The sequence below is a fragment of the Ornithorhynchus anatinus genome, chromosome 8 (assembly GCF_004115215.2).
Source record: "Ornithorhynchus anatinus isolate Pmale09 chromosome 8, mOrnAna1.pri.v4, whole genome shotgun sequence".
In the NCBI taxonomy this organism is placed as follows: domain Eukaryota; kingdom Metazoa; phylum Chordata; class Mammalia; order Monotremata; family Ornithorhynchidae; genus Ornithorhynchus; species Ornithorhynchus anatinus.
In genome coordinates, this window is record NC_041735.1 from 31,261,933 (window position 1) to 31,334,021 (window position 72,089).

General features: G+C 44.8%; 1 protein-coding gene and 2 pseudogenes across 1 annotated transcript; 2 read left to right on the plus strand and 1 right to left on the minus strand.

Moving 5' to 3' along the window:
• Positions 21,340-22,270, plus strand: ORNANAV1R-PS3452 (vomeronasal 1 receptor ornAnaV1R-ps3452 pseudogene; annotated as a pseudogene).
• Positions 42,711-43,673, plus strand: ORNANAV1R3181 (vomeronasal 1 receptor ornAnaV1R3181). The gene has a single exon (NM_001253573.2). It carries the CDS (start codon positions 42,711-42,713, stop codon positions 43,671-43,673), a length of 963 nt encoding a protein of 320 aa, NP_001240502.1.
• Positions 59,011-59,988, minus strand: ORNANAV1R-PS3266 (vomeronasal 1 receptor ornAnaV1R-ps3266 pseudogene; annotated as a pseudogene).

A 72,089-nucleotide genomic window follows, 5' to 3' on the forward strand; every position in this document is an offset into this window, starting at 1 on the left:
GTTGTGCTGTACCTTCCCAAGTGGTTAATACAGGGCTCTGCACAGAGTAAGCATTCAAAAAGTATGATTGATTGATTGTGATGCCAGATAAACTGTGGAAGTAATTTTCAAAGACTACCCACTTTAAAAAAATCTGGAAAATAGAACCTGAAGAATGAAATCCCATTGGGGTGGATCACAAAGAAAATATTGTTGCCTAAGGGCCCCCATATTTCTCATTCTTCTCTCATAGGGTTTTGAGGTACCCTACTCACTCTACCCCAAACTGCCCTCATCCCCTTTCCTGCCACCACTCTATGGCCAACTCAGGCACCATTCTGAAGCATAGAGGTCACCAGTGACTACTCTACTCCTGAGAACTAAGCACTCTAGCCTATGTTTTCCCCCATCACGCATCTTCCCAGAACCCAGGGCTTCTACTCCAGGACCTACCATAGCAGATACCAAGATCTGGGATCTTTACAATATTCAATATATTCTTTATAATGTAAAAACAACAAAACTCCAGGTTACACCACCTTTTACTGGATCAGATATTGTTCCCTCCAGAACACTTAGTACTCCACTGCAGGCATTCTGAGGCTCACCTTCTTCTCCCTCTCATGAGAAGGAGTCTTACTCCTCCAGAGTCTGGGCCACTGGATTTCAAAATCCCAGGATCCTCTCTGATCCCTCCCGATGCCCTGTGCCTTCTGCCCTCTGTCCATTCACGGTCCACAGTGTGAACTTTCCCTGTGTCCTACTCTCCCAGGCACACCAGCACACGTCTTGCCTCAAGTTGGCCAAGGTTCCACTTCTTCCCAATCTGCCCCTCTTCTGCCTCCCCAATCCTTCTCTCTGATAGGTTAGATTTACACTTCAAGGTAGGGAACCAAGAAGTGGCTTCCTGGGCATCCTCCCTTTCCTAAGTGGGGGAGCAGTGGAATTGATGGCTGCAGATGGTCATGAGGATGATACTGTTACCGTGTGATAGAAAGTGCATCTTTGAAACACATTTAGATAGTGGTGCCTAATACCCTGAGATTAAACATGCCAGTATGAATTCATATGGGTAGAAAGATGTAAGAGGAGAGAGAGGAATATTGCCTATGGGAAAAATCAATAGTGACTCGTATAAATTTGAAATATTATCAAACATCTCAAAAATATCAATATCAATACACAAGAAAGACCTCTGATAACTAAATTCGTAGTCCTTAGATTCTTCCAGTTTTCCAGAAATGACAATATTTAAATGTCTAAATTGCATTCATTTTCAAAGGCAAAGAATATCTTACAGAATTTTAGTGGTTTCTTGTGCCATCGAGACTTCTCTACTTGGATTTTACACTGAAACCTCGAACTTAATATATCCAAAACAGAATCCTCCATGGTCTTAACCCAAGTCCTGTCTTTCCCCTTACTTTCTATTACTGTGGAGAGCACCAATCAATCATTCAATCATTGGTATTTATTGAGCACTTATTATGTACTAAGTACTAAGTGCTTGGGAGAGTACAGTATAGCAGAATAAGCAAACACATTCCCTGCTCCATAACAAGCTTATGTTCTAGAGCTGGAGCACCACCATTCTCTCTGTTTCACATGCTGGTACCCTTTGCATTATAATAGACTCATCTCTCCCATTCTACCCATATATTCCATCAGTCACCAGATCCTGACAGTTCTTCCTTCACAGCATAATGATAATAATGATGATTATTATCATTGTACTTGCTAAGCACTTACTATGTGCCCAACACTCTTCTAAACACTGGGCTAGATACAGGTTAATCAGGTTAGACACATATAAGTCCCTGTCCCACATGGGACTTACAGTCAAAGTAGGAGAGAGAGAATTTAATGGAGGGGATTTAATCTCATTTTGCAGATGCGGTAGCTGAGGCACAGAGAAGTTAAGTGATTTGCCCAAGGTCACATAACAGAAGCTGGGATTAGAACACAGGCCTTCTGAGTCCCAGGCTCACATCTTTCCATTAGGCCATGCTGCTTCTCTTAAGCGGAGCAACATCTGCGAATCTACTCCTTCTCCTCTAACCAAACTGCAAACATGCTGATCTAAGCACTTATCACATCCCGCCTTCACTACTGCTTCAGTCACGTCCTGTCTCTCCCCTTTTCACTCTACTGTAAAGATCATTTTTTAAAGCAACAGCTGAGTCTATATCTCTTCAAATAGTTCCACTTTTTACCCAGTCACCTTTGCATCCCATAGAAACTCTTTACTGCCATCTTAAAGGCACTCAATCAGTTTGCCCCCTCCAACCTTACCTTGCTGCTCTCCTACTACACTCCAGCCCACTCATTTCATGCTTCCTTGGTCTCATTCACCTCATTGCCCATCCCTTGTGCACATCCTCCCTCTGGCCTGAAACTTCCACCCCCATCATATCCAACAGACCTCTACCATCTCTACTTCAAAGCCTTAGTAAAATCATTATTTCCTCCAAGATGCCTTCCCTGACTGAACCCTCACTTCTCTCATTCTCCCTCCCTTCTCTGCTGCCTATGCACTTGACAAATGATGTTCACCCCACCCCAAGTTACACAGCACTTGTATACGTATCCATCTCTAAATTATTTAAATGACTGCCTCCCCATCTTGTCTAAGCTCCTGGTGGGCAGGTATCATGTCCTACTCTCCCAGTGCTTAGTACAGTATTCAGCACACAGCAAGTATTCAATAAATTATTGAATTCCCTCTTCCTAATTGCTTTTCATCTTTGTCTCCATCCCCCTCACTAACAATCACAGCCACCATCCAAGATATTTTTTAAGAGCTCTCTGTTTTCAGAGAACTGGATATAGAACACAGATATTAACTGGGATTCTTAAACCAAATCTTCTTTGGAAGAAACTCTGAGAAAGGCAGTGGGATTAGGCTGTGCAAAGGGCACCACAGAGTTGGAGAGGAGAAAGTGGATATGTTGACAGCCTAAAAAAATGTATTTCCAATTAGACAGTGGGACTCACTGGTGGGGGAGGGAGGACTCTAGGTTAAAATAGCCTCTCCCTGAAATTTTCTCCTCTGTGTCAACTCACTGAATGTGACACTCAGAAGCAGCATGGCCTAGTGGAAAGACCAATGGGCTGGGACTCCAAAGCACCTGGGTTCTAATCCCAGCTCTGCCCCTTGTCTGCTGTGTGACCTTAAATTCTCTGTGTTTCAATTTCCTCATCTGTAAAATGACGACTCAGACTGTGAGCCCCATGAGAGACAGGGACTGTGTCCAACCTGTGCCTGGCACTTAGCAGTTGCTTAATAAATACCATGGTTGTTATTCTTATCACAGCAGAGGAGAGAAGTTGTGCATTTCAATCGACACCAAGACCCCATTCTGGAACTTTTCCCCATCTCACCCCTAGCACATAAAGTCCCTGAAAGCAGACTAGATTCACTCTGTTTCTTCCCCCATCCTCTCACCACTGTCCCTACCTCATAAAACCTGACATAGGAAAATATACCTACTTGGACTGGACTGTGCTCCCAGCAGGCAGTGTTTGGAGGAGCTGAACCAGGGCAGCAGTTATAGGGACAAGTTAGTGTGAGCTCATCTCCTTCCAGACAGTTATTACTCTGTCACTTCCTGTTGTGGTGATACCACCTGTTATGCAAACTGACACTTCTCCAAAATAGGACAAATGTCCCCTCTGCTACAAAATCTCAGGGGAAATAATTGATGACTCATTTAATAATCTAAGTAATTAGGCAATCAGTAAGTGAAATGCAAAGGAGTGACCTAGAAAGAAAGTGATTTGCAGTTTGAGTTGAGGAGCACACTGGAGATCAACAGGTATTTCTGCTCTTGAAGAGTTTAAAGGGCATTTTGTGTGCCTTCATGGTTCCCAGGAGGGGAATCTCCAAATCATTCAGGACATGGTATGTACTACTGGTGCTTTTCATGAATCAGGGAGAGAGAAACAAAGGAGTGATGGAGATAGAGGGTGAGGGGAATTTTTCTTTCTTTTAGGAGTATTTGCTGTGTTAGAGGCTCTAGCCTCCCAACCTATTATTTGAAGATTGAGAGGAGTCCCAGTGAGTAATGTATAGTATTGAGAAATAAGCAAATCCAACAATCATTTGTATTTATTAAGATCCTGCTTTGTGCACATGATTGTACCAAGCACTTTGAAGAATAAGTATTAAGCACCTGGGATGTCCAGCTGACACCTCAATCATAACGTGCCCAAACAGAACTCCTCATCTTTCCTCCTATTCCCTGTCTTTCTCCTATCTTGCCCATCACTGTAGCCAGTCCCACAATCCTCCCTGCCTCACAGTGCCACAACCCTGGCACTGGCATTATCCTTGACTAATCTCTCTCATTCAAGGCACATATTTAATCTGTCTCCAAATCCTGATGGTTCTACCTTCACAACATTGCTAAAATCTGTCCTTCACTCTCCACCAAGTCCCTTCCTCTTCACTATTCCAAGCACTTTGCATCAATCTCAAAGTCCAAATCTGCTGCCAGATCATTTTTAAAAATAACATCCAGTTCATGTTTCTCTGCTCCTCAAAAACCTTCAGTGGTCACTCATCCACCTCTACAGTAAATAAAAACTCCTTCTCTCTGCTTTTAATGCTCTCAATCTGCTCCCCCTTCTATATAGGGGAAAGAGCACATGGCCTAGTGGAAAGAGCATGAGCCTGGGAGTCAGATGACTTGGGTTCTAATCCCAGCTCTGCCACTTGTCTGCTGTGACCTTGGGAAAGTCTTGTATCTTCCCTGTGCTTTGAGTCCATCATCTGCAAAATGAGGATTCCTTACCTATGCACCCTCCTCCTTAGATCATGAGCCTCCTACGGGACCTCCTTATATTGTACCTATTCCAGCAGATAGTAGAGTCTTTGGCATATAGAAAACACTTGAAAGATACCCCAAATAGTACCTTACCTCACTGATTTCTTATTAAAATCCAGCCTACATGCTTCCCTCCCCTATTGTCAACCTACTCACTCTACCTCAATCTTGCCTATCTTGTTGCCCATCCCTTGCCCACATCTTCCTTCTGGTATAGAACTCCATCCCGCTTCATATATGACAGACCATCACTGTTCCTACCTTCAAAGCCATATTGAAATGATATCTTCTCCAAGAGGATTTCCCTGACTAAGCCTTCTTTTCCTCTACTCCCTCTTCCTTCTGTGACCCACTATGCACTAGGATCTGTACTTTTAAATCACTTGATATTATTTATTCATATGTCTGTCTATCTGTCTCCCTACCTAGACTGTAAGCTCATTTCAGGCAGGGAACATACCTGGCAATTTTGTTGTACTGATTGTCCCACTGGCTTCATCCATACATTCATTCATTTATGCAGAGCACTGTACTAAGTGCTTGCCAAAGTGCAATTCAGCAATAAAGAGAGACAGTCTCTGCCCACAATGGGCTTACAGTCCAGAAGGGGGGAGACAAACATCACAGGAAGTAATCAGGCAACACTAGCATCAATATAAATAAATAGAATTACAGTTATATACACATCAAAACAAGTAAACAGGTGTTAATATAAATAAAATAGAATTATAGTTAAGTACATATATACTCAAGTGCTATGGAATGGGGGTGTTGAGCAAAGGACGCCCATCAGGGTGATGAGTAGGGGAGGGAGGGCTGAGGAAAAAGGGGGCTTAGTCTGGGAAGGTCTCTTGAAGGAGATGAGCCTTCAGTAGGGCTTTGAAGGAGGGAAGTGTGATTGTTTGGTGGGTTTGAGGAGGGATGGTGTTCCAGGCCAGAGGTAGGATATGGGCCAGGGGTCGATGGCAGGACAGGCAAGAATGAGGCATAATGAGAAGGTTAGCACAGAGGAGCAGAGTGTGTGGGTTGGGATGTAGAAGGAGAGAAGAAAGATGAGGTAGGAGAGGGCAAGGTGATGGAGAGCTTTGAAACCAATAGTGAGGAGTTTCTGCTTGATTTAGAGGTTGATAGGCAATCACTGGGGTTTTTTGAGGAGAGGGCTGACATGTCCAGAATGTTTCTGTAGAAAGATCATCCGGGCAGCAGAGTGAAGTAAAGACTGAAGTGGGGAGAGACAGGAGGGTGGGAGGTCAGAAAGGAAGCTGATGCAGTAATCCAGTTAGGATAGGATGAGTGATTGTACTAAAGTTGTAGCAGTTTGGATGGAGAGGAAAGGGAGGATCTTGCCAATGCTCTATACATTTGATTAATTGACTGGAAGGCCTCCTGGAGGAGATGAGCTTTTCATAAAGCTTTGAGGGTGGGAAGAGTGGATAATGAAGGGGAGGGAGTTACATGCCAGAGGCAGGAGATGGGTAAGTGGTTGGTGGCAAGATAAACAAAATCAAGGTACAGTAAGTAGCTAGGTATTAAAAGAGCAAAACTGAATTGTAGTAGGAAATCCGAGAGGAAAGATAGAGGGAGGGAGGGGATAGAGTGCTTTAGAGCCAAGGATAAGGAGTTTCTGTTTGATGCAGTAGTGGATGGACAACCACTGAGGATTCTTGAGGAGTGGGGAGATGTGAACTAAAGAGAATCATAATAATAACAATAATAATCATAATAGTATTCATTAAGCACTTACTATGTGCCAAGCACTGTTGTAAGCGCTGAGGTAGATGCAAGGTAATCAGGTTTTCCCACATGGGGCTCAAAGTCGTAATCCCCATTTTATAGATAGGGTAACTGAGGCACAGAGAAGTGAAGTGACTTGCCCAAAGTCACACAGCTGACAAGTGGCAGATCCGGGTTTAGAACCCACTACCTCTGTCAAGCTCGTGCTCTTTCCACTAAGCCATACTGCTTCTAATGTCACCGGGATCACTTTAGAAAAATAATCCAGGCAGCAGAGTGAAATTTGGACTGCAGTGAGAAGAGACAGGAGTCAGTGTGGTCAGTGAGGAGTCAGATGCAGTAGGCAAGGTGGGATAAGATAAGTGGATTAAGTTTGGCTGGAGATGAAAGGGCAGATTTGGGAACAGGATTTGGTGCGAAATTGAGAATGTGGGTTGAGTGATACAGATGAATCTAGGATAATGCCATGGTTTTGTGTGTGTGAGACAGAGGGTGGTAGTACTGTCTACAGTGATGGGAAAGTCAGGGGAGTACAGGCTTTGGGTGGGAAGATGAGGGTTTCTGTTTTGAACGTTTTAAGTTTGAGGTATCAGTGGGGGATCCAAGAGCTGTCCTGAAGGCAGGAGGAAATATGAGATTGCAGAGAAGGAGTAACATCAGGGATGAACCAATGACCTTCTGACTCCCAGACACATATTCTACCCACTATGTAGTGTTCTACACTAATCACAAGAACTGAGTTTAAATAAACTCCTAAATTTTAACATTTAATCCTGGATTTTATACATTAAGACAGCCTTAATGTTGCCTTTTTTTAACTGACAAAACGTGTACACCGCTACTAACAGTTGTAAGCAATATGCCAGAAACACTTCACTACACAGTGTGTAAAATGTATCATATGAAGTTCATTGTTAGACTTATAAATTAATTCTGATATGCTATTTAGAAAATAAGATGAAAAGGGAAAATGAAAAAGGTAATTGCAAAGGCTACCTACTAAGGAGAAATCCTAAAAATGAAATTTAAAAAAACCCTCTCCGCATGAGATCCTTAGGCGTTGGATGAGAAGGTAAGTTAGTCAATCAATCAGTCATATTTATTGAGCACTTACTGTGGGCAGAACAGTGCACTAAGCACTTGGGGGACTCTAATATAACAGTATAATGGACACATTCCCTGCCCACAATGAGCTTTCAGTTTAGTAGAGAAGGGCATAACTGCCCAGCAGTATCCCAAAAGGAGATCTCTTGCTTCCTCTCAAAGTCCACCTCCTCCACCTGTGCCTCCAACACCATTCTTTTACACCTTATCAAAAGACTTTCCTCCTATCTTCCTTCCATAACTGCCACCTTCAGCTGTTCACTTTCCATTAGCTTCTCCACAGCTTTCAAGCATGTTCATATGTTTCCTATCATAAAGAAACCATCTCCTGATCCCACGGCTCCCTCCAGGCATCACCTCATCTCCCCCGGTACAGTCCTCTCCAATCTTCCTGAGTAGGTTGTCTGCACCCCCTGCCTCCACTTCCTCTCCTCTAATTCTCTTCTTGACCTTCTCAAATCTGGTTTGCACCAACTTCACTCCATGGAAAGTACCTTCTCGAAGATCACCAGTGACCTCCTTCTTGCCACATCCAATGACCTCTATGTCATATTAATCCTCCTCAACCTCTCAGCTGTCTTTGACATTGTGTACCACCTCTTTCTCCTGGAAACATTATCCAGTTTTGCCTTCACTGACACTGTCCTCTTCTGGTTCTGCTACTATCTCTCTGGTCATTTATTCTCAGTCTCTTTTGTGCCCTCCTCCTCTGCCTCCCAATCTCTAACTGCAGAATCCCATCAGGGATCAGTTCTGGCTCCCCTTCCATTCTCCATCTACAATCACTCCTTCAGAAAATTCATTTGCTCCTACATTTTCAACTACCATCTCCACACTGATGATTCCCAAACCCACAATTCCAGCCCTAGCCCCTCTCTCCTTCTCTACAGTCTCTTATTTCCTCCTGACTTCAGGACCTCTCTCGTTGTATCTTCCACTGTTACCTCAAACCTAACATGTCTGAAAGAGAACCTCTCATCTTCCCACCCAAACCCAATCCTCTCTGACTTTCCCATCACTGCAGACAGCACCACCATCCTCCCTGTCTCACAAGCCCACAATCTTGGCATTATCTTTGACTCTTTCATTCAATCCACATATGCAAACTGTCACTAATATTGTTGGTTTTACCTTCACAACAATGTTAAAATCTCTCATGTCCTCTCATATCACACCTTGATTATTGTATTAGCCTCTTTGCTGCCATCCCTACTTTTGTCTCTCCTGTTTCCAGTCAATACTTCACTCTGCTGCCTGGATAATTATTCTAAAAAAAATTCAGTCCTTGTTGCCTACCACCTCCACTGTAAAACAGAAACTCCCTACTATTGTCTTTAAAGCACTAAAACAGCTCTTCCCTTCCTTCCTTTCCTCACTGATTTCCTTCTGCAGTCAAGCCTGCTCACTTTACTCTACCCCTATTTTAGTCATTGATGTTGATGTCATCTGACTCCTGGCTGACCCCTTGTCCACATCCTCCTTCTGACTTGAACTCCCTCTTCCCCTTCATATCCACAGATGACCACTTCAAACCCTTATTAAAATCATGCCTCCTCCAAGAGGCCTTCCCTGACTAAGCCATCATTCCTACTACTTCCTCTCTCTTCTTCATCAACCCTGTAATTGAATTTTTACCTTTCAAATATTTTACATTCACCCCACACTCTTCCCCACAACACTTCTGTACATATCCATAATTCATTTCAATGCCTGCCTTCCTCTATAGACTGTAACCTCCTTATGGGCAAAGAATGTGCCTCTCTACTCTGATGGCCTGGTGGAAAGAGCATGGACCTGGGTGTCAGAAGACCTAGATTCTAATCCTGGCTCTGCTATTTGCTTTCAGTGTGATCTTGGCAAATCCCTTAATATCTCTGTGGCTCAGTTTCCTCATCTGTAAAATTGGGATTAAATACCTGTTCTCTCTCCTACCTAGACAATGGGCCCAATGGGGACTCCTTCCGATATGATTTTCTTGTTTTCATCCCTGTGTAGAATGGTGCTTGATAAATAGTAAATGCTTAACAAATATCAAAGTAATAATCAGAATAAAAATAACAATAATAATAATGATCTCCCAAGTGCTTAGTACAGTGCTTGGCTCACAGCAAGTGTTCAAAAAATATCATTAATTGACTGATTGATGATAAGGGGTCACCTTTATAGTGATCATTTAAAGTATTTGAATGGAATGTATCACTTTCTCACATATGACTGAGAGTAGGGGATATCCTCAAACAAATGTGGGAACACAAAATGAGATCAGAATAGTTGAGATCACTTGCAAGAACTAAAAAGAGCCATAAGAAGAATCTTGGTATTACCATCCCTGAAGGATTCAAATTTAGAGAGGCATTGAAGAGTGCAGAGTTGGGAGGACACCTGTGGCACTGGTCTGACGTAGGCGTGGCATCTCCTTCACTAGAGAGGGGTTAAAATTATTGAAACAGCATTTATTGAATATCCTTTTCCTAATTGGTTCTCATCATTTTCTCCCTCCCCATCGCTAGCAATCAGCACCATTGGCAGGTACTTTTTGAGTGTTGTCCATGTTGAGAGTAATGTATGAAGCACATGGACCTTAACCGTGAATCTTAACTCAAATCCCCTGTAGAAGAAATTCTGGGACAGGTACTAGGATTAGAATAGGTGAGGGGACACACAGAGTTGGAGGTGAGAAGATGGTTACATTAGTGGCCTGTAACTGAAACATTGAACTGAGAGACAACGGGGTTCCATGGAGTGACTCTGGCCTACAAGATCCTTTCCTTGAAATTTTTTCCTCTTTGTAAAGTCACCTGACTGCAGAAACTGTTCAGGGACAGCATTCCACAGGACACACCCACACCAATCTGGAACTTTTCCCATCCCATCCTAGCTCCCAGAATCCCTGAAAGTATTCTATGGTCATTTTATTTCTTCCCCAAACTCTCCCCATTCTCTCTGCATTTTAGAGCCTTACACAGAAGAATATACTTTTCTGGTATTTGTTAAGCACTTACTAGGTGCCAGGCACCGTACTAAATGCTGGGATAAGCACAAAGTTGGACATAGTCCATGACCAACGTGGAGCTTTACACTCTTAATCCCTATTTTACAGATGAGGTAACTCAGGCACAGATAAATTAAGCAACTTGCCCAACTTGCCCAACATCACACAGCAGACAAGAGTCAGAGCTGGGATTAGACTCCAGTGTATTTAGTTTGTGTTCCCGGTAGACACTATCTGGAGGGTTTCAGCCAGGGCAGCAATTATAGGGACAAGTTGGTGTAAGCTAATCTTCCTCCAGGCTGTAATTAGTGTATTGTTGTTGCTGTGACACTGTGTTGGGAGAATACTGAGATTTCTCCAAAAACAGTTTAACATCCCCTTCCATCCAAGTCCTCAGGGGAAATTATTTATAACTGCAAGAAGGACCCAAGCAATTACTCAAGTAAAAATTGAAATGCAAAGGAGCAGCCTGGGAGGAAGATAAGGTGAGGAGCACACTGGGGATTGTGGTGATCAACTGGTATTTCAATTGTTGAAGATATCTGAAGTCATTTTATCTATTCCCATGTTTCCCAATAGGGAAGTCCCCAATTGATCCAAGAAACACTGTGGATTGTGTATCTGAGCTATTGATGCTGTGCATGGATCAGAGAGAAAAAATAAAGGGGTGATAAGAGGTGAAAGGTGCGGAGATTTTTTCCCTTCAGGAGTGTTTACTGTGCTAGAGGCTGTTGTCTCACACCCAGGCTTCCAAGATTGATAGCAAATCCAGTGAGTAATGTATAGCATTGATGAACAAGCAAGTCAAGTGATTAAGATTCTGTTTTGTGCAGCATCCTGGACTAATCACTTAGGAGGATGCAGCAGAATTAGAATACATGATTCTTGCCCTCAAGGAGCTTTTAATCTAACTGGAGAGATGGACAATACAATAAATTACTGCTAGGAGGAAGAAATAGAGTATAAAGATATAGATATAAATGCAGTTATTTGTAGTGGGAGTTAAGAGGTGAATACGCAAGCGTTTAGAACAAGGAAGCTGTAAAGTGGCAGTCGGAGGGTGGAGGATAGAGGGTGGATAAATGATAAATTAATTGGTGAAGGTAAATAGTAGTAGTAGGGATAGTAAGTAACAGAGTAATAGTTGTGGTAAAAGTAGAAGTACTAGTAGTAGCAGGAATAGTAGAAGACGCGGCAGTATTTATGGAGCACTCACTTGTTGCAATGCACTGTATTAAATAGTTGGGAAAAACACAATAGTGAAGAACAGGATACTGGTGACATGTTCTCTCTCTATGAAGAGCTTATATTTTCTGTAATGGAGAAAACAAACATAAAATATTTATAACTAGAATAAAGATAAATAAATCAAACAGATACATATGTATTATATATATGTATATATACATCCATATGTATAAGTATATACATCCATACAATAATAATACTAATATGGTGTTTGTTAAGTTCTTACTATAATAACGACGATATTGGTTAAGTGCTTCTTATGTGTCAAGCACTGTTCTAAGTGCTGGGGGCAATCAGGCTGTCCCAGGTGGGGCTCACAATCTTAATCCCCATTTTACAGATGAGATCACTGAGGCACAGAGAAGCTAAGTAACTTGCCCAAAGTTACACAACTGGTAAGTGGTGGACCCGGGATTAGAACACACTACCTCTGAATAATAACAATAAGAATAATAATGTTGGTATTTATTAAGCGCTTATGCTTATGCAGAGCATTGTTCTAAGCGCTGGGGTAGATACAGCGTAATCTGGTTGTCCCACGTGAGGCTCACAGTCTTAATCCCAATTTTACAGATGAAGGAATTGAGGTACAGAGAAGTTAAGTGACTTGCCCACAGTCACACAGCTGACAAGTGGCAGAGCTGAGATTCAAACCCATGACCTCTGAATCCCAAGCCCGTGCTCTTTCTGCTCAGCCATGTATATACCATAATAATATATATAAGAGTTGATATGGTTTATGGTGCTGGAAAATTAATTTGGGAAGCTTTGTTAGAGGAGATGGGATTTTAGAAACAATTTGAATGTGGGAAAAACTGTGGCATGTCTGATGTGTTCAGATAGGAAGTTCCAAGTCTAGGAAACAGAATTAGTGAGAAAACAAAGACTTTAAAGTTGAAAACAAGGTACAGCTAGAAGGTTGGTTTAGGAGAAACCAAGGCACCAAGTAGGGGAAAGAGAAGGTATGGGTGAAAAGAGCAGATAGGTTGTATGGGAACAAAAGTTGGAAAGCCTGGAAGCTGATTATGAGCCATTTTTGTATGGTGTGGATGGATCTGGGAAGCCCTGGAGTGCTTTGAAGAGAGGAGAGATGTATCCCGAATCATGCTTCAAGATGATCTAGTTTAGATCAAAGACAGTAAAGCATGGATGGAGGGAGGCCAAGTGAGGAGGCTGCTATGATAATCTAGCCACAACATGACCCGAGTTTGTACCAGAGGGTTTGTGTGAAGGGAAAACTGAACATCCCGAATTGTCGTGAAGGAGGGACCAGCGGGATTTGGTAATATATTCCATGTGAGAGTTGAAAAAACAGATAAAGTGGCTGATGACACCATGGTTGCAGCCTTCTGGAATCTAAAGGATTGTGGTGATATCTACGGAGATGGGAAATTTAGGAAGGGAAGGTAGTTTTGAGTTTAAGATGTCAGTAAGACATCTAAATGGAGATGCCGTGGAGAGGCAAAAGGAAATATGGGATTGCAGGTCAGGTGAGAGATCACGGTCAGAGCGATTGATTTGGGAATCATCTACATAGAGATTGTAGTCTAAGCTATGTGATTGGATGAGCTTCCCAAGAAAATGAATATGAGCTTCCTGAAAAAGTGAGAAGAAGAAGGGACATACACACACACACCCTCTCACACAACAGAAGGATGAGAGGAAGAAGAACCAGAAAATGAAATTGAGAAGGAGCCGTCAAAGGGGTAGAAGAACTATGATTTTTTTATGGCAGCAAAACCATTGCCTGATAATACTTCAAGGAGGAAGAGGTTCATAGTGTTGAATTCAGCAAAGATGTCAAGTAGGATCAGGAAGGAGTATATTTCCTTGAACTGGCTTTTAGGAAGTCACAGGTGACCTTAGAGTGCTCTGCCTTGGCAAACTGAAGGTATTGAAAGCCTGCTATAAGTGGTTTGAGAAGAGACTTGGTGGAAAGGAAATCAAAGCATAAGGTCTTTATAACCACTCTAAGAGTTTTGATAGGCATATTAATAATAATAATGATAATAATAAATAATAATGGTATTTGTTAAGTGCCTACTATGTGCCAAGTGCTGAGGTAGATACAAGATATCAGGTCCCACAAGGAGTACACAGTCTAAGTTGGAGGGGGAACAGGTATTGAATCTCCACTTTGCAGAAGATAGAATTGAGCCAAAGTAAGTGACTTGCCCAAGGCCATATAGCAGGCAGATGGCAGAGCTCAGGTTAGAACCTAGGTCCTCTGACTCCTAAACCCATGGTCCTTTCACTAGGTCATGTTGATTCCCTTGCATGGTAACAGGAAGCAGAAGAAATACATAGAAAGGGGCATGGGATCAAGAAAGGGCTTTTAAAGTGTAGGAGAGCATAAGTAAGTTTGATTTTAGAGGGTAATGAGCCACAGGAGAATGAGAAGTTGAAAATATCAATGATGGAATAGATAGGAGTAGGAGTGACTTTAGGAGATAAGGAATTAGTGTCAGAGGTCGAGGCGTTGGGAGTAGAGAGCAGATAGTAGACCTACTTCTAGAAATAGCTGGGAAGCAGAAGGATGAGGAAGTAGCCGTAGTGTTTTAAGAGAGTGATGAAGAGACTTTGGAAAGCTTGCACTGAAAGGCTTTGACTTGTCCAACTAAGTAATTGGTGAGGTCATTAGGGGTAAGTTGTCAGTTAGGAAAGAGGGCTGAGTAGTGTATATTACTGGAAGATAGCCCAGTTCCTAGATTTTCTCTCAGCTTCACTCAGCTACTTGGGCTCAAGACTGGGCTCAAGTGGCCATGATCCTGCACTGATATAGGAAATGCAAGACTATGAAAGAATTAGGAGGGAAAGAGAGTTGAGGAAGGGAGAGAGATCAGAAGTGAAAGCAGAAGTAAGGGCTGGGAGATGCTGGCAAGGAGTCAGGAGGAATGGTAGAACGGGATAGGTCAATTAGGTCTAGACCATGGAGGCCATCATAAGAGGTGAAGGCCCTAATTAAAGGGATAGGTGGTGTGGGTGAGGTGACAAGTGAGAAGGCTGTAGTCAGCAAGTGGTAAATCAGAGGTGGTGAAGTATGAAATCAGATGTTGTTTAGAGGTGGTTAGTTTAAGTGTAGTGGTTAGTTTAAGTGTAGCCACAACTATGGTTGTGAGTGTCTTGAGTTGAGGGGTAGCCAAGAGGTCAGTGAAAATGAAAAACTAAAGGAAGCAGACATCTGGGGGGATCAGAAAAATTCTTCTTCTGGAGGTTGAAGTCCTCAAAGACGAGATTGGAGGAAGGGAGTGAGGTTAAGAAAGTGAGAAAGACGTCACAGCAAGAAATGCAGAGGTAGAACCAGGAGGGAAATATATAGTATAAGCAATCAATCAGTTAGTCAATCATATTCACTGAGTACTTAATGTGTGCAGTAAGGAGCATTCCTGGCTAGCTCTTTGGCTGCTGATCGCCGACACATTTGCGCCGGGACCACTTTTTCTTTGGAGCTGCGCCTTGGACCGCTGGTCCCCTTATTCCCAGCTGAATCTCTCTCTTCCACTGCTTGCCGCCATATGGACTCAGGATCTCCGCTCCCTTAGAGCCCCCCCCCCGCCCCCTTGCCACCGCAGGCCCCACAGCCACCAAATCCACGAGTAGCTCCCAGACCTCCCCTCAACATTCCCTGACCCTCCTAGCCCATCCAGGTAGCAAACCCGAACCGCAGAAGTCTGTTCTCACCAGCACCCCTCTCCTCCGCAGAGTGGTGGGACATTGTGCTCCCATGCTCCTCCCACCCCCAAGCCTTGGGACATTGTGCTCCCCTGCCCCACCCAACCCCCCTTGCCCCGGCCGTGGGACATTACATCCCCAACCGCCCTCCCCTGACTCCTCCCAGAAGCGGCCGTCCTTTGGGAAGCCCTCACTCCCTCCTCCCCTGTGAGGTGATATATTTCCCCCACCCCCGCTTCGCCACCCCCATCCTCGGGCAACAGTGCCCTTGTTCTCTGTTACGTTAGCTGCCACCTGCACCCGCAACCCACATTGGACATCCTCAGGGCTCCCTCCGCCGCCTCTGAGACATTTGGACCACGAGTCCCAGGACTCTCCTTGCTGCTAGCCTTTTGATTCTGATCAGATCGACTCTTAGTCAACACCTGACTCTGGTCATCAGTCGCTTATTAATAATACCTCATTGTATCATGTTACTATATTACTGCTCTCGCATGTTGTTGTTAATTGTTCTCAGTGCTGCCAACTACCTCTCTGACTTCACCATGTCCTTCCACCACCCCCCCCGACCCCGCACATCTGCCCTTCCCAATCCTCACCTTCCAGTTCCCCTCTCTGGCCCAGCTCTTTCTGTCTCTCTCCTCTGCCTTCTCCCGTCCTCCCCTCCCCCGCCCTAGAACTCCACGTTACCAACGCCACCCCTCTTCCCCCTCTCCCTGTGCTCGTCCCCACCAAACCCCCTCCTCCCAACCCCTCCGCTTCCTTCTTCCCCACCCACGCCCCACCCCAGTCCTCTTGTCCCACCGCCACTCCTCATCGCCCGCTCCCAGCCCAGGGCCCCTCCATCTCATTCCCATCCAAACCCTCCCCTCCCCCTGCTACCACCCCCTTCCCTCACCTGCACCCACAGCTACTGTCAAGTGTGGCCTTTGGAATCCCCGCTCCATTACAGGTAAACTACCTTTCATCCTTGACCGTTTCCCTTCCCGCTCTCTCCTCCTCGCCCTTACCGAGACCTGGCTCACTCCTGAAGACACGGTCTTAGGGAAGCAGCGTGGCTCAGTGGAAAGAGCACAGGCTTTGGAGTCAGAGGTCATGGGTTCGAATCCCGGCTCGGCCACTTGTCAGCTGTGTGACTTTGGGCAAGTCACTTAACTTCTCGGTGCCTCAGTTACCTCATCTTTTTACAGATTTCCCCATTTTACTGGGGATTAAGACTGTGAGCCCCACGTGTCACAACCTGATTCCCCTGTGTCTACCCCAGCGCTTAGAACAGTGCTCGGCACATAGTAAGTGCTTAACAAATACCAACATCATCATTATTATTATTACGGTCTCTTCTACTGCTCTCTCCAGCAGAGGCCTCTCCTTCTCCTATTCCCCCGGACTCATCGGAAAGGGAGGAGGCGTCGGCTTCCTTCTCTCACCCCGATGCTGGTTCCACACTATCCCTCCGCCCCCTTCCCCCTCCTTCCCCGCCTTTCAAGCCCATATCATTCGCCTCTACCAACTCCTCCAGATTCTGGTAGCTGTCATCTACTGCTCTCCTGGTCCCACCTCTGACTTCTTCAACCACCTTGACCCCTTTCTCACCTTCCTTCTCTGCTTCTCTCTAACCACTCTGATCCTCGGAGACTTCAACATCCATGGATGTACCCGGTGACTCCTCAACTGCCCATCTGGTATTGCTCCTCGACTCTGCCAACCTCCTGCTCCACCACACCTCACCCTCTCACCAACTTGGTCACACCCTCTATCTCGTCATCTCCTACCGCTGCACTATCTCCTCCCTCACCAACTCTGAAATCCCTCTCTCTGACCACAGCCTCTCACCTGCTTCCTCTCTCACACTCTCTCCCCCTGGCAAATCTGCATTACTCCCCCAAAGAGACCTCTGCTCTCTTGATCCCATCCGTTTCTACAAAAGCATCTCTCCCCACCTTGCCTCCCTAACCGCTATTCCCATTCTTGATGATCAGGTTACCGCTCTCAACTCTACCCTCTCTACTCATCTCAACTCACTCGCCCCCCTTTCCCTCCTCCGCTCTTGCTCCACTAACCCGCAGCCCTGGACTTCTGCCTCTGTCTGCCTCCTTTGCTTTTATGCTCGAGCTGATGAGCGCTACTGGCGAAGGTCCATGCACCAAGCCAACCTTATCCATTTCAACATTATCCATTCCTGCCTTAACTCTGCCCTCTCCTCCGCCAGGCAAAGCTACTTTTCTTCCCTCATTGACGCCCATGCCCGTCACCCCCGCCAATAGTTCCGTACTTATAATTCTCTCCTCAAGCACTCTGTTCCTCCCCCTCCCCTATCCCTCACCCCCAACGATCTGGCCACCTACTTCATCACGAAAATTCACACAATCAGGTCTGAGCTCCCCAAAGTCACCCCTCCCCCTTCTGCCACCCCCCCGCCTAACCCTCTCCCCTACTTTCCCATCCTTCCCTGCAGTATCCTCAGACGAGATCTCCTCCCTCCTCGCAAGTGCCACCCTCTCCACCTGTGCTTCAGACCCCATTCCCGCTCACCTTATAAAAGCCATCACCCCTTTCCACCTCCCCTCCTTAACTTCTATCTTTAACCTCTCACTCTCCAATGGCTTCTTCCCCTCTGCCTTCAAACATGCCCATGTCTCCCCATCCTAAAATAACCCTCTCTAGACCCCACTTCCCCTTCCAGTTATCTCCCCATCTCTTTCCTACCCTTGCTTTCCAAACTCCTAGAAAGAGTCATCTGCACTCTCTGCCTAGAATTCCTTAACTCCACCTCTCTTCTGGACCCCCTCCAATCTGGCTTCCGTCCCCTCCACTCTACTGAGACTGCTCTCTCAGTGGTCACCCATGACCTCCTTCTTACCAAATCCAATGGCTCCTACTCTATCCTAATCCTCCTTGACCTCTCAGCTGCCTTTGACACTGTAGATCATCCCCTTCTCCTCCACACCTTATCTCATCCTGACTTCACCGACTCCGTCCTCTCCTGGTTCTCCTCTTATCTTTCTGGCCGTTCATTCTCGGTCTCCTTCACAGGCTCCTCCTCCCCCTCCCAACCTTTAACTGTAGGGGTTCCTCAAAGGTCAGTTCTTAGCCTTCTTCTCTTCTCCATCTACACTAACTCCCTTGGTGAACTCTCACTCCCACGGCTTCAACTATCATCTCTATGCAGATGACACCCAAATCTACATCTCCTCCCCACTTCTCTCCCCCTCCCTTCAGGCTCGTATCTCCTCCTGCTTCCAGGATGTCTCCACCTGGATGTCTGCCCACCACATAAAACTCAACATATCCAAAACTGAGCTCCTTATCTTCCCTCCAAAGCCACTGAGCTCCTTATCTTCCCTCCAAAGCCCTGTCCTCTTCCTGACTTCCCTGTCACCGTGGATGGTACGACCATCCTTCCTGTCTCGTCAAGCCCGCAACCTTGGTGTCATCCTTGACTCAGCTCTCTCATTCACCCCACGCATCCAATCCGTCACTAATGCCTGCCGGTCTCACCTTTACAATATCGCCACGATCCTCCCTTTCCTCTCCATCCAAACGGCTATTTTACTGAAACAGGCTCTCATAATGGGCTGAACTATTGTGTCAGCCTTTTCTCTGATCTCCCTTCCTCCTGTCTCTCCCCGCTCCAGTCTATTCTTCATTCTACTGCCCTGATCATCTTCCTGCAGAAACACTCTGGGCATGTCACTCCCTTCCTTAAAATCCTCCAGTGGTTGCCTATCATCCTCCACACGAAACAGAAACTTTTCACTCTGGGCTTCAAGGCTCTCCATCACCTTGTCCCCTCCTACCTCTCCTCCCTTCTCTCTTTCTACTGCCCACCCCGTACACTCCGCTCCTCTGCCGTCCACCTCCTCACCATCCCCCATCTCACGTATCCCGCTGTCGACCCCTGGCCCACATCCTCCCGCTGTCCTGGAATGTCCTCCCTCCTCACCTCCACCAAACTAATTCTCTTCCCCTCTTCAAGCCCTACTGAGAGCTCACCTCCTCCAGGAGGCCTTCCTAGACTGCCCCCCTTCACCTGCCCTCCGCTAAGACCCTTTTCCCCCTCTTTCCCTCGCTCCTCCCCCTCTCTCTTTCCCTCCCCTCAGCACTGCGCTCATCCGCTCATTTGTATATATTTTTATCACCCTTTTTATTTTGTTAATGAGATGTACATCCACGTGATTCTATTTATTGCTATTGTTTTTGTCTGTCTCCCCTAATTAGACTATAAGCCCGTCAAAGGGCAGTGATTGTCTCTGTTGCCGAATTGTACATTCTAAGCGCTTAGTACAGTGCTCTGCACATAGTAAGCGCTCAATAAAATACTATTGCATATGTAAAATAGGATCCAAAGAGGGGAGAGACTGGTAGGAAAATTAACATTTAGGATGATGTTGGACTCACAGCCGAAGAGGGGAGGGTGAGTATATAAGAGACAGGAATGTTACAAATAATGGTAGCTATTAAAACACAAAATTCAGAAATTAAGGTAATTAAATAAGTAAATAATCTTTAAACGGGGCAGTCTTCAGACATCTCCCTGTTCCAGAACTCAGCTCGTGATAACAAAATGAACAAGTTGTGGAGCCAGGATTAGAAACCATGACCTTCTGATTCACAGGCCAGTGTTCCATCCTCTATGCACTGTTGCTTCTCAACTCACTGTTCATTACCGGTAAATTCATTGATTCATGGATTTCCACTGTGTGGAATTATGAGCCTTGGAGACAACATTTTTGCTGCAGAGAGGCAGTGTCACTTCCCTCAGGCCTCTGTAACCAGCTTTCTGGGAGCAAGACTGGAAAACTGGAGCCTGGAAACTTTGCATGCTTTCTGGAAGTGCAAATTTTCCATTTCTTGATATGGTGACAACAAAATTAAGTGGAATAATCTCAGAAGTAAACTAACACAAGACTCTACCTTGGCAGTAAAAAGATGAGCCATCTAGAATTCTGGGATTCTTTCTGGGGTCCAATACTAAAATGAACCATTTCATCCAGGACTGAAGTTACAGTGATCCGCATGATATCTCATAGTTAACTCATAATAAATGCTGATGACATCAAGAAAGCAGATCTACTATTGCGTTACCCCAGTGCTACTGAGCGTTGCATTGCTTACTATTGAACTGCTGCTGTCAAACACCTGTAGCCATTGACCAATCAGGTTCAGGAACCTCAGAACAAGGAAGCGACCCTGATAATAATAATGATAATAATAATAATATTAACGATATAATTTGTTAAGCATTTTCTATGTGCCAGGCACTGTACTAAGCACTGGGGTAGATACAAGCAAATCAAGTTGGCCACAGTCACTTCCCCATGAGAGACTCACAGTCTCAATCTCCATTTTACAATGAGTCAACTGAGGCACAGAGAATTGATGTGACTTGCTCAAGGTCATACAGCAGACAAGTTGTGGAGCCAGAATTAGAACCCATGACCTTCTGATTCATAGGCCAGTGTTCCATCCTCTATGCCCTGTTGCTTCTCAACTCACTGAGGTTTTCTAACCTAATGTTTTCCAGCCCTTCCCTTATGTAATTGAGATGAAGTGATGGTAACTGTGACAGGGCCTTTAAACCATCAGAATATCTGAAATTTTCATTTTTATTTTAGCTTGCTGCTGTGAAGCTCATATGGTTTATACACATCATATCCCAGTGAAACCTCCTTATTCTTACTTTCTCTCTTTTCTATTCTCTTTCTCTCACCTTTTCTCTCTATATCTCACTCTCTATTTTCAAATTGCTTCCAGGAAGTTTCCTCTGGTTCTGACTGAGAATTGATGGGCCTGGATTCCAGAAGCGTCTCTTTTGGGGTTGTGATTTTGCTACAGTTCAGCACTGGGGTTAAAGTGAATGTATTCCTCCTTTTGTTTTGCATTCAACTGGTCTCCACCAGCCACAAGTTCAACTCTTCAGATTTGATCAGTGCACAACTGATCTTGCCCAATACCATAATTCTTTTCACCTGGGGTACTAGAGACAATGTCAGCTTGGGGAATGAGAAATTTCATAAAGGATGCTGGATGTAAAATCCTCATATACCTTTACCAAGTGGCCTGAGGCCTTTTGATCTGTACCACTTTCCTCCTGAGTGTCTTCCAGACTGTTACTCTCAGTTCCAGCAACTCCCATTGGGCAAAACATAAAGATCAATTGCCCAAGCATATTGTCCCCTCCTGCCTACTCTTCTGGATCTTCAGTATGTTGATAAATGTTCCTACATCGATGTACTTCCCAGTCCCTCTGAATACCAGTTTCCAGAAAGCTTATGATCTTAAATATTGTTCTATAGCTACTGTCAGTGCAGAAATTACCCTCACAATTGCACTTGTGCACTTTCCCTGTGATCTGCTCTTTGTGGGGATCATGAGTGGGGCCAGTAGCTACATGGTGTTTATTTTGAAGAGACACCACAGGTGGGTACAGCACCTACACAGACCCAGCCACACACCCAAGGTGATGCCTGAAATTAGAGCACCCAAGAGAGTCACAGATTTGGGGATTCTCTGTGTCCTTCTGTATGGGTGACAGTCAATCATGCTGAATGTTTTAGTAAATGCAAAAGAATAATTCTCCTGTGCTGTTAAATAGCACCTAATCTGGTCATTTACTCTCTCAGTTTTTAGTCCATTCTTGATTATTCATAGTGACAGGAGAATAAAAACATTCTGTAAAAAGCAATCTCCAATTTCCAAAGTAGATCTTTCATAAGTTCCTCTGGAAACTGCTTCCTCTTCCAAGGTTCCCATGAAGGTCCAGTGAGAAAACAGCAAAGGTTTACATGAAGGATAGCCAACATTTTGAGCTATGATCCATTTATCTGGTGAAGTCCTCCAGGATGACCAAATAAACAGCCACCTTATCACGATGCCTCCTCCATTGTCTAAGAAGTTTATACTATGCTAATCAACAGCTTAACGATAAAGGGGAGGAGGAGGGAAGAGAGAGGTCGCCATTCCATCAGCTTGCTTCTACCTCTCCCACAGACACCTTGATGTCCAAACCCTCTCCCATGAGACACTATATTTTAAGAGATATTACTCCCGAGGAGCCACAGCATCTGCTGCTTTGGTTTCTCATCCTGCTCCTTCTGTCTGGAGCGTCTGCATGTGAATAGCAGTGATTGCAGTCTGGACAGGGAAATTATGACACTCGTGCATGTTATAATAGTAATAATAATATTGTTGGTATTTGTTAAGCGCTTACTATGTGCAGAGAACTGTTCCAAGTGCTGGGGTAGATACAGGGTAATCAGATTGTCCCACGTGAGGCTCACAGTCTTAATCCCCATTTTACAGGTGAGGTGACTGAGGCACAGAGAAGTTAAGTGACTTGCCCACAGTCACACAGCTGACAAGTGGCAAAGCCAGGTTTCGAACCCATGACCTCTGACTCCCAAGCCCTGGCTCTTTCCACTGAGCCAGGCTAGATCTTTGAGGCAGAGAAATAAGACTCGGGCTGCTTCTATCATGGAGCCCGGCACAAAAAGCCTCTGCTGACGTGGCAGTTTTCCCACCCTCGCTCCTCCTTCCCCTTGCTGGCTATCTTGGTTGACCTCCGCAAGGTGGGGAGAGAGTTTTAGGCTACGTTATTGCCCCCATAGTCCAAGGCGAGCCCCACCTCCAACCGGCTGATGCTGCCCTTCCTCTCCTCCACCTCCTCTCATCTGCAGCCAACACCAAATGCCAGAGTCACCACCACTTCAGAGTGCCTTGGAGGTGTTTAGCAGGGCTCCATGCCTGCATGCAGTGCCTCCCACACACTACCAGTCCCAGAGCCTGGCTTTGCCGTTCTAGCAGCCCCAGCAGCCCGGGACCGACACACACACACCCCAACACCGAGGTGATGTGGCACATTTCCCAACCCCAGAGTGTATCCCACAGTGGCTCCTGAAGGTACTGCTGCAGTAGAACACTTCCAACCCCTGACCTATTGTAGTTTGGGATTGACTCTAGCTCCCCTTGTTTCCCCAGAGCCTTGGTAATTTAGAGGTGCCCCTTGCTCCCTGCCCCCCGAGCCACATGGCTCCAAGAAGGCAGATCAGGCCACGATGTGAAGATAAATGGACCATTGGAGGAGGAACTAAGAGTTATGAGCAGGTACTAATGGAGACTAGGAGATGCCAACTTCCTGCTTAACTGCCAACGAAAAGCCACAGAACCCTCCCAACAATGAGGGGACTAAAGAGGGTTTGCTTCCTTGGGAACATCTTTGGGAGGGCCAAGGAGAGCTGACTATATCAGCTCAGGTTGGGGTTATTCAAATGAAAGGATGTGTTAAAATCCCACCTGTGTAAGAGGCTCACACTCAGTACTTAGATCTCTCAGGTCCTGCACCAGCGGTCTTGTGTTGAGCTTTCCCGGCAGGGAATGGAATTAAAGGTACCTGACTTGGAATAAGTTGTGGTCTCTGTGTTACACCTCTCTGAGAGTGGTAGCAGTGTGGGTATGGTTGTAGTGGCAGTGGCAGCAATAGTGGTCGCAGTCCACACATGGCAGGGATGAAAGAACTGTGTCTGGGCTGCGGGGCAGTGGGAGAAGGGAAAAATATTGATTTTGAATTTTCAGAAATACTTTTTCCATTTCTCTCTTTATCTCTCTGTGATCTCACTATTACCAGAAGTGAGGGGCTTTTTCTGAAATGTCAGCAAATTTAAACTGTAAATTGTAAACTGTAGAAACCTCTCTGTCTTTGTGTGTCTCTCTATATCTCTCTATGACTTTGTCTCAATGTGTCTCTCCTAAGTGTCTTTCTCTATGAGCCTCTCTACTGATCTTTCTGTGTCTGTGTCTCTGTGCATTTTTATCTCTTTATGTCTCCCTACATATTTCTTGGTGTCTCTCTGTCTCTCTACATCTTCCTTCATCTCTGCATCTCTCTGTGTATCTTTCTGTTTTTCCTCTTCTCTCTTCATCCCTGTCTCTCTGTGTGTCTCTGTCTTTCAGAGCTCTCTCTATCTCCCTATAATTTATCTGTCTCTCTGTGACTCTCTGTGTCTCTGTTTGTGTTTCTCTATGCATCTCTTCCTGTTGCTTTCCACATCTGTAATTAATTTTGTCTCTCTCCCCTACTAGACAGTTAACTTTCTGTGGGAGAGAAGCATGACCATGAGAGTATTTTCTCAAGCCCTAGGTACTGCAAGTGTTCATTAAGTAGCATTGATTTATTAACTGATCTAATTGGCTAGTTACTTTACAAATTAGTGGGCAAGTTCTACTTTCAGCCGGGCATTTCAGAGAGCAGAATGAATTTTGCAGAGGGTTTCAGGGTCTTTGAGGGGGAGCAGAGAGTTTCTTCCTCTTAAGTGTTACAAACCCCTTCTCTATCACTCCTGAGAATCCATTCATTTGGAGTTATATTTTTCTGCACCCCTGTTCCTCTGCTGTCACGGTGCCCCACCTAGTTTTTTTTTTCTCAAGTACTGCACCTATTGTTCCAATTGTCCGTGAAGCATGGGGTGTCAATAAAGGCTTTGAAAGCTTTGAAAGTATCTTCAAGTGGTAAAAAAGGCAAAGGAAGGTGGGTTTACCTTTCTCAGCCTCAACCAGTCCTTTCTGGAAAATCATCCTTGTAATCTGCATGCCTGGAACTTCTTCCTTCACACTGCCTAGCAGTAGTGAAAGAAGCACCCTTGCACTTGGCATTCAGGGGAAACCTGTGAGAAAACTGCCAATACACCTCACTCAGAGTCATCTATGGCTGTTTTGGGGGCACACTCATCTGTACCAAATGCCTTTAATTGGTTCAGGAAATGAACATAGGTAGAATCCTCTTTCTTGGGAAGACATGCAAAAATCATTGATATCATTTTCTTTTGTACAGTACATAGGCAGTGCATGGCTGGTAGAAAGTCTGGGCAGCAATGAATCCATGAAAATTTCCTGAAAGGCCCTTTCTGAAACAAAAAAGCATAATTCTATTCCTGCCCATCTCCACCCAAATCAAACTTATAGTAGGGCTGGCAGCAGGAGTGATCAAGTGCCATTCTGGAATTTGGAGCTTTTCTAGGAAATGTGAGTTAATGGGAACATCATCCGCTGGGCGCTTCCTCTGGTCAAGGACTCCACATTTGGTGGCACATCTTAGAGTACTGAGTCCATGAAGCTAAATATCTCTGATACTGTGGCCCTATTTCCTCCTGGTTGTGCTTTTAATGCATGCATCTCCTTCTGCCTAGCTTGGTACACCATAAGATCAGGTAGCTTTAGAACATGACAATGACTCTTGGCAGCCTAACCTAATCAGTGCTTAGAACAATGCCAGCACTTAGAACAGTGCCAGTGCTTAGAACAGTGCTTTGCACATAGTAAGCGCTTAGCAAATGCCTTGATAATAATTATTATTAATAATAATCATTAATTGTGGTATTAGGTAAATGCTTCCTAGGTGCCAGGCACTCTACTAAGCGCTGAAGTGGATATAAGCACATTAGGTTGAACACAGTCTTTGTCCTATATGAGGGTCACAGTCTGAATCCTCATTTTACAGATGAGGTAAGTGAGACACAGAGAAGTTTTCAGTGACTTGCCCAAGGTCACACTGCAGACAAGTGGTAGAGTCAGGATTAGAACCCATGACCTTTGACTCCTAGGCCTATGTTCTATTGACTATGCAATGCTGCTGCTGCTTTATGCTCACAGTTCTTCCATGGCATGAGATATGGCTATATTTCCAACATTTCCAGTATTCATTCAATCATATATCATTCAATCGTATTTATTGAGCACTTACTATGTGCAAAGCACTGAACTAAGTGCTTGGAATGTACAATTCGGCAACAGATAGAAACATTCCCTGCCCAACAGACTAAACATGGGATACAGAAAACAACACAAAACAAGTAGTCTGGCATTAATATCAAGATAAATAGAATCATAGATATATACACATAATTAACAAAATAAATAGAGTAATAAATATATACAAATATGCACAGGTGCTGAGGGGAGGGGAAGGGGGAAGAGCTGAGGGAGGGAGTAGGGAATGGGGTGGGGAGGAGCATCAAAGGGAAAGGGAGTCTCCCTTCAGGCTCCCCTTTATTTACTGACTGTGATATAGAGAATGTTGTCATGCCAAACAAATGCAGAAATTCATAAAGATTCAGATTATCATAATACAATAATGAACATTTATTTGTATTGGTCACTGACCTTTCACCAGTCCATGCTTCATAGTGTCATATCAAGTGATGGGATGGCCCACCTCCACTTGGTAGACTGACCCGCAAACAACTCTGCATTCCACCCTTTGACCCAGCTGGGATGCTTTTTCTTAAATTTCCTCTCTACTTCTTGGCTCTGCCTGATTTTCATCAACTCTGTCTCCATCATCCCAGCTCCTCCTCTTCCATCCTTTCTCTGGACATCTCTTTTATGTTTAGTACGTTGGGCCATGCTCAGTGTCCAGCTGGAGTCATGACCTGTAGATGGATTTATGGGCAAGCCTTACCCTACTTACTCCATTGCACTTATACTTCAACTCACAAGTATCCCTTGATATGTCCAGGCTAACTTTAGCTTCACTCTCCACACAAGCCATTAGTTTCCTAACCTTGGTTTCTAAGTTTGTTTTGCCATCATAAATATGCCATTCCCTCTTCTTTATAGACTCTGTTTCCCATCATCAATGTTAACCCTTTTCTTCACCAATAGGTAGTCTTCATGGATGAGCATGTAACTCACACTAAAAGTGCTGATTATTAGGTTGACATTAGAGAAGCAAAGTGTATGGGTTGGGTTGTAGTAGGAGAGAAGTGAGGGGAGATAGGAGGAGGCAAGGTGACTGTGTGCTTAAAAGACGATAGCAAGGAGTTTCTGTTTGATGTGGAGGTGGATAGTAAACCACTGGAGGTTTTTGAGGAGTGGGAAGCAGAGACTGATCGTTTTTGTAGGAAAATGATCCAGCCAGCGGAGTGAAGTATGTACTGGAGTAGGGAGAGACAACAGGCAGGGAGGTCAGCAAGGAGGGTGATACAGTAATCAAGGCGGGTCTGACCGGTCACTCCCTGGTCAGGGAAATGAACTTAACTCACTAGCATCTGGGGGGGGGCTGGCAGGGAGCGAGAGAAATCATTCATACTTCCCATAGCTCCTGGAACTACCAATCCTGGTGGAGCTGGGTGAGCAATAAGGCTGAACAAGTACAGCCAGAATGAGAAAATTGTGGTGGGTCTTGTCCCACAATCCCTTTTCACCCCAAATATGGTCAAAAGAAGGAAAGAAGATCGGGAAGTAGAAAGGTGTATCTGGGGATGGGTCTCCATAAATTTTTAGTAGTAGGTTAGAACTCTGTCACACCAATGTGGTGAGTAGCCGCTACACTGAGTCAAAGGTGCCCACTCTATTAGAACTTGTGTGGCTCCAAGAAACTGTTTGTATTTCCTCACTGGAGCTAGGAAGCTGGCCCAGAAATTTGAAAGGAGGTGTGTTAGGGGTGGTTTGAAAGGCAACCTGTTTGGGGTTATTTGAAAGGAAGCTCGAATAGATGTAGAGTATTATAGTGGCAAAGTCCATTTGGGGTGGTTTGAGAGGTGTCCCATAAAGGGTTATTTGAAAGGAACCCCGTTTGGGGTAGTTTGGGAGGTAGCCTATATGGGGTTACTTGAAAGGAAACCCATTTTTGGTGGTTAGAGAGTAGTCCCTTTGGGGTTACTTGAAAGTATGCCCATTTTGGATGTTTGAGAGGTGTCCCGTTTGGGGTTACATGAAGGGAAGCTTGTTCGGGGTGTTTTGAGAAGTAGCCCATTTGGGGTTACTTGAAAAGAATCCCGTTTGGGGTGTTTTGTGAGGTTTTTCCTTCCCAGTTTTACCAGCTAGAAGCGGGGTCCCATGATGAGCAGATTACTTACTGTTTATTAGCCCAGGAATAATTTTGCGCCTGAGGATTACCTATCATGGGTTCTTTGTGCCATCATCTAAATTCATTCATTCATTCATTCATTCAATAGTATTTATTGAGCGCTTACTATGTGCAGAGCACTGTGCTAAGCGCTTGGAATGTACAATTCGGCAACAGAGACAATCCCTGCCCTTGGACGGGCTTACAGTTTAATCGAGGGAGATGGACAAAAACAAGACAACTTAATCAGGATAAATAGAATCAAGGGGATGTACACCTCATTAACAAAATAAATAGGGTAATAAAAATATACACAAATGAGCACAGTGTTGAGGGGAGGGGAAGAGAGAGGGGGAGGAGCAGGGGGAAAGGGGGCTTAGCTGAGGGGAGGTGAAGGGGGAACAGAGAGGGAGCAGAGAGAGCAGAGGGAAAAGGGGAAGCGCAGTCTGGGAAGGCCTCTTGGAGGAGATGAGCTCTCAGTAGGGCTTTGAAGAGGGGAAGAGAGTTAGTTTGGCGGAGGTGAGGAGGGAGCACATTCCAAGACAGCGGTAGGTCGTGGGCCAGAGGTCGACGGTGGGATAGGCGTGAACGGGGGACGGTGAGGTGAGCGGCAGAGGAGTGGAGGAGGAGAGGAGGAGGGTGGGCAGTAGAAAGAGAGAAGGGAGGTGAGGTAGGAGGGGGCAAGGTGATGGAGAGCCTTGAAGACCAGAGTGAGCAGTTTTGTTTCGTGCGGAGGTTGATAGGCAACCACTGGAGGTTCTTAAGGAGGGGAGTGATATGCCTAGAGCGTTTTTGCAGGAAGGTGATCCGGGCAGCAGAATGAAGAATGGACGGGAGCGGGAAGAGACAGGAGGAAGGGAGATCAGAGAGAAGGCTGACACAATAATACATTCAGGATATTATGAGAGCTTGTACCAGTAAGATAGCCCTTTGGAAGGAGAGGACAGGGCGGATCTTGGGGATAAACCTGCTTCCCTTACCCATAATCCTCAAGTCTGTGATTCTATTTCCAACCCTCTGATCCATGAGCTCACGAGTTACCCAGCGGTTGTTTTTGCCTAGTGACAGTGGGATAGGCTAAGTGCTGGGATTAGCATGGTAGCAGTTTCGATGGAGAGGAAAGGCTCCATAGTAAAGAGGTGAATCCCAAGCTACTTCTAGCACAGAGTCCTGTGCATAGAGCCTCTGCTGCCACAAGGTATCCCCAGACTGCCGCAGTGATTTCCCCCCTCCTGCCCCTTCCCCTCCCCAGATTCAGACTGCCTTTTGGGTTGAACCTTGAGGCGTTCGTAGGGAGATTCAAGCCACGTTGTCATCACCATGATCCGAGATGGCCCTATAGGGCAGAGAGGGAGCTCCGAACTGTAACCACCATAGAGCTGAAGCTGCTCCTCCCCTCTGGCCGTCCCCTGTTGCCTGCTGCACTCTCTGAAGTCCACAGCCCCTGCCACTTCGGAGCTCCTTCGTGGTGTTCGGCAGCAGCCTCCGTGCCTGCTCTAACCTTCCCTCCTATAACCCCCTCAACCAGCCTCCTACCTGTCCCGGGCCCCAGCCCTATTGTGGGATCAGTTCCAGTGGCCCAGGACAACCACCCTCTTCGCACACACGGCCAATGCTGAAGTGCCGGACTAGTGAGTCTAATGGACCCACCCTCCATTCTTCAAGATAGGGTGATAGAATCCCAACTGACTCCAGTCAAATATTCTTTCATATTCAAACTCACATCTGGATCTGGATCCGAGAAGCAGCGTGGCTCAGTGGAAAGAGTATGGGTTTAGGAGTCAGACGTCATGAGTTTTAATCCCGGCTCCACCACTTGTCAGCTGTGTGACTTTGAGCAAGCCACTTAACTTCTTGGTGCCTCAGTTACCTCATCTGTAAAATGGGGATGAAGACTGTGAGCTTCATGTGGGACAACCTAATTACCTTGTATCTACCCCAGCGCTTAGAATAGTGCTTGGCACATAGTAAGCGCTCAACAAATACCAACATTGTTATCGTCTCCACCAAGGACTGTGGATGTTCCATCTCTTGTGGCCTCATCGTCCCTCCTCCTGCATTCAGGCTATATGTTTTTATCATTTGTTTTGTTGTTTGTGCAGAAATGCACCCACCAAAGTCCCTACCATCTTGGGCTCCTAACAAAGCCTTCCACAACTTGTCCTGATCAACAGAACTATATTCTGCCATTTCTTACTCTTTGTTTACCAACTAACCTTTGAAGGTGTTCCAGTCTCCAGAGCCATCCCTCCGCCCCCCGCCCCAAACCAATTCTTTATGCATGGCTTTCCTCTCCTACAGAGATAGGAAAGTGACCCCCACCTCCTCAATGACAGTGGTAGAGGGTTTCCAATCGTCTTAGCTTTCCACTTTCCATTTCTTTTCTTCTTAACCTTTCTCTCTAGTCCCAGGTCATTTGCTCAGAATTTAATATCACCAGGTGCTACCTTCCTGCCCAGATGTTATCATTAAATCTGGCAAAATTTTAGGTAGACTTGGATCATCCCAAGGAATTTTAGGTTCATTTGACAGTACAATTCAGTTCTCACTAAAAACATATTTAAGACATTTAATATACAAGACTGCAAGCTACCTGGGGGCAGGGATCACCTCTACCTATTCTATTGTATTTTACTTTTCCAAGCACTTAGCATAGCATTCTATAAACAGTAAGTGATAAATAAATACTACTAATTGAGTGATGTTACCATAAAATAAAAAAAGTTATTTCCCAAGTATCTGGTTTCATCACTAAACATCCCAAATGACATCCTTTGGTCAATGCCAGATACAGAATTCTGGGCTGGAAAAATGATTGGTCAGACACAGTAATGTTGAGTGATATCTTTACATTCCTATGTTTTGTTCCTCTCTCTGGGAATGGCCTTCCCCTTCAGCTTCATGAACTATATCTCTCATTTCCATCAAAGCCCTTTGAAACACCCCCTTCTCCAGGAGGCACTCCCAGACTAATTTATCCATTACCCCTATCACACCATTGCCTTGGTCACCTACAAACTGTGTACTCGCCCATTTCATTACTTCTCATTTTATTTATTGATGCACTAGGGCCTACTTTTTGTTGATTAATCAATCAGTCAAAATTATTTATTAATAATTTAATGAATTAAATGAAGCACTGAATGAATGAATGAAGCACTTGAAGAGTATAATACAGGTAAACATGACGCTTTCAAGGAGCTTACAAACTAGACAGGGAGACAAGCATTAAAGTAAATTACAGAAGGATATGTTCTACACAAGTGTTATGGAGATGGCATAAAAAATCAAAGAGCTTAAAAGTGCACAGAAAGTACAGAAGGTGAGGCAAACAGTAGAAGTGGCTTACTCAAGGAAGGCCTCTTGGAGGAGAAGAGATTTAAGAAATGCTTCCAGTATAAGGGGAATGGTGCTCTGTCACATACAATTTCCAGGCCAGAGGGAGGATGTGGACAAAAATTTTGCAGTAAGGAAGATCAGCTCAAAATTCAGTAAGGGAGAGGTGATTGAGTGCCTTAAAATCAATGGTAAGGAGTTTCTGTTTGATAAAGAGGTGGATGGGTAACCGTTAGAGATTTTGAGGAAAGGGGAGATTCATTCATTCATTCAATAGTATTTATTGAGCGCTTACTATGTGCAGAGCACTGTACTAGTGCTTGGAATGTACAAATCGGCAACAGATAGAGACAGTCCCTGCCCTTTGACGGGCTTACAGTCTAATCGGCGGAGACAGACAGACAAGAACAATGGCAATAAATAGAGTCAAGGGGAAGAACATCTCATTAAAACAATAGCAAATAAATAGAATCAGGGTAATGTACATCTCATTAAACAAAATAAATAGGGTGATGAAGATATATACAGTTGAGCGGACGAGTACAGTGCTGAGGGGATGGGACGGGAGAAGGGGAGGAGCAGAGGGAAAGAGGGGAGAAGAGGGTTTAGCTGTGGAGAGGTGAAGGGGGGGTAGAGGGAGCAGAGGGAAAAGGGGAGCTCAGTCTGGGAAGGCCTCTTGGAGGAGGTGAGCTTTAAGTAGAGATTTGAAGAGGGGAAGAGAATTAGTTGAGAGGTTCTTTTAGAAAAAACAGAGTGATGGATGGACTAGAGAGAGAAGAGACAGGAGGCAGGGATGTCAGTGAGGAGGTTAATGCAGGAATCAAGGCAGAATATAAGAACTTGGATCAAGGTGATGCTACTTTTACTAGAGAGGAAGGAAAGAATTATAGAGATGTTGTGAAGGTTAAACAAATCCCAACAAAACAAACAGGATTTGGAAACAGACCAAATAAGCATTTGAATGAGAGAGATAGCTCTAGGTCAGTGCCAAGGTTTCAGGCTTGTGGTATAGAGATGATAATGGTGATGTCTCAAGTGATGGAAAAGTCAGGGGGAGGACAGGGTTTGGTGGGAATATGAAGAGTATATTTTGGACACATTAATTTCACGGTGTTGGAAGGACATCCAACTGGAGAATTCTTGAATACAGGAGGAAATATGAGACTGCAGAGAAGGAGAGAGGTCTAGACTGGAGAGGTAGAATTGGGAATCATCCCAGTATTCATTCATTCATTCATTCATTCATTCATTCGTATTTATTGAGTGCTTACTGTGTGCAGACCACTGTGCTAAACAATTGGAAGAATACAATATTACAATAAAAAGAAACATTCCTTGCCCACATTGAGCTAACAGTATAAAGGGACAATAATGCTGTGGGTCTGGGACAGGGGTGAATAAAGAGAGCAAGCAAGTCAGAGTAACGAAGAAGGGAATAGGAGAAGAGGAAAGGGGAGTCAATGGGGGAAGGCCTCTTGGAGGAGATGTACATTCAATAAGGTTTTGAAGGTAGAGAGAGTAATTGTCTGTAGGATTTGAGGAGGGAGGGCATTCCAGCCCAGAGACAGGATGTGGTTGAAGGATTGGTGGTGAGGTTGACAAGATCGATGTTCACTGAGATTGTGAGCATTAGAGGAGCAAAGTGTATGTGCTGGGATGTAGCAGGGGCAAGGTGATTAAGTGGTTTAAAGCCAATGGTGAGGAGTTTTTGTTTGATGTGGAGGTGGATGGGCAACCACTAGAGTGTCTTGAGGAGTGTAGCAAAACGTGTCCTGAAGGTTTTGTAGAAAAATGATCTGGGAAACAATGTGAAGTATGGACAGGAGAGAGGAAAGACACAAGGCTGGGAGATCAGCAAGGAGGTTGATTCAGTAATCAAGGTGGAAGATGATAAGTGATCGTATTAATGTAGCAGATTGGATAGAGAGGAAAAAATGAATTTTAGCTATGTTGTGAAGTTGGAACCAACAGGATTTGTAATGGATTGAATATGTGGGTTGAATGAGAGAGAGGAATCAAGGATAGTCCCAGTGTTACGGGTTTGTGAGTCAAGAAGGATGATCATGCCAACTACAGGGCTGGGAAAGTCAAGGGGAGGACAGCGTTTGGGTGGGAAGATAAGGAGCTCTGTTTTGGACATATTAAGCTTGGGGTGATGGGAGGACATCCAAGTAGAGATGTCTTGAAAGCAGGAGGAAATGTGAAACTGCAGAGAGGGAGAGAGCCAGGGCTGGAGATGTAGATTTGGGTGTCAACCATATAGAGGTTGTAGTTGAAGCCATGGGAGCAAATGAGTTCTCCAAGGAAGTGGGTATAGATGAAGAGTAATTGAAAGCAATGAGAGCAAATTAGTTCTATAAGGTAGTGGGTTTATCTGGGGAATAGAAGGGGACCCAGGACTGAGTCTTGAGGGACTTCCACAATAAGAAGGATAGGCGGGAGAGGAAGGACCACCAAAAAACACTGAGAAGGTGTGACCAGAGAAGTAGGAGGAGAACGAGAAGACAACAATGTCAATGAAGCCAAAGTTAGTTGCCGTTTCCCGGAGAAATGGTTGATCCACATTGTCAAAGACAGCGGAGACTTTGAGGAAGATGAGGATGAAGTAAAAGCTATTGGGTTTGGCAAGAAAGAAAACATTGGTGGTGACATCTGAGAGAGCAGTTTCCGTGGAGTGAAGGAGACTGAAATCAAATTGGGGATGGAGGGTCGAGGAAATAATTGAAAGAGAAGTTGAAGGAATTGGGGTAGACTTTGGAGAGGAATGTTAGGAACAGACGAGATGATAATTAGAGGGTGTCGGGGGGTCGAGAGAGGGTTTAAAGTTTTTTAATAGGAAATATTTGGGTGTATTTGAAAGCAGTGGTGAAAAAGTCGCTGGAGAGTGAGCTGTTGAAAAAGAAGGCCAGGGTGGGAAGAAGGGAGGGGGCAAGTGTTTTAATTAGTTTTGAAGGGATGGGATTGGTGGTGCAGGTGTAGGGGGTAGGTTTGGGGAGAAGAGATCTTCTCTTGTGATACTGCTGAGAAGGGTGGGAGAGTTGAAGAAGGGGTAGGACAAGGTTGAGAATGGAGAGGTGCAAGGGAGATTTAGGAAGATCATGCCTGAAGGTTTCATTTTTTAATGAAATAATAAACTACATTGGCATTTGTTAAGAGTTTACTATGTGCCAAACACTGTTCTAAGCACTGGGGTAGATAAGGGTCATCGGGTTGTCCCACATGGGGTTCAGTCTTAATCCCCATTTTACAGATGAAGTAATTGAGGCACAGAGAAGTTAAGTGACTTGCCCCAAGTCACACAGCTGATAAGTGGCAGAGCCTGAATTCGAACCCATGACCTCTGACTCCCAAGCCCAGGCTCTTTCCACTAGCCATGCTAAGAGCACTGTCAACGGACTGGTTTGAGGATCCAGGTATGACAGAGACATGGAGAAACAGAATCAATATTACAAGAAGATAACAGATTTAATTAGAGATATTTAGCTGCATGATGTCTCTTCCACCCTATGGGGCCTCCGGGAACATGGGCTTGACTCTGAGCAGTCTGGCATCTCTTCAGTGGGTCAGATTGGAGGCCCAGTATCTTTCAGTTAATACCTCCCTTACTTATTTCTGTCTCTATGCCTATCATAGAGGCTCTATCTAAGGGTGATCAGGGATAAGGTGAAGAGGCATGTAGGAATGTGTCACTGATGCTGCCTTGTCTCCCCAGGAAGATCTTTAGCAAATCATTTAGCAGTGGATTATTACAGTGAGACTTCTGGACTCAGGGATAGGGAAAGGAGTCCAGCATTTATGGTGATTTCCCACTTGGGTTGTCAGAGTTGATTAATGTTCAGCCATTCACGGAGTCAGTCACAAGATAATCACTCCCTGAGGGTGGGAAGAGAATAAAAAAGTGACCGATAAATTCTGCTGCCATTCTGCCCTGCAAAAGACTTGGTGTTCATGAGCTACCCTCCGAGTTGGCATCATAGCACAATCAGGAGACTGGTGAGTAGGATAAAGCTATTCTCCATGTCACTGGAGTTTAGGGACAGAGGTTACTTAATGATGAGGACATTTCATTATCTAACTGGAGTTCCAGGTTGAGTGCCATAGCTTGCCACCTGCAGAAAAACCTTATCCTAGGTCTATCCCATTTTCTATTCCCATGACCCTTAAGTACAGGCTGTTTGCCATTACACTATATCAATACCTGGTTGGGCGCTTGAAAAAAGTCAGTGTCAAACTAAATATTGTTGCTGTCTGGATTGCCCAGAATCTTCCCAGGAGAAATTGCCAAGACAGGCTGGGACAGAGTGCCTGCACATCTTTGTTGGGGAAATACTGGAATATAAGTGATAAGAATATAGTTCAGAACTGAAGGGGAAGGGTGGCCACTAAATATTTCAACTAAATCTTGCTTTGCAACATCTCTGGCCATTTTCCTAATGTCAGTGAGTTAGGGTTGTCTGGAGACCAAAACATGTCCAAAACAGAATTCCTTACCTTCCTCAACCCTGTCCTCCACTTGCTTTTTTCACATCACTGTGGACAGCACTACCATCCTCCTTGTCTCACAACCCCATAACCTTGGCATTGTCATTTCTACTTCACACCATGGCTTGACCTCACCATTTCCTCTCCACCCAAACTGTTACCACGCTGATCCAATCACTTATCCTTCCTCATCTTAGCTACTGCAATAGCCATTGACCCCCTTGTTTCCCATCTCTCCATTCTTAAATCCATATTTCACTCTAATGCCAGAATCATTTTTTCTAAAAGAAAGGCAGACCATATCTCCCTACTCTACAAAAACCTCTAATGGTTACCCTTTCTTCCCTGCATCAGACAGAATTTCCTTACCATTATGTTTAAGGCAGTCGATCATCTCTCCTCCTTCAACCTTATCTCACTGATCTACTACAACCTAACGCACACCCTTTGGTCTTTTGATGTCAAGCTACTCTCTCTACCTCAATCTTGTTTTAGCGCACCCTAGGACCCTTGCCTTGCCTAAATATTCCCTCTGGCCTGGAAGTCCCTCCCCTTTCATATTTGACAGACCACCACTCTTCCCACCTACAAAGCCCTCCAAAAATCCAATTTTCTCCAAGACACCTTCCCTAACAAGGCCTTCCCTAATTAAGCCCAAACTAAGAGAGCTTCCCTAACTAAATCCTCTATCTGTTTTCCTCTCTGTGTCACACCCTTGAAGCACTTGATCTTCACCCCACCCACAGTCCCATAGCAACCACAGCACTTGTGTACATCGATAGAGCATAGGCCTGGGAGTCATAAAATCATGGTTTCTAATCCCAGGTCCACCATCTGTCTGCTGGGTGACCCTGGGCAAGTCACTTCACTTCTCACTGCCTCAGTTACCTCATATCTAAAATGGGGATTGAGGCTGTGAGGCCCATATGGGACAGGGACTGTGTCCAACTTGATTTGCTTGTACCCACCCTGGCGCTTAGTAAAGTGCCATGCACATAGTAAGCACTTAATAAATACCAATATTATCATCCTCTTCCTTGTACTTTCCCATTTCCTCTATCTATAATTTATTTTAATGTCTCTCTCTCCCTCCACACTGTCAGCTCCTTGAGGGGAGGGATTGTGTCTACCAAATGTATTGTATTGTTCTTTCCCATACCTTTAATCAGTCTGCTCATTGATTGATGGATTGATTAATTTACCTAGCTGGTTTTAAACTCAGCCCAACACTTGGCTCAGTTTTCTGCCCATTCAACTCTATTCCATCCTTCCAATCCTTACCCCTCACTCTGAGTTCTCCAGGATAACTGTGGCATTTGGACTTCATTTGAGCAAATATCTTGTTGGCTTAATCACAGCATCAGTGGAGGGAGTAGAGTGGAGAGCTGGGAGGAGATGGGAAGAGCCTCTTCAGACTCTGGAGAAAGTGGCATTGGACAATGAAGCCACAGAAAATGGCTGAGAGCCAGGAGATACAGCAGGTGCAGCAGTAGGTACTCTGAGTTTTGGTGGCAGGCTAGGAGATGCCAGTGGAGGCAGCAGTTGGTGGTGGTACTGGGTATTTCAAGTAGTAATAGTGGCAAAAAACTGGGATATGGGGGTGGAGGGGACAACACTGGCACTCCTAGTCACAGAGTGGAGGGAGCAGTATAAAACAGGTGAGGCAGAAGCAGCCAAATCACACCAGGCCATGATGGGGGGTAGGAAATGAAGCTGGTAGGCAGAAAACAGCAGTGGTTGCATACACAGCAGGGGCACTACACTCAGTAGAACTTTAGGAAAGCTTCCTTACAGCAGTAATGTTATGTTTGGGGAGCAGGTTTCTGAATCCCAGTGGCACCAGCTGGATCCTGGCATGGGGCTTCACCTCCAGTTGCCCCTGTGTTAATGCTGTTATGGTTAGGACATTTAAGTGAAAAAGGCCCAGAATATGAAGGTCACAGAAAGATGAGAAGCGGCATGGCTCAGTGGAAAGAGCCCGGGCTTTGGAGTCAGAGGTCATGAGTTCGAATCCCGGCTCCGCCACTTGTCAGCTGTGTGACTGTGGGCAAGTCACTTCACTTCTCTGGGCCTCAGTTACCTCATCTGTAAAATGGGGATGAAGACTGTGAGCCCCACGTGGGACAACCTGATTCCCCTGTGTCTACCCCAGCGCTTAGAACAGTGCTTGGCACATAGTAAGCACTTAATAATGCCAACATTATTATTATTATGTGAAGATAAGGTGGCTGATCAGAAGGTTATATTCTGATGGTGTTAGGTTTTGAAATTGGAGTTGTAACACTGTTGGAAATTACTAAAATCATTCAATAGTATTTATTGAGTGCTTACTATGTGCAGATCACTGTACTAAGCGCTTGGAATGTACAATTCGGCAACAGATAGAGATAATCCCTGCCCAGTGATGGGCTCACAGTCTGAACGGGGGAGACAGACAGCAAAGCAAAACAGAACAAAACAAAAATAAGACAACATCATCAAGATAAATAGAATCAAGGGGATGTACACCTCATTAACAAAATGAATACGGTAATGAATAATATATACAAACAATATATACAAATGAGCACAGTGCTTGGGGGGGAGGGGGAAAAGCAGAGAGTGGGGGGAAGGGGAGGGGGGAGCAGAGGGAAAGGGGGGCTCAGTCTGGGAAGGCCTCTTGGAGGAGGTGACCTCTCAGTAGGGCTTTGAAGAGAGGAAGAGAGTTAGTTTGGCAGATGTGAGGAGGGAGGGCATTCCAGGACAGCAGTAGGACATGGGCCAGGGTCGATGGTGAGATAGGCATGAATGGGGGACAGTGAGGAAGTGAGCGGCAGAGGAGCGGAGTGTATGGGGTGGGCAGTAGAAAGAGAAGGGAGGTGAGGTAGGAGGGGGCAAAGTGATGAAGAGCTTTGAAGCCAAGCCTTCACACTAAATCTAGTGTGGGTCTAAGCTAATGTATAACTGAGGTGAGGTGGAGTAAGAGGTCAACAGATTTGAGAAGTAAAAGGAAGCAGTTCGCTGTTGGGAGTCAAAGGGAAGAAAATGAGAAAGTGAGAAATCATCAAAATCAGCTGGAAATGCAGAGATGGGACCAAGAAGGGTAAGGAATAACAAACAACTAGTAGCTGCAGAGAGTGGTAGAGATGGATGATGTGGCATTCAAAGGAAGAAAAGGTGAAGGATTTAAAGGTAGAAATGGATTTCAAATAACATTAGTGGGTGAGGAACTGGCCAAATCCTCTCTTTTCTTTGTGAGAGTTGGAAAACGTAAGACTGTATCCATCAGTCCTTATATTATCATCATGCAAGGCCCTCTCTCTCTCTCCTTTCTCTCAATCTAGTTATAGATAAATGAATATCTATCTACATCTATCACTAGATAAAGCTATACATCTAGATAGAGAGAGCAAGAGAGAGAGAGAGATAAAGAAGGAGAGGGGACAGTGTAATTGAGATACAGGACACAGACAGGGAAGGATTATGGAAGCCAGAAATACATGAATGAAACAGAGCAGAACAGATTTCTGGGAGGGGAATGTTAAAGGGAAGAAAGACAGCGGGTAGGGTGGTTGAAAGAGAGGGGCAAAATTTCTGACTGTTTTTGAGGATGGAAGGTATAGAATGAGTTGGACAGTTCAGGCAGTACTGTGCATATTAACCCAGGAGAGACGCTGACCCAAAGGCTAATTTCTTGTGGAAACTGGCCAGAAATTGTCCCAAATAAGGATTAAAGTTTTTTCAAGACAAGTGTACTTTTTCCTAAATTTAATTTCTGTAAAAAACCATTTTTCTTCCAAATCATTTGAGGGAAAGCCTGGAATTAAATCTATTACTACCTGGGAGTGGTAGTGGTACTTTTGTTCAAAGATGTCACTGCCATTGATGAAACTGCATCTACATGTGTAAGGGATTTGAGAAAGAAAGTTCTACACACTGGCAATTTGTCCATGGAAATAGAGTCAGACACATTTCCTAGCCCGTTGCCATTTGGATGAATATATTTTAAACATGTATAGTTAAGAGGACACCTGTAAGCAAGACAGTGGCTTGTGTTGTTTTTGCAGGATTGGTGATAATCTGCTCTGAGCAATCTCCACTCTTTCACTCTGATGCCCCTATGCACAGAAGCAAGCACTGCTTGACTCTGGAAGGGAAAATGGGCACAGTCTGATGAGATCAGAGTAGAGAATATTTCTGAGATCTCAACAATAGTAATTACTACTGTGCCCTCATGGATTTGGTAAGCCATCATTAATGATAACACTCAGATTGGCTTGCTAAGGTCTGGGTTGAAGATTCTTCTGCAGTGTATGGTGAAAACTAAGGGATAAAACACACAGAAATACTCACAAAAACCCCACAAACAAACAGCAAAAGCAACAACAAAAAAGTATAGTTTTATTTGCACAATTAGACAAACTGAAGCCAAAATAGAGCAGGGGCATCAGAACAGGGAACATGTGGGCAAGGGTATTGGTTTCATGGGATTGTACAGCTTCACCAGACTTCTCTTAAAGATTGGAAGAGCTGATATCAGCAACCATGACTGCAAAAACATCCTCTTTGCAGCAACCTCTTAACCTGATGCCTACTAAACCTGGCTCCATGAGTCTTCTTTTATAAGGATGCACCATTTCACCCAATGTTGTGACATAAACTCCACACCCGCCAGTCCAGTCCATATGCTACAAACACTCTTTCTGGGTGAAAAATTATCATCATGCAGGGTGCCGGTCAGAGGAAAATCCATATGGGAGTGACAGTTGTAGGTAGCCAAGGAGCAGGTTAGAAAAAGTTATAAAACATATTGTCTGCACCACATCAGCTTGACACCCTGGAGCTTGGAAATCCTGATTCCTCTATTTGGGTGAGGCCAGCAGATAAAAATATAAAAGACAAGTGGCTTATTGCCCTCCAGTTTGTATCCAGTTTTCATATTGTTTCTTTATGAAACTCTTGCTTCCAGTGTACAAAATATTGTCAGCAACAAGGGATTTGGAGAGGTGTCATGAGCCCCGCCCAGGGATCACTGCCCAACAATATCAGGCACTCAACCCTATTAGCCCTTAACCAGAGATTTGACTCCCTTTTTAATTTGGGTGCTCAAATGACAAGTTTCAAAAATAAAACCAAACACCACTCTTACAGCAGAAAGCTTTGTTTTATACTAAAACAGGAGTTAGGCACATATGCACACACACACACACACACACACACACACACACACACACACAGTACTACAGTTATATTTATCAATCCAACTGGTTTTCCCCAAGTCTTCGTGAAGATGATCCCACGTTGTAGGAGTTTCAAGGACTCCGACTGCCCACACCTCGTCGTCATCCTGGTTCAAGTCTTGGGTGCTTGGACTTGGCAGCCTTAGGTGACTTAGTGCATGGCTTAGGTGATTGCATGCTGGGCCAAACAGGTTGGTTCGTTCCCCCTTTTATCCATTGCTTTGGGGGGTGTTGCAGCAGGAGGGCTGCTCAGGATTGCTTGCTATTTTCTACTTGTTACCTGTTAAGCCAGAGGGGACGGCAACCCCTCCCCCGGCGCTTATTCCCCTTTATTCCCCCTGTGGGCATAGCTCCATCCAGCAGTCTTTTTCCTGCCCAGCAGAGCAATTTAGTCCCTCCTCAAGTCCTCTGCAAAACAATTCATTTCCTCTCCATCAATTCAGGTCCTTAAAACTCCTCAGAAAGATAATACAGTTTCTCCTCCAATTCTTCCTTTGGCCTTGTTGCTCCTGGGTTCTATGTGGCAAGATGGAGTCACCCTTTTTTCCTCTAAATCATCCTTTGGCCTTGTTGCTCCCAGGGTCAAATGATACAAAATGGATTCACTTGTGCTCACCACAAGAGGGAGGTGAGATGATTAAAGAGTGAGACAAAGAAAGTAAATGAACTTAAGGTAGGTGGAGTGGAATCCATGGATACCAAAAGAGTTCCTCATACTCTTCTCCGTGTTAGCCAGTAGGCATGTAGAAAGGGGGCTCCACAATCCCTCTCCCCTTTCCTGGGATAGGCCAGTTTAAGGACATGGAGGTCAAAAGAAACAGAACAGTCAGAGAGGGAACTGAACCTTTCTTGAGCCCTTGAGTTGTTTAATTCTCAGTCACTCCAGAATAAAGTCAAATGACACCATGACACCATGACCTTCAGTCCCAACATATAAACCCACTGAACTCAGTCTGGGAGTTCTGAGTTTCATGACTTTAGTAAAGAAATGGCAGCTGCCAGTCAGGCACTTGACTGATGAGCATGCCCTCATGAGGTAGGCAATGTCATCATCATTACTGATCCTTAAGTAATTGGTCTTCAGTCTTTCCCTGCAGAAATGGGGGGAGATGATGGTGATTATGACAGAGAAATTCAGAAAGCCAGATGATATAAGATTTATTTTTAAAAACCTTGTTGTCAGAGCTCTGTGAGGTTCATCACTCTCTGTCTCTATCTCTCTGCTTTTCCTCTCAGGCTGCTCTACAGGAGACCTTTATAACTGAGACTTCAAGAAAATGAATGCCACCGAGATCTCTTTTGGGCTCTTAATGCTGCTACAGATCAGCATTGGGGTCTCAGTAAATGTACTGCTACTCCTATTTTATATCCACATAGTCTCCAAGAAATCTAAGTCTAGCTCATCAGATCTGATCCTCGCCCAGCTAGCCCTGGCTAACTCTATAATTCTTCTCACCCTTGGAATTACAGAGACATTGTCAGCTTGGGGTATGAGGAAATTCCTGGATGATGTTGGATGTAAAATCATCATTTACCTTTATCGAGTGGCCCGAGGTCTTGCCATTTGTACCACCTGCCTCTTGAGTGTCTTCCAAGCTGTAACCATCAGTCCTGGCACCTCCTGGTGGGTGGGAATCAAAGCCAAATTACCCAAAACCATCTTCCCAGCCTGTGTCCTCTCCTGGGTCATTAATATGATGATAGATTGTGATATATTAATGACTATGACAGGTCCCCAGAACTGCAGCAGTGTTCAAATTATATTGGATCTCAAATATTGCTCAAGAGTCGGTGTCAGTGCAGAAACCACGCTGGTAATTGCAGTTGTGATCTCCCTCCGGGACTTGTTCTTTGTAGGGATCATGATTGTGGCCAGTACGTACATGGTGTTTGTGCTGCACAGACATCACAGGCAAGTCAGGCACCTTCACAAATCCAGTCACGCCCCTAGGGCGATGCCTGAGGTCAGAGCAGCCAAAAGAGTCATTGCCCTGGTGATTCTCTATGTCCTCCTATATGGGCGACAGTCAATCATGCTGAGCATTTTATTAAACATGAAAGAAAATTCTCCTCTGCTAGTGAGTAGTCATATGGTGTTGTCATTTTCTTTCCCAGCCATTAGCCCATTCCTAATGATCCACAATGACAGGAGAATGAAACCATTCCAGAAAAGAGAATATCCTATTTCCTTCAAAGATTCTCCCACAGGGCCCCAGGGGAACCGCCTACCTTCCCACTGAGTTGCAATGGAAAAATGTGAGCAGACACTTCTATTTGGGCAGAAATGTACACTGAATTTGGGGATTCTGTGCTGCTCCACAGAGATCTAAGTGATGCGGGAAGTAACAAAGGCAGTGGCTTTTGCTGCTGTCATAGAAGAGGTGGATTCTGCCCTCCCTGCAATGCTTCCATATCATTAAAGCATCACTGCCCCAGTCTGGTTTGTCCTAAGGGAATTTCCGGCATGACCAAAGAAAATCATCAAGTATTCCATAATCCCCCATCATCAGACTGGAAAAGCCAATTCTGGTGCAGATAGGTCAGCAAGGTGAATGCTGCTAACTACTGATTACAACTCCTACTCCCTGCCAAGGCTTGGAATTTACAAGACTGACTCCCCAGGCCTAGGGAGAAGCAGAACCTGTGCAGCTCAAATTCAGAGTACAACCGGGAATCCTTCCTGGCATATCTGGAGTTGTAGAAGCAATGGGAACCTGGAAGTTGAAGTCTTCCCACACCTGGATTGCTCCTCTACTGAGTTGTTTCAGTTGAATCCTGCTCCAGGAGGGGCCATTCCTCGTTATTATTTATGTTTTTTATTAAATGTTTACTGTATTGCTAAAAACTGTGTTGTGCTGGACTAGAGAAATCAGATAAATAATAATATAATAATAATACTGATGATGATTGTGGTGCTTGTTAAATGCTTAACATGTGCCAAGCACTCTTCTAGGTGATGGAGTAGATACAAGGTAATCAGATTAGAAGAAGTCCCTGTCCCTAATGGGGTTCTGTCACCTGTCGCTTGGGGACAGTTTCACTCAGAAAGTAGCATGGCTCAGTGGAAAGAGCCCAAGCCTGGGAGTCAGAGGTCATGGGTTCGAATCCCAGCTCTGCCACTTGTCAGCTGTGTGACTGTGGACAAGTCACTTAACTTCTCTGTGCCTCAATTCCCTCATCTGTAAAATGGGGATGAAGACTGTGAGCCTCATGTGGCACAACCTGATTACCCTGTATCTAACCCAGCTCTCAAACAATGCTCTGCACATAGTAAGCACTTAACAAATATCAACATTATTATTATTATTATTCAGGAATCGGTGCGGCGACAGAGAGAGAGAGACGGGGGAAGGAAAGCCTCAATTCTATACAAAATTTATTCTGTGAGGTGAATTGAATGATTTTATTATGTAGATGCAAATAATTTAACTTTCCTTTCGGGAGGAATATGATTATTTGGTGATATTAGAGCTTCTCTAATGGGAGGAATATACTTGTATGTTACTCGCACATGGCAGAACACCCAGGTCCCACCCAGGCAGAATTAACCTATGGCGTGTTTGCACTTGGTGAGACGGCTAGCTCTCACCCACAAGTACTTCCGACTTGGGAGGAATCCATTTATGCGTTACACACCCATGGTGAAGCCTCTAGCTCCCATCCAAGAGTACTTCCCACCTGGGAGGAATCCACTTATGTGTTACATACCCATGGCAAAATGCCAGCCCCATGAGAGTTCAGTGGGATGGTACACTCATCCATTTCACGGTTCCTCACTTGGTGCAGGCACAGAGGGATTCTCACGCTCTGGACAGAAGCCACCACCAGCCGGCTGCTGCAAGTCTCGATCCTCTGCACAGAAGGTTAGAGGCTGCAGGTATTTATCACTTATGCTTCTAGGCCATTCCAGCTTCCGGTCTCAGTTTATCCAATCTCTGCTCTCCACCCTCCTCCATACTTGATTCAATTGGCACGGGGGCAAGGGACACCTTCTGCATTCCTGGTTTGGGCTGTCAGTCCATCAGTTTGGGTTGTGGGGGCGTTATCCCACCCTCACTTCCAAGTTCCACCTGCTGGCTCACGGGGTCACGAGATAGCATTTGACCTTGAGATGGTCAGTACCCCAGGGTCACCTGGGGAGAGGCTCAGAATCTTAATCTCCATTTTACAAATGAAGTAACTGAGGCTCAGAGGAAGTAACTTGCCCACGATCACACAAGAGACAAGTGGCAGAGCTGTGATTAAAACCCAAGTCCTCTGACTCCCAGGCCCGTGCTCTTTCCACCAGTCCATGCTGCTTCCCTATCACAAGGTCACTGTAATATCTCAGGAATCAACCCCTTCCTCCACATCAAAACTGCTCCCTCACCAATTCAAGGCCTTATCATATTCTGCCCTGATTGCAGAATTAGCCTTCTTGCTGAGCTTCCTGTTTCTTGTCTCTCCCCATTCCAGGCCATACATCACTCTGATCCCTTGATCATTTGTTAAAGAAACCACGAAGTACATGTCTCCACTTTATTCTAAATTCTCCAATGTTTGTACTTCCACCTCATCTCTGCATTAAATAGAAACTTCTAGCCTGGGCTAGTGGATAGATCATGAACCTGGGAGTCAGAAGGACCTGGGTTCTAATCCTGACTGCCACTTGTCTGCTATGTGACCTCGGACAAGTCCCTTCCTTCTCTGGGCCTCAGGTACCTCATCTGTAAAATGGGGATTAAAACTGTGAGTCCCATGTGGGACATTGGAGGTGACAAACCTGATTAGCTTATATCAACCCCAGCACTTAGAAAAATGCCTGTTACTGAGTAAACACTTAACAAATATCATTTTTTTAAAAAAAGGTTTAAGGCACTAAATCTGCTAGCCCCTCCTATCTTACCTCACTGATCTCCTATTACAACCCACTGGTACACTTTACTCCTCTATTGCCAACTTTGCTCCCCAATGCCACTTTTGCACAATTCCACCTCCCCATCCCTCTTTTCCCCTTCCTTTGAAGCCCCTATCAGCTGCCTCTACCACCCACTCTATATACTAGTCACGGTCATCTACTGCCTCCCAGGTCCCACCTCCAAAATCTGAAACATCTTTGGGGATGTAAATATCCACTTGGATGTTCCTGATGACCTCACTTTCCAACACTCCTCACCTCCACTGACCTCAACCCTATTTTGCCCACTCACCAACTTGGAAACACAATTTCATCATCTCTGGTCACTGTACAATCTCTACCCTCACTAACTCTGAAATCCCTCTTATCTGACCACAGCCTCCTCACCTATGTTCTCTCCCACACAATCCCTCCATGCAAATCTGTCCTGTTCCCCCACAGAGACCTCCTATCTTTTGATCCCATCCATTCATCTCAAGCCATCATTCCCATTTAGTCTCTATATCCAAACATCCTTCCCTTGATGACTAAATTGACACACTCAACACCACCTTCTCTACTGATCTTAACTCACTCACTCCCCTATTCCTTCATCAATCTCATACCACTAACCCACAACCCTGGCTCACCTCCACAGTCCACTTCCTTCACTTCTGTGCACTAGCCACATAGTGCTGCTGACAGTGTCCACCTTAAATCCATTTTTGCCTCCTTTAACTATGCCCTCACCTCTGCCTGGCAAAATTATTTTTCTATCCTTATTGAGAAGCATCATGGTGTAATGGATAGAGAACAGGCCTGGGAGTCCGAAGATCATGGGATCTAATCCCCCCTCTACCACTTGTCTGCTGTGTGATCTTGGACAAGTCACTTCACTTATCTCTCTGCCTCACTACCCTCATCTGTAAAATGGGGATTGAGACTGTGAGCCCTGTGTGGGAGAGGGACCGAGTCCAACCCAATAATCCTGCATCTACCCCGGCGCTGAGAACAGTGCCTGGAACATAGTAAACCTTTAACAAATACCGTTATTATTGTTAACTCCCATGCCCATTACTTTCACCAGTTGCTTCAGACAAAACTCTGTCCTCAAACCTCCCATCCCTCCACCTCCCCCACCTCTTACCTCTTAATGGCCTGGCCATATATTTTATTAAGAAGCTAGTTGCAGGCAGGAAATGTGCCTGTTATTGTAATTACTTTCTCAAGCGCTTAGTACAGTGCTTTGCACATAGTAAGCAAATGAATGAATGAGTGAAAAAATTGAAACCATCAGGCATGATCTCCCTAAAATCTCCCCTACTTCTATCCAGTTCCTCCCACCTCAAGCCCCCTTAGACTCTCTGCAGAATTTCAAAAGGAGATTCTGATTCCTCTCAAAATCCACCCCCTCCACCTGTGCCTCCAACTCCATCCTTTCACACCTTATCAAGACACTTGCCCCCTCCCTTCTTCCCTCCCTGATCGCTATCTTCAACTGTTCCCTCTCCAGTGACTTCTTCCTGACTATTTTCAAACATGCTCATGTCTCCCTTATCCAAAGAAAACCTCTCTTGACCCTTCGGCTCCCTCCAGTTATCACCCCACCTCCCTCCTACCATTTCCACATTCCTTGAGCAAGTTGCCTATACCTGTTGTCTCTACTTCCTCTCCTCCAATTCTCTCCTCGAGCCCCTCCAATCTGACCTGTTCCTCTTTCACTTCACAGAAATTGCTCTCTTAAAGGTCACCAATGATCTCCTTCTTGCCAGATCCGTTGGCATCTCCTCCATCCTAAGACCCCCCTAGACCTCTCAGCTGCCTCAGACACAGTCGACCACCCCCTTTTCCTGGGACCATACTTCAACCGTGGCTTCACCGACACAGTCTTCTCTTGGTTCTCCTCCTATTTCTTTGGCCACTCATTTTCAGTCTCTTTTCTGGACTCCTTCTCTGCCTCTCGTCCCCAAACTGTAGAAGTCCTTCAAGGCTCAGTTCTGGGTCCCCTTCTGCATTCCATTTACACCCACTCTCTTGGAGAATTCATTTGGTACCATGGCTTCAACTACCATTTCCTTTCAGATGATTCCCAAATGTACATCTCTAGCCTTATCATTCCTTCTACTTAGTCTTTAGTGTTTCGTTCTCCATTCTGCCTTTGGGACATCTCTACACAGATGCATCAAACTTGACATGCCCAAAATATAACTCCTCATCTTGCCACCCAAATCTTTATCTCCCCATGACATCCCCATCACTGTAGACAACCCCACCATCCTTCCTTGCTCACGGCCCATAAACTTGAAGATATCCTCTACTCATCGCTCTCATGCAACCCACATATTCTTTCTTTCACCAAATCCTGCCAGGTCAACCATCACAATGTTTCAACCTTCACAATGTCACTAACATCCACCATTTCCTCTCTATCAAAACTTCTAATACGTTAGTCCAAGCACTTATATTATTCTGCCCTGACCAGCCTCCTTAATAAACTCTTCAAGGTTTGTGTCTCCCCACTCTGGTCCATACCTCATTCTGCTGCCTGGATCATTTTTCTTCAAAATCGATCAGTCCATGCTTCCCCACTCCTCAAAAATTTCTACTGGTTGCCCATCCACCTCTTTCTTTTATGGTATTAAGCATTTATTACATGCCAGATATTTTACTGAGGCCTGGGTAGATACGAGATAATCACGTTGGGCACTGTCCCTGTCCCACATCAGACTCACAGCTTTAAACCCTATTTTACAGATGAGGGAACTGAGGCACAGAGAAGTGAATTGCCCAAAGTCACATAGCTGGCAAGTGGTGGAGCCGCGATTAGAATCTCTTCCTCTGACTCTCAGGCCTGGATTCTTTCCACCTGCATGTCAAACAGAAACTCTTTATTATAGTCTTTAAAGCACTCAATCACCTTTCCCCCTCCTACTTTACTTCCCTGACTTCCTACTACAACCCAGACCACACACTTCACTCTTCTAATGCTAAGCTACTCACTGTCCTGTTATCATATCTACCTCATCGTCCACTGCTTGCCCACATCCTGCCATTGGCTTGGAACTCCCTCCTTCTTCATATCTAGCAGACATTCGCTTTCCCCACCTTCAAGCCTTATTAAAAACATATCTCCTTCAACAGGCCTTCCACGACTAAGCCCTCATTTCCTCTTCTCTCACTCCCTTCTGCAACGTCTTTGCAGTAGGATTTGCATAATGTATTCACTCCTCCCTCGGCCCATTAGCACTTACTGTGCTTGGCACATAGTAAGCGCTTGACAAATACCATCATCATCATATCCATAATTTCATTTATTAATTTATGTAAATATCTGTCTCCCCCTCTAAACCATAAATTCACTGTGTGCAAATAACGTGTCTACCAACTCCTTGATATTGTATTCTCCCAAGTGCTTAGTACTATACTCTGCACACAGCAAGTACTTAATAAATACAATTAAATATATACAATATATACATTATAAATTAATAATAATAAATTACTAAATACAATTACAAATACAATTGATTGGTTGTACCTCAATCTCATTTTTCTTGCCACTGACAATTTAAGCTAAAATGCCCTTCCACTTCATTTCCAGCAGACTACCACTACCCCTACCTTTAAAGCCATACTCAAATCACATCTCCTTCAAGACATCTTCCCTGACTAAGCTCTCAATTCCCCTATTAGCCCTCCTTTCTGAATAGCTTATGCACTTGGATCTAAACCCTTAAACACTTTGATTTTTCACCCCACTCCTAAGCACTTATTCATATATTAATCTGTAAATTATGTTAATTTCTTTCTCCCACTCCAGTTTATAAACACCCTATAGAAGAGATCATCTATACATACACCACTGTATTGTATTCTCTCATGGGCTTAAATAAAATCTTTCCCAAACAGTAATCTCTCAGTAAATACTATCGAATGATTGAGTGATTATTTGAGGTACCGACAAGGCAGTGAAGATCTGGGTCCAGAATCTGGGACTTCTTCTGACTCCCAGTTCCATGATCAGTTGAGTTGGTCCTGTTGCCTACTGCTGTTATAACAATGTGTAAGACCTGTCTGATATATGTCCCTACTTGCCCTAGGGACAACTCCAAACAGACTCCATTTTGGAAATGCCCACCATCTCCTATGTTATCCAGGAATTGGTACATGCTTTGTTGTTTTTGTATGAGTAGCAGAAGCAGTGTCGCTTAGTGGAAAGAGCCCGGGCTTGGGAATCAGAGATCATGAGTGCTAATCCCATCTCCACCACTTGTCAGCCGTGTGACTATGGGCAAGTCACTTAACTTCTCTGTGCCTCAGTTACCTCATCTATAAAATGGGGATTAAGACTGTGAGCCATACGTGGGACAACCTGATAACTTGTATCTATCCCAGTGCTTAGAACAGTGCTTGGCATATAGTAAGTGCTTAACAAATACGATCATGATTATTATGCTACTGATGCCTGTCTACTTCTTTTGTTCTGTTGTCTCCCTCCCCCTTCTAGACTGTGAGCCCATTGTTGGGTAAGGATTGTCTCTATCTGTTGCCGAATTGTACTTTCCAAGTGCTTAGTACAGTGGTCTGCACACAGTAAGCGCTCAATAAATATGATTGAATGAATGAATGACTTGTAGTTAGATGCCACAGCTTGCAGACATGGCCCAATGTTGCACTTAACAGGGATTAAACATCTCACCCAAATTCCCCAAAACCTTCCCCACATCATGCTATTTCCATGAAAGGTTTGGATGTAGATAAGGGTGCATGTGGAAGAAGCTCGAAATTACACATTAAAGGCAGATAATTGGTTCCAAAACACAGCAATGATATGGTTTGCTTACCCAGTTGGTCAGGGGAATGTGAACGTTCCACTTCCACTTCCACGCCTCCCCCACCAATAAAAGACATGTATATCTGGGCCAACTACTGCTCTCTGCAAACCAGAGGGGAGGCTAGGACAGCCCAGAGTGTGCTCAGTTTTACCCAGGGATGCCCAGTCCGAGTCTCCATAAGGGACCAACTGAGTACTAGAGAGGAAAATGGATTCGAGGACCTAGCCTTCTGGGATAGAGCCTGGTGCATGCATGCGAGCCGTCCCGTGGTGGGGCAAGACTTTGGGACCCTAGTAGATGAATTATCTTTTGTTCAAAGTTTGAGTATGTTTTGTGCATTGTATCCATAGCCTTTTGTAGGTTTACATATATATTATAGCCGTAGTTTTTCACAGGTTTATGCATATAGCCATAACTTTTTTGTAGGTTTACATATTAAAGCCATAGTTTTAATTTAATTTAGTTTAAATAGTTTAACTTTTAAAGCATAGTTCCCATGCCAGCAGCAGCATGGGAGAGAGTCGAGCGTGGAGACTCAGGTTTACTGCTCAGAAGGAGGCAATGGTTATCCACTTCTGAATTTTGACAAAGACCCACAGAATTTAGCCCAGTGCTTGGAACTGCATAAACACTTGATAAATATTATTAGTATAATAATTATGACCATCAGAGAGACACCCCACAACTAAAATAAGCATGGGAAAGCCATCAGTCAATCCTCAAACCTTAATAAAAGGCAGATAATCCATTATGGAGAGAAATCCGATGAATAACTTCAGGATCAAAGTTTCATACCAATTTTGCCATAGTATGGTATGGTACTTGTCCATCAAAATTAAATTAAAATAAGGGAAAAGATGCATGCTATTAGAGAATGCTTATAGAAAGAAAATATTTAAATCTAATTAATGTGAGCAATTCTTCCCTAAAATATTTAATTATTTTGTACACAGGAAAAAATTTGTTACTAGATTAGGGCAGTAGTCCACTTGGCTTCATATTCTGTCTTCAATGGTGGCAAAAAAAATGCTAAAAGAACAATGCAATGGTTGCCCTGATTGACTTTTATTCTAATGGTTTGGGAAATACTATGTAACAATCTGAAATTTCCCACTCAGCCTATTAGGGATCCCATGTCTATTCACCTATTGTAAGACCTGCTTAAGATATTGCTCTTTGTGGCCTGCGCAGCTTCCTTAGGGAAAAAAAGATCATATTTTATCATCTATTATGAAAATACATTTCCTTTTGTTTTGAATGAAAGTTTCAAGGTTCAGTGGATGCTGGTTAGCAGGATGGTGGGATTTGATGAACAAATCTGTATGAGTCTGTTCTGTATGTTTCATGTCACCCTTCAGTCCTCACCTTTCCAAACTAGCAACTACTAATTTTTCTTTAACAAGTAAAATATTCACAAGAATCTCCATGAATATAGAGGCCACTTGGATTTGAAGTGGGTGGGAGTTTCAAACTGGGGAAATTTGCACCATTCCCCTTATATTAGAAGCCCTTCTAATATCTCTTCTTCTCCAGAAAGCCTTCCTGAGTAAGCCCTCATTTCCACTATTTGCCTACCAATTTTATGCCCTCCCCATAGCACTTCTGTAGAACATATCTACCTGTAATTTACTTTCATGCCTACCCTTTCATACCTTGTCAAGTCTGTAAGATGCTTGAGAGCAGAGATCATGTCTACCTACTCTATTGTACTCTTCAAGTGCTTCATTCAGTGCTCCGCACACATTAAGCCCACAATAGATAATTTTGATACATTAATCAACAAAGAAGAAAGCCCAAGTGTATCAATAAATGAAATGAGAAATAATGAAATGGGTGAGTATATACGGTGAGTTTGGAGGTGGCTGAGGGAATGGTGTGATAGGAGTAATGGATAAATTAATCTGAGAGTGACACTTGGAGAAGGGGGTGTTTCAGAGGGCTTTGATGGAAATGAGAGGTATAGTTCATGAAGTTGAAGGGGAAGGCCATTCCAAGAGAGAGGAACAAAACTTAGGAATGTAAGGACAACACTCATCATTACTGTGTCTGACCAATCATTTTCCCAGCCCAGGATTCTGTATCTGGCATTGACCATAGGATGTGGCTAGAGACAGGTAGTGATGAAGCCGGATATTTGGGAATTAACTTTTTCATTTTATGACAACATCAATCAATTAGCAGTAATTATTTAGCTCTTACTACTTATAGAGCACTATATGATAAATGCTTGGAAAAGTAAAATACAATAGAACTGGTAAATGTGATCCCTGCCCCAAGTAGCTTGCAGTTTTCACAGCTTACATGTCTGGAATATATTTTTAATGAGAGAGTTGTATTGTCAAATGAACTTGTAGTTCCTTAGGGTGATCCAAGTGAACATAAAATTCTGACAGATTTAATGATAACATCTGGGCAGGAAGGAGGTACCTGGTGATAACTCTGAACAAATGACCTGTGACTAGGGAGAAAGGTTAAGAAGGAAAGAAATGGAAAGTGGAAGGCTAAGTTGAGGGGGAACCCTCTACCACTGTCATTGATGAGGTGGGTGTCACTTTCCTATCGCTGCAGGAGAGAAAATCGAGACTGGAACATCTTCACAAACTTGTTGGTAAGAAAACAGCAAGCAATGGTAGAATGCAGTTTTGTTGATCAGGACAAGTTGTAGAAGGCTTTGTGAGGACTCAAGTTGGTAGGGATCTTGAAGGGGGCAATTTTGCACAAACAACAAAGCAAATGGTAAAAATATGGTTTGGGACTTGTAGCTTGAGTGCAAGAGGAAGGATGATGAGACCATAAGAGGTGGAACATCCTCAGGCCCAGGTGGACAGGATCCAGGTATGGGTTTGAATGTGGGAGAATATCTGACTGAAGTCAGCTGGGATTGTACCACCCTGCCTGGAAGAATTGAGGATGGGTTCATTAGGCTCACCAGCCTGGCACTTCAGCATTGGCTATGAATGGGAAGGGGGTGGTTGTCCTGGGCCACTGGAACTCTTCCCACAGTGAACTGGGGCCCGGGAGTGGTAGGAGACAGGTTGAGGGAATTGTGGGAGGGAAGGTTTGAGCAGGCACGGAGGCTGCTGCTGAACACCACAGAGGAGCTCCGAAGTGGCAGGGGCTGTGGCCTTCAGAATATACAGCAAGCAAGAGGGGACAGGGGAAGGGGAGGGGCAGGATCAGCTCCATGGTGGTTACAACCCAGAGCCCCCTTTTGTTCTGTAAGACCCCTCGGATGATGGTGATGACAACGTGGCTTGAATCTCCCTACCAATGCCTCACTGTTCAACCCAGAAGGCAGTCTATAGCTGGGGAGGGGAAGGAGCAGCAGGGCACTTTGAGGCAGCAGAGGGTCTATGCACAAGAATCTGTGCTAGAAACAGCCTGGGATTCATCTCTCTGCCATGGAGTCTCTCTGCTCTATTGAAACTGCTACCACGTTAATCCAAGCACTTACCCTATCCCACAGTCACTAGGCAGAACCAGCCGCTGGGTAACTCATGAGCTCACAGATCGAAGGTTGGAAATGGAATCACAGACTCAAGAGTTATTGGTAAGGGAAGCAGATTTATTTAGATGATAGCACAAACACCCCATGATAGGTAATTCTCAGGAGAAAAATTATTCCTGGGCTAATAAACAATAAGTATACTGGTCAGCATGGAACCCTACTTCTAGCAGCTGGTAAAGCTGGGAAGGAGACACCACATAAACCACTCCAAATGGGATTCTTTTCAAGTAACCCCAAACAGGCCACCTCTCAAACCACTACAAATAGCCCCAAACGAGCTTCCTTTCAAGTAACCCCAAATGCGTTACTCAAGACACCATACATGGGTTTCCTTTTAAGTAGCCCCAAATAGGACACCTCTCAAACCACCCCAAATGGACTTACTTTAAGGGGAGATTAACCAAAGGCACTACTCTCAAACCACCACAAATGGGCTTCCTTTCAAGTAACCCCAAATTGGCTACCTCTCAAACCACCCCAAACGGGCTTTGCCACTATGACAAGAAGCAGTGTGGCTCAGTGGAAAGAGCACGGGCTTGGGAGTCAGCGGCCATAGGTTCGAATCCCGGCTCTGCCACTTGTCAACTGTGTGACTGTGGGCAAGTCACTTAACTTCTCGGTGCCTCAGTGACCTCATCTGTAGCTGGGGAGGGGAAGGAGCAGTACAAGTGCAGTGGAGTAAGTAGGGTAAGGGTTGCCCATAGATCCATCCACAGGTCATGACTCTGACTGGACACTGAACATGGCCCAACACACTAAACATAAAAGGGATATCCAGAGAAGGGATGGAAGAGGAGGATCTGGGATGATGGAGAAGGAATTGATGAAGATCAGGCAGGGCCAAGAAGGACAGAGAGAGAGAGGGAACTTTAGGAAAAAGCATCACAGCCGGGGCAAGGGAAACAGGCCATAAAAGGTGGAAAGCAGAGCTGTTTGGGGGTGAGTCTACTGAGTGGAGGCAGGCCACCCCATCACTTGGTTATGACAATATGAGGCATGGTCTGGATGCCTGGTGAAAGGTCAGTGACCAACACAATTAAATGTTTATTATTTTATTCTGTTAATCTGACTCATTATGAATTTCTGCATTTGTTCGGCATGGCAACATTACCTATATCACAGTCAGTGAATGAAGGAGAGTCTGACATACTGGAAATGTTGGGAATATAGCCATATCTCATGCCATGGAAGAACTGTGAGCATAGGGCAGCAGCAGCATAGCATAGTGAATAGAATTTAGGCCTTGGAGTCAGAAGGTCATGGGTTCTAATTCCAGCTCCACCATTTGTCTGTGGTGTGACCTTGGGCAAGTCACTGAAAACTTCTCTGTGTCTCAGTTACCTCATCTGTAAAATGAGGATTCAGACTATGAGCCTCATGTGGGAGAAGAACTGTGTTCAACCTGATTTGCTTGTATCCCCCCCCTCCCCACTGCCCCCAGTGCTTAGTAGAGTGCCTGGAACATAGTAAGCATTTAGCGAATACCACAATTATTATTATTATAATTAGGTTAGACTGCAAAGGGTCATTGCCATGCTCTAGAGCTACCTGATCAAATGGTGTATCAAACTCAGTACAAGGAGATGCATGCATTATAAGCACATCCAGGAAGGAATACGGCCACGGTATCAGAGATATTTAGCTGTATGCACTCAATACTCTAAGATGTGCTGCCAAATGTGGAGTCTTTGACCAGAGGACGCACACAGAGGATGATTCTCCCATTAACCCACATTTCCTAGAAGAGCTCCAAGTTCCAGAGTGGCATTTGATCACTCCTGCTGGCCACCCCTACTGGAGGTAAGACTTCAGGTGGAGGTGGGCAGGAATAGAATTATGCTTTTTTGTTTCAGAAAGGGTCTCTCAGGAAATTTTCTTGGATTCAGTGCTGTCCCAGACTTTCTACCAGCCATGTACTGTCCATGCGCTGTCCAAAAGAAGGTGATACCAATGATTTTTGCATGTCTTCCTAAGAAAGAGGATTCTAACTACATTCATTTCCTGGACAATTAAAGGCATTTGGTCCAGATAAGTGGGTCCTCAAAGCAGCCTAAGATGACTTCGAGTGAAGTGTATTGGCAGTTTTCCCACAGGTCTCCCCCAAATGCCAAGTTTGAGGGTGCTTCTTTCATTACTGCTAGGCAGTGTGAAGAAAGAAGTTCCAGGCATGCAGATTTCAAGGGCTACTTTCCAGAAAGGATTGGTTGGGACTGAGTGTCCACCAATCTTTGGCTTTTGTATCACCTGAAGATGTTTTCAAAACTTTCTAAGCCCTTATTGACATCCCATGCTTCAGGTACGATTGGGAGCATCTGGAACAATAGGTGACAGTACCTGAGGGGAAAGAAAAAACTTGGATGGGGCTCTATGGCAACAGAGGAACGGGGAGGCAGAAAAAAAAACAGGATATATGGACAGGGGATAATTCTTTGGAGTGATGGAGAAGTTGTGTAACAAATAAAGGGAAGAAACTCTCTGAACCGCCTCCCCCGCCACCCCAACAGAACGGGAAGCCCCTTGCAAAATTCATTCTGCTCTCTGAAACTCCCTGCTTAAAATAGAACTTCCCCTCTAATTTGTAAAGTCACTAGCCAATTAGATCAGTTAATAAATCAATGCTACTTATTGAGTACTTTCAGTACCTAGGGCTTGGGAAAATGCTTTCGTGGTCATGCTTCTCACCCACATAAAGTTTACAGTCTTGGAGGGGAGATAGACAAAATTAATTACAGATATGGGAAGCAACAGATAGAGACACATAGAGAAACACAACATAGAGACACAGACACACTGAGACAGAGAATTAGAGACACAGGGAGACAGAGTGAGACTCTGAAAGATAGAGACATACAGAGAGACAGGGATGCAGAGAGAAGAAGAGAAATTGAAAGGCAGAGCTGGTATTTGAACCCATAATCTCTGACTCCCCAGCCTGTGCTCTTTCCACTGAGCCTCGCTGCTTTTCTAAGAATGTTGGCATTTGTTAAACGCTTTCTATGTGCAGAACACTGTTCTAAGTGCTGGGGTAGATTTACAGGGTACGTGAGGCTCATAGTCTTAATCCCCATTTTACAGATGAGGTAACTGAGGCGCAGAGAAGTTCAGTGACTCGCCCACAGTCAAACAGCTGACAAGTGTCAGAGCTGGAATTTGAACCCATGACCTCTGACTCCCAAGCCCGGGCTCGTTCCACTGAGCCACACTGCTTCTCTTTAGTCCCCGTGCTGTTGGCCGGCTCTGTGGCTTCTCGTTGACAGTTGAGCAGAAAGTTGGCTCCAATAACACCCATTCATCACTATTAGTTCCTCCTTCAATGATCCATTTATCTTCACCTCGTGGCCTGATCTCCCATCTTGGAGCCAGGTCAGGGAGCAGGAGGCACCCCCAAAATACCAAGGCTCTGGGGAAACATGGAGCATTAGGGTCAACCCCAACCTGCAATAGGCCAAGGGTTGAAGGTGATCTACAGCAGTAGCTCCTTCTGGAGCCACTATGGGATGAACTCTGGGGCTGGGAGATGTGCCAAGACACCTCAGTAATGGGGTCTGTATTTGTGTCCATCCTGGGTTCCGGGACTGGTAGTGTGTGGGAGGCACTGCATGCGGGCATAGAAACGCTTGCTAAACATATCCAAGGCACTCTGAAGTGGTGGTGACTCTGGCCTTTGGTGTTTGCTTCAGAGGTGAGAGGAGATGGGGGAGGTGAGGGGCAGTATCAAGCTGGTTGGAATCCCATCTCTGCATTTTGGGGTTCACCTTGGACTGTGGGGCCACAACCTAGCCTGAATCTCTCTCCCCACCCTGAGGAGTTCAACCAAGATAGTGGTTTGGAGCCAGGGAGAGGAAGGAGAAGCGAGGATGGGGATATTGCTATGACAGCAGAGGCTTTTTGTGCCGGGCTCCGTGATAGAAGCAGCTCGGGTCTTATTTCTCATTTCTCTGCCTCAGAGACCGAGCCTGAGGAGGGCAAAGATAACATGCATGAATGTTATAATTCTCCTGTCCAGACTGCAGCCACTGCTGTTCACATGCAGACGCCCCAGACTGAAGGAGCAGGATGGGAAACAAAAGCAGTAGATGTCCTGGCTCTCTGGGAGTCATATCTCTTCATATTTGGTGCCTCACAGGAGAGGGATTGGACACTGAGGTGGCGGTGGAAGAGGCAGGAGCAAGCTCACGGAATGTCTGACTTCTGTCTGACTGCCTCCGCCCCTTTATCGCTAGGCTAGCATAATATAAACTTCTTAGACACTGCAGAAGGCACCAAGATGAAATGACCATATATCTTGGAAGACTTCACTAGATAAATGGATCATAGTTCAGAATGATGGCAATCCTTATGTAAACCCTTGCTGTTTCTCACTGGACCTTCATGGGAACCTTGGAAGAGGAAGCAGTTTCCATAGGAACTTGGGAAGGATCCACTTTGGAAACTGTAAATTCCTTTTTACAGAATGTTTTTATTCTCCTGTCATTATGAATAATCAGGAATGAACTAAAAACTGAGAAAGTGAATGACTAGGTTAGGTGACTAGTTAACAGCACAGGAGAATTTTCTTTTGTGTTTACTAAAACATTCAGCATGATTGACTGTTGCCCATACAGGAGGACACAGAGGGTCACCAGCACAATGACTCTCTTGACTGCTCTAACTTCAGGCATCACCTTGGGTGTGTGGCTAGATCTGTGAAGGTGCTGTACTCGCCTGTGGTTTCTATGCAGAATAAACACCATCTAGCCACTGGCCCCACTCATGATCCCCACAAAGAGCAGATCACAGGGAAAGTGCACAAGTGCAATTGTGAGGGTAATTTCTGCACTGACAGTAGCTATTGAACAATATTTAAGATCATAAGCTTTCTGGACACTGGTGTTCAGAGAGCTTATGAAGTACATCAGTGTAGGAACATTTATCAGGATCCTGAAGATCCAGAAGAGTAGACAGGAGGGGACAATATGCTTGGGTAATTTATCTTTAAGTTTCGCCCAATGGGAGTTGTTGGAACGGAGGGTGACAGCATGGAAGACACTCAGGAGGCAAGTGGTGCAGATCAAAAGGCCCCGGGGAACTCGGTAAAGGTACATAAGCACTTTACACCCAGCATCATTTAGGAAATTTCTCAGTCCCCAAGCTGACATTGTCTCTGGGACCCCCCAGGTGAAAAGAATTGTGATATTAGCCAAGATCAGGTGTGCATGGATCAAATCTGAAGAGTTGAGTTTGTGGTTGATGTAGACCAGTTGAATGTAAAGCAAGAAGAGGAAAGCATTCACTGAAACACCAATACTGAACTGCAGCTAAATCACAACCCCAAAAGAGATGGCCCTGGAATCCATGCCCATCGATTCTGAGTCAGAACCAGAGGAAGCCTTCTGGAAGCAATCTGGGAAAAGAGAGTGAGACATAGAGGGAAAGAGTGAGAGAAAGAATAGAAAAGAGAGAGAGTGAGAATAAGGAGGTTTCATTGGGATATGATGTGTGTATCCACATCATATGAACTTCACAGCAGCAAGCTAAAATAATTAAAATTTCAGGCATTCAGTTGGTTTAAAGGCTCTGTCACAATTACCATAATTTTATCTCAATTACATAAGGGAAGAGCTGGAAAACATTAGGTTAGAAAACACCAATGGGTTGAGAAGCAGCATGGCATAATAGATAAAGCATGGGCCTGGAAGTCAGAAGGTTATGGATTCTAATCCTAGCTCTCCCACTTGCTTCTGTTTGACCTTGCGTAAGTCACTTCACCTCTCTGTGCCTCAGTTACCTCATCTGTAAAATGGGGATTGAGACTGTCAACCTCACCTGAGACAGAGACTGTATCTAATTCGATTTGCTTAGTAAGCTTAGTGCTTAGTACGGTGCAAGGCACAGAGTAGGTGCTAAACAAATTCTATTGCTAATATTATTATCATTATTATCAGGGTCGCTTCCTTGTTTTGAGATTCCTGATTGGTCAATGGCTTTAGGTGATTGACAACAGCAGTTCAATGGTAAGCAATGCATCACTCAGGAGTTTTGGGGTAACGCAATGGTAGATCTGGTTTCTTGATGTCATCTGTATTTATTATGAGTTAACAACCGTGATATCAAGTGGATCACTGTAACTTCTCTCCTGAATGAAATTGCTCGCTATAGTATTGGACCCCAAAAGGAATCCTGGAATTCTAGATCGCTCATCTTTTTTACTGCCAAGGTAGAGACTGGTGTTAGTTTACTTCTGAGATTGTTCCCCTTAATTTTGTTGTCACCAAATCAAGAAATGGAAAATTTGCACTTCAAGAAAGCATGCAAAGTTTCCAGTCTCCAGTTTTCCAGTCTTGCTCCCAGAAAGCTGATTATAGGGGCCTGTGGGAAGTGACACTTCCTCTCTTCAGCAAAAATGTTGTCTCCAAGGCTCAGAATTCCATACACATACAATAAATCAATGAACTTACCGGTAATGAACAGATCAGCATTTTGTTATCAAGAGCTGAGTTCTGGAACAGGGAGATGTCTGAGAACTGCCCCCTTTAAAGATTATTTATTTAATTTGTGTTTTAATAGCTACCATTATTTGTAACATTCCTGTCTTTTATATACTCAGTCTCCCCTCTTCAACTGTGAGACTCTCCCGTCTTTGGATCCTACTTTACATATATTTCTAGATGAGTGATTGGCACTCATCTTCTCCCTTGTTAAAAAACATTCAATGATTTCTCATTTTTATTCACATCAAATATAATCTCACTATTGACTTTAAAGTACTCCTTCAACTCTTTCCTTCTTACTTGTTCACTACACCTCATTTTGCACTTTTTGTTCTTCCCAAGTTTACCCTCTCATTGTATCTTGTTCTCACTTATCCCAAATCCAACCCCTAGTCTCTCTTTCCCCTTTTGTGGGACTCCCTCCCCTCACAACAGGGGTTTTCCCCATCTTCAAGACCCTTTTGATATCTCACCTCTTTTTGGAGGTTTTCCCAAATATTCTTTTCTCTGCAGGTGATATTCACCAAAATAATGCCTCAGCACTTATGTACTTAAAACCACCCATATAACTTTTGTATATTATGAATTACATTTCCCTCCTCCTCTTAAAATCTGCCCCCTTCAACTGTGCCTCTGACCCCACCCCCACACACCTTATTAAACACTGGACTACTGTGTTCCTTTTTTATGGAATTTGTGTTCTAATCCTGGCCCACCACTTGCCAGCTGTGTGACTTTGGGCACGTCACTTAACTTCTCTGTGCCTCAGTTATCTCATCTGTAAAATAGGGATTAAGACTGTGAGCCCCACATGGGACAACCTGATTACCTTGTATCTCCCCCAGCGCTTACAACAGTGCTTGGTACATAGTAAGTGCTTAACAAATACCATCATATTATTATTATTAATAATAAGCACTTACTATATACTAGGCACTGTACCAAGCACAGTCCCAGTCCTACAAAAGGCTCACATTTTACATATGAGGTAACTGAAGCACAGAGAAGTTAAATGACTTGCCCAAGTTTCCCAAGTAGTGGGGGAGCTGGGATTAGAACCCAACTCCTCTGATTCCCAGGCCTGTGCTCTTTCCACTTTTTCCAGGAGGTCAAGAAGCTTCCCTCCCTCACATCTTCAGTTCCTCATTTTCAACTGGCTCTTTCTCCATTGATTTCAAACACTTCTATGAATGCTCTATTTTAAAATATTTTTTAAAAAATTATCCAACGCTCTCCTACTTTTCCTTTCCAAACTCCTCAGGAAGGTTATGCTTGTGGTCTCCACTTCATCTCCTCCAAATCTCTCTTTAATACACTGTAATCTGGCTTCCACTCCTTTTACTCAACAGAAACTGCTCTCTCTAAGGTCACCAATGTCCTCCTTACTGCCAAATCCAAGGGCCTATACTCCATACTAGTCTTACTGGGTTTAGCAGTGGTCTTCAACAACTTGGACCACCCACATCTTGGGAAACCCTATCTAACCTTGGCTCCACCAACCGTGTCCTTTTCTGATGTTACTCATATCTCCCTGGCTGTTACTCCTCAATCTCTCTTGTCAGCAACTCCTCTATCTCCCCCTATAATTGTGGGTGTCCCTCAAAGCTAAGTTCCGGGTCCCTTTCTTTTGTGGGTGTATACAGAGAACTCATTTACTCCCATGACTTCAACTACCACCGATTCCCAAATCTACCTCTCTCCTCTGAATTTCTATATTTTATCCTGCCTTCAGGACATCTCTACCTGGATGTCACATTGATAACTCAAATTTGACATATCCAAAATGTCTTCTCGTCCAAACCTTGTTCATTGAGTGTTTCCCATCACTGAAAACAATAACAGTACCTTCCCTGACTCACATGTCCACAAACTTGCCATTTTTCTCGATTCATCTTTCCCTACCTAAACTTTAATCTCTTTATGGGCAGGAAATGTGTCTTCCATCTCCACTGCATTGTACTCTCCCAAGCACCAAGTACAGTGCCCAGCACACAGTAAATGTGAAGCAAATAGAATTGATTGATTGATATGCCACTATTTAAGCACTTACGTTTCTTCATAGCCATTTATCTAGTCCCTTCTTCCTACTACTTGAAGATTATTTTCTATTAGTCTCCCCTAATAAATTGTAAGCATCTTTTCAGCAGGGATCATGTTGTCTGCCTCTATTGTACTTCACTAAGCGCTTAAAACAGTGCTCTTTATCCAGTTGGCACTCGATAAATACTATTCATTGATTGGGACTGGTGCAGGGACAGGGACAGAGGGTCGCAGTCTGCATTTTTAATCTGACCCAGCACTTAACATCCATACAAACATGCAGTAAAACATGCAGTATACTAATATAATCCACCTATTATTATCTCAGTTCCTTCCTTCATTTTTTCAAGTGTATTTATTGAGCACTTACTATGTATTAAGTATTACACTGTATTACACTGTATTAAGCTCTTGGAAAGCACAGTTCGGCAACAGATAGAGACACTTCCTACCCAACAATGGGCTCACAGTCTAGGATGGGGGGGACAAACAATAAAACAAAACAAGTAGATGGGCATTAATACCATCTGGATAGATAAACAGAATTATAGATATATACACATCATTAATAAAATAAATGGAATAATAAGTGTGTACTAATATTCACAGGTGCTGTGGGGTGGGGAAGGGAGTAGAGCAGAGGGAGGGAGTAGGGGCGATGGGGAGGGGAGGAGAAGAGGAAAAGAGGGGCTCAGTCTGGGAGGCCTCCTTGAGGAGGTGAGCTCTCAGTAGGGCTTTGAAGGGGGGGAAGAGAGCTAATTTGACAGATGTGAGGAGGGAGGGCATTCCAGGCCAGAGGTAGGAAGAGGGCCAGGGGTCGATGGTGGGACAGGCAAGAAGGAGACACAGTGAGGAGGTTATCGGCAGAGGAGCGGAATGTGCTGGCTGGGCTGTAGAAGGAGAGAAGGGAGGTGAGGTAGGAGGGGGCAAGGTGATGGAGAGCAATAGTGAGGAGTTTCTGCTTCATGTGAAGGTTGATAGGCAACCAGTGGAAATTTTTGAGAAGGGCGTTACATACCCAGAGTGTTTCTGTAGAAAGATAATCCGGGCAGCAGAGTGAAGTATAGACTGAAGCGGAGAGAGACAGGAGGATGGGAGATCAGAAAGGATGCTGATGCAGTAATCCAGTCGCGGTATAATGAGAGACTGTATCAACAAGGTAGCAGTTTGGATGGAGAGGAAAGGACAGATCTTGGTGATGTTGTGAAGGTGAGACCGGCAGGTTTTGGTGATGGATTGGATGTGTGGGGTGAATGAGAGAGCGGAGTCAAGGATGACACCAAGATTGCGGGCTTGTGAGTCGGTAAGAATGATAGTGCCATTCACATTGACAGGAAAGTCAGGGAGAGGACAGGGTTTGGGAGGGAAGATGATTCCTGGCTCCCAGACACTGGGTCCTTCCAACCATCCCCCACAGATCCCATTCTAGATCGTATATCACTAGCCCTGGGGGCTCAAATGGGATTTGACCTGCCTCACCTGCCTCATGTCTCACACTCCTCCCCCCTGTAAATCTGTTTCACTCCCCCATAGAAGCCTCCGTTCTCTCGATCCCATCCTTCTCTCTCAGCACATCACAGGTACGTACCATCAGAGGTAGGTGTGAAATCAGGGTAGGTGTGAAACGAGTTATTGAAAAGAATAGTTATAGAGAGTAGGGAACATCATTATCAGTGATTTTTACTGAGCACTTAAAGAGCAGGAGCGCTTGAAAGAGATGATGGGAAGCATAATAATAATAATAATAATAATGCTGGTATTCGTTAAGTGCATACTATGTGCCAGACACTGTTCTAAGCGCTGGGGTAGATATAAGGTAAGCAGGTTATCCCACGTAGGGCTCACAGTCTTCATCCCCATTTTACTGATGGGGTTACTGAGACACAGAGAGGTTAAGTGACTTGTCCAAAGTCATACAGCTGATAAGTGGCAGTCCGGGATTAGAACCCACGACCTCTGACTCCCAAGCTCGTGCTCTTTCCACTAAGCCACGCTGCTTCCCCTGGCATGGCAGACAGCCCTCCAATCTGGCTTCTGTCCCCTGCACTCCACTGAAACTGCCCTCTCAAAGGTCACCAATGACTTCCTTCTTGCCACATCCAATGGCCCCTACCATATCCTAATCCTCCTCGACCTCTCAGCTACCTTTGACACTGTTGACCATCCCCATCTCCTCAACACATTATCCAACCTTGGCTTCACGGACTCTGTCCTCTCCTGGTTCTCTTATCTCTCTGGCCCTTCATTCTCAGTGCCCTATGCGGGCTCCTCCTCCCCCTCCTAACCCCTACCTGTAGGGGTTCCTCAAAGGTACCCTTCTGTTCTCCATCTATACTCACTCCCTTGGTGAACTTATTTCTCAGTGGAAAAGGGCATGGGCTTTGGAGTCAGAGGTCATGAGTTCGAATCCCAGCTCTGCCACTTGTCAGCTGTGTGACTGTGGGCAAGTCACTTCACTTCTCTGTGCCTCAGTTACCTCATCTGTCAAATGGGGATTAAGACTGTGAGCCCCACGTGGGACAACCTGATTCCCCTGTGTCTACCCCAGCGCTTAGAACAGTGCTCTGCACATAGTAAGCGCTTAACAAATACCAACATTATTATTATTATTATTATTATTAACTTCAGCTATCATCTCTACACAAATCACACCGAAATCCTCATCTCCTCCCTTGTTCTCTCTCCCTCCCTCCAGGCTCGTATTTCCTCCAGCCTTCAGGACATCTCCACCTGCATGTCCTCCAGCCACCTAAAACTCAACATGTCCAAGACTGATCTCCTTATCTTCACTCCCAAACCCTGTCCTTTTCCTGACTTTCCCATCACTGTGGATGGCACTATCATCCTTCCCATCTCTCAAGCCCGCAACCTTGGTGTCATCCTTGACTCCGCGCTCTCATTCACCCCACACATCCAATCCATCACCAAAACACTCTGGGCATGTAACTCCCCCTCCTCAAAAATTTCCATTGGTTGCCTATCAACCTTCACATGAAGCAAAAACTCCCCACTATTGGCTTCAAAGCTCTCCATCACCTTGCCCCCTCCTACCTCACCTCCCTTCTCTCCTTCTACAGCCCAGCCAGCACATTCTGCTCCTCTGCCGATAGCCACCTCACTGCATCTCGTTCTTGCCTGTCCCGCCATCGACCCCTGGCCCTCTTCCTACCTCTGGCCTGGAATGCCCTCCCTCCTCACATCTGCCAAATTAGCTCTCTTCCTCCCCTTCAAAGCCCTACTGAGAGCTCAACTCCTCAAGGAGGCCTTCCAGACTGAACCCCCTTTTCCTCTTCTCCTCCCCTCCCCATCACCCCTACTTCCTCCCTCTGCTCTACTCTCTTCCCCACCCCACAGCACTTGTGTATATTTGAACATATTTATTATTCTATTAATTTTATTAATGATGTGTATAGATATATAATTCTATTTATCTATTTTGATGCTATTAATGCCTGTCTACTTGTTTTGTTTTGTTGCCAGTCTCTCCCTTCTAGACTGTGAGCCCGTTGTAGGGTAGGGATTGTCTGTATCTATTGCCAAATTATACTTTCCAAGAACTTAGTACAATGGTCTACACACAGTAAGTGCTTAATAAATATGAATGAATAAAAAGGAGTTTAGTCTTAGACATTTTGAGTTTTAGGTGGCAGGCCGACATTCAGATGGAGATGTACTGAAGGCAGAAGGAGATATGATGCTGGAGGGAAGGAGAGAGAACAGGGGAGGACATGTAGATTTAGGTGTCATCTGCATAGAGATGATAGTTGAAGCCGTGGGAGTGAATGAGTTCACCAAGGGAGTGAGTACAGATGGAGAACCGAAGGGGACCAAGAACTGACCCTTGAGGAACCCCTACAGTTAGTGGATGGGAGGGGGAGGAGGAGCCCACGAAGGAGCCCGAGAATGAAGGTCCAGAGAGGTAAGAGGAGAACCAGGAGGAGACGGAGTCCGTGAAGCCAAGGTTTCAACACTGAGCCCTGCACCCAGATCTGAATCACAGGACAGCTTCTGCATTCAGATTCTCAACAATAAAACTTGCTGTCAGAGAGAGATGCCTCTTTTCTACTCACCAATCCCTAGTAATCTTGCTTCCTGGGAGGGCTGGTCACAGGCAGCCTGTTTCTAGAAGATGAGGTCTGAAGCAGCCTTTCCTCATCTCTCCCCTCCCTCAGGAGGTGATTGAAAAGTGAGAAAATCTTTGTACATTTAATCTTAATATCCTCTGTCACACCAAGTGGGAAATCTCTGTGAATAGCCAGAACAACCTCATTGATGTACAACAAAGTGGAACTAGATTATTCCAGAATTTTTATCAATAATGTGGAAAAACTGATGATTTGCTGACTCACTGAATATGTGGGTCAAAGAAGAAAAGGCATTCAGTGATAATACCAATGTTGAGGGCCTGAGAGATGGGGAGAATGATAGAAATGTTTAGAGAAGGAGAGAATTTAGGAGACAAGATGAGGAGTTCATTATTGAGCTCTTCGATTGTGAGCACCCTGAGGGACAGGGGCCATGCCTAATTCCCACCTGGGTATTTATTCCTTTCCCAGTGCTTAGTACAGTGCTTTGCACATGGTAAGCACTTAATTTTTTAGTGATATTTCTTAAGCACTTAGTGTGTACCAGGCACTGTTCTAAGCACTTGGATAATCAGATTGAACAGAATCCACGTCCCTCATGAGGCTCATAGTTTTAATTCCCATTTTACAGATGAGGGAACTGAGACACAGAGAAGTTAAATGACTTGCCTAATGTCACACAGGAGGCAGGCAGGGGAGCCGGGACTAGAACCAAAATCCTTTTAACTTCCAGGCCTGAGCTCTATCCACTAAATCAATAATAATGATTGTGGTACTTGTTAAGCACTTACTATGTGCCAGACCTGTATTAAGCAGTGAACCGGGATATCCACCATTTCAAGGTCAAATGCTAACTCATGACGGGCAGCAAAGGAAATCTCCAAAGCACAGGCAGGACACTGCTCCCACAAAGGAAACCACCTTTACAATATCGCCAAGATCCGCCCTTTCCTCTCCATCCAAACGGCTATTGTACTGGTACAAGCTCTCATAATATCCTGGCTGGATTATTGTGTAAGCCTTCTCCCTGACCTCCCTTCCTCCTGTCTCTCCCCACTCCAGTCTATTCTTCATTCCACTGCCCGGATCATCTTCTCCCTGACCTTCCTTTCTCCTGTCTCTCCCCACTCCAGTCTATTCTTCATTCCGCTGCCCGGATCATCTTCCTGCAGAAACGCTCTGGGCATGTCACTCCCCTCTTTAAAAACCTCCAGTGGCACGAAACAAACACTTTTCACTCTGGGCTTCAAGGCTCTCCATCACCTTGCCCTCTCCTACCTTACCTCCCTTCTCTTTTTCTACTCTCCACCCCGCAGCTCCGCTCCTCTGCCTCTCACCTCCTCACGGTCCCCCGTTCACGCCTATCCCACTGTCGACTTCTGGCCCACTTCCTACCGCTGTCCTGGAATGCCCTCCCTCCTCACCTCTGCCAAACTAACTCTCTTCCCCTCTTCAAAGCCCTACTGAGAGCTCACCTCCTCCAAGAGGCCTTCCCAGACTGAGCTTCCCCTTTTCCCTCTGCTCCCTCTGCTTCCTCTCTGCTCCCCCTCCACTCTCTGCTCCCTCCCCTTTACCCCCCCTTTACCTCCCCTCAGCTAAGCCCCCTTTCCCTCTGCTCCTCCCCCTCTCCCTTCCCCTCCCTTCAGCACTGTGTTCATTTGTATATATTTTTATTACCCTATTAATTTTGTTAATGAGCTGTACATCCCCTTGATTCTATTCATCGTGATTACGTTGTCTTGTTTTGTCCATCTGTCTCCCCCGATTAGACTGTAAGCCCGTCACTGGGCAGGGATTGTCTTTGTTACCGAATTGTACATTCCAAACGCTTAGTACAGTGCTCTACACATAGTAAGCGCTTAATAAATACTAATGAATGAATGAATAAATGAGTGAATGAATGAATGAATGACATCCCAGACCAGGAATACAGAAGGCGTCCCTCATCCCCATGCCAACCAAATAAGGTATGGAGGAGAGGTAAAGGGCGAGATTGGACAAGCAGAGGCAGGATCTTGGAATGTCTTGGGAACCCAGCTAATAAGTGCCTGTGCTCTCTGACCTTCTGTAGCAGATCAAGATTTGCAGCATCTGGCTGCCTGTCACCTCTCCTCAGACTGTGGGATTCCTGCTCTGTCTGCACTGTGAAGAGTCGTGGGATGGGTGAGTGTTCCGCTGAACACTCGTGGGAGTGGAAGCAAGGGCACTTCTCCACGTGTGAGTGACGCTTAAATGTATTCCTCCCGAGTGGAAAGCATTCTTGGGTGCGGGATAGGTGCTTCGCCACGTGTGAGTAACACATAAAGTGAACTCTTCCTAAGTGGGAAGCATTCGTGGGTGAGAGCTAGGTGTTTCGCCACGCACGTGTAATACATAAGTATATTGTTCCTGATGGGGAAGCTCCAATATAATTAAATAATCATATTCCTCCTGAAAGAGCAATTCAATTCGCTGCATCCAAAATAATTAAATAATTATATGTTTTCCAAAAGGGAAGTTCATTTCACTGTAAGGAAAAAATAAATTTTTATAAATTCAGCCTTTGACCCCGGTCTCCCTCTCACCACGCCCAGTCCTCGAACCTGTCTCTGGGCCACAGGTGGATACAACCAAATGTTGTTGGACAGAGTCCCTATCTCGCATGTGGCTCACAGTCTTAATCCCCATTTTACATATGAGGTAACTGAGGCACAAATAAATTGAGTTGCCCAAGGTCTCATAGCAGAAGGTGGTGGATCAGGGTTTAGAATTTAGGTTCTTCTGACTCCCAGGCCCGTGTTCTATCCTCTAGGCCACACTGCTTCTCTACTTACTTAATACTTAAGATATTTGTTAAGCACTTACCATGTGTTAGGCATTGTTCTAAGTGGTGAGATAGGTACCATTTAATCAAGTTGGATGCAGCCCCTGTCCCCCATGGAGCTCACAGTCTAAGTAGGAGGGAAAACAAATATTCATTACCCATTTTACAGGTGGTGAAATTGATGTAAAGAGATTTGCCCAAGCTCACACAGCAGATAAGAGGCAGAGTAGGGATTAGAACTCAGGTAATAGTATTGAATTGAATTGATTGAGAGAGGAGAATGAATTAAAATAAATTAGTTAGCTAGAAAGGAACAAAGTGTACAAAGTGGGATTAGTGCCACTACGCCATGCTGCTCTGCTATTATTATTACTCTACTATCACTATTCCTGTTAAACACATTGAGTTTGAGATTTCAGAGACAAATTCATGTAGACATGTCCTTCAGAAAGGAGAACGTGTGCAATTGTAGATTAGTGAGCTCATGGCTGGTGAAGTAGATGTAGAAGCCATCCTTGTAATGCTGGTAGTTGAAGCTTTGGTAGCCAGTGAGGTCTCCAAAGCAGTGTGTGTAGATTGAGAATAGGAGGGCACCTACAAGTGAGCCTGGAGGGTGTGCCAAGGTGTACTTGAGCACCCACCATCTCAAGGTCAAAATGCTATCTGTGACTCCCTGAGCTAGTAAATTAGAACTCAGATGTGTGGGTGGAACACCCCCTTTCTCCTGCCAACTGAAACCACTAGGTTGACACCCCAAGCCAGGAATTCAGAAGATGCCCCTTGTCCCCATGCCAATCAAATAAGGTGTGGTGGAGGGTGGGGGCCGGGATTGGACAAGCAGAAGCTGGGAGCTGGAATGGCCTGGGAGGGCAGGTAATAAATACCTGCTCCCACTGACCTTTGGGGTAGCAGCCCAGGACTTACAGCAGCCTCTCAAATGTCACCCCTGCCCAGAGTGTGGGATGCCCACTCTGGCTGCATTAAGAGAGGGGTCTTTGGATGGGTGAGTGTTCATGGGAGGGGCTAGGTGCTTCGCTACAGGAGGGTAATGCATAACTGACTTCCTCCCAAGTGAAAAGCATTCGTGGGCAGGAGCTAGGTGCTTTTCCACGTGTAAGCAACACATAAGTAGATTCTTCAAAGGTGGGAAACATGTGTGGACAGGAGCAAGGTGTTTCTCCACGTGCAAGCAATGCTAAATATACTCCTTCTGATAGGGACGCCCCAATATAATGAAATAATCATATTCTCCTGAAAGGGAAATTCAATTCACTGCATCCAGAATAATTAAATAATTATATCCTTCCCAAAAGGGAAGTTTAATTTGCCTCGCAGAATAAATCTGTATGACTCAGCACTTGACTCTGGCCTCTTTCTCTCACCACTCTGATTCCTGAACCCTTTCCCAGGCAACAGGGGGCAGAAGGACACCAGCAGTTGCAGGGAGGCAGAGGAAGAGCTAGGCAAAGTTGATGATGATGCGGGTGATGATGATGTTGATGATGACAAAAGTGTTATTTGCTTAGAGCTTACAAGTGCAGGAGCAATGTGTTCACAAGGAAAACCCAGAGGCAATACCTGAGCATCAACCTGGAGTGCATTGGCTGCTGTACCAGACATCAGGTCATTCAGGACACTGGTGTGAGGGAATCTATTCTGCAGCCTCAGTCATTTCCTAGAGCCAAAGAGTTAGATTCTGCAGCCTCTGTCTGGTCTTCGTTGATTATTTGGTAGAATTATCACCTGACACAAGAGACTCTGGTTCAATTCCTAGTCAAGGCAATGAGTTTTTTCTGAAATAAAGGTCCAGCTTCCCTGAGCCCCTATGGGGGGGAGGAGAGGGTAGATACTGATTTTACCTAGTCTCTCTAGATTTTCTTGGGCCAAGGAATGTTCCCAGCAGAAGCAGACTCCTCCCATGACCACAGTTGCTTCAAAGACACAATGGATGGAATTGCTGCAGGGAGATTAGTTCCAGACAGTGAGAATCAACCCTGTCACATTGTCATCCCCCAGTAAAATTAGGCCCTAGTTCATTG

Bases quoted from the DNA above. Each gene is read 5' to 3' on its own strand.
- ORNANAV1R3181 (NM_001253573.2), top strand. From the start codon at position 42,711: ATGAATGCCACCGAGATCTCTTTTGGGCTCTTAATGCTGCTACAGATC.